This window comes from Vigna unguiculata, chromosome 4, assembly GCF_037176805.1.
Source record: "Vigna unguiculata cultivar grain cowpea cultivar isolate G323 ecotype 2 chromosome 4, ASM3717680v1, whole genome shotgun sequence".
NCBI lineage: Eukaryota > Viridiplantae > Streptophyta > Magnoliopsida > Fabales > Fabaceae > Vigna > Vigna unguiculata.
In genome coordinates, this window is record NC_140795.1 from 1505919 (window position 1) to 1571721 (window position 65803).

The 65803-nt window shown below is 29.3% G+C and overlaps 7 protein-coding genes across 10 annotated transcripts; 4 read left to right on the forward strand and 3 right to left on the reverse strand.

Moving 5' to 3' along the window:
• Positions 1-1765: 1765 nt before the first annotated feature.
• On the reverse strand, positions 1766-7516 carry LOC114181809 (kinesin-like protein KIN-13B). 2 transcript variants are annotated; one of them, XR_003603929.2, is made up of 13 exons: positions 7135-7516; positions 6928-7032; positions 6286-6474; positions 6060-6161; positions 5271-5348; positions 5098-5179; positions 4374-4533; positions 3996-4298; positions 3564-3782; positions 2993-3485; positions 2848-2913; positions 2363-2774; positions 1766-2067 (listed from the first exon to the last, which is right to left on the reverse strand). XR_003603929.2 is itself a non-coding variant. In XM_028068377.2 (12 exons), the coding sequence occupies exons 1-12, from the start codon at positions 7255-7257 to the stop codon at positions 2598-2600; spliced, it is 2097 nt and encodes a 698-aa protein (XP_027924178.2). In that variant the 5' UTR covers positions 7258-7516; the 3' UTR covers positions 2298-2597. The 2 variants fall into 2 exon arrangements, 1 of the variants encoding a protein (XP_027924178.2); XM_028068377.2 differs by lacking the exon at positions 1766-2067 and having other exon boundaries at positions 2298-2774.
• A 5524-nt stretch (positions 7517-13040) lies between these two features.
• Positions 13041-17985, forward strand: LOC114181933 (uncharacterized). The gene is made up of 6 exons (XM_028068612.2): positions 13041-13283; positions 13404-13536; positions 14610-14713; positions 15455-15599; positions 15691-15831; positions 15996-17985. The coding sequence occupies exons 1-6, from the start codon at positions 13243-13245 to the stop codon at positions 17592-17594; spliced, it is 2163 nt and encodes a 720-aa protein (XP_027924413.2). The 5' UTR covers positions 13041-13242; the 3' UTR covers positions 17595-17985.
• Positions 17986-22353: 4368 nt separating this feature from the next.
• On the forward strand, positions 22354-23458 carry LOC114182000 (uncharacterized). The gene has a single exon (XM_028068736.2). The coding sequence runs from the start codon at positions 22445-22447 to the stop codon at positions 23270-23272; it is 828 nt and encodes a 275-aa protein (XP_027924537.2). The 5' UTR covers positions 22354-22444; the 3' UTR covers positions 23273-23458.
• Positions 23459-25016: 1558 nt separating this feature from the next.
• On the reverse strand, positions 25017-26784 carry LOC114181262 (succinate dehydrogenase assembly factor). Of its 2 annotated transcripts, none has more exons than XM_028067667.2 (2): positions 26682-26784; positions 25017-25623 (listed from the first exon to the last, which is right to left on the reverse strand). In XM_028067667.2, exon 2 carries the CDS (start codon positions 25551-25553, stop codon positions 25218-25220), a length of 336 nt encoding a protein of 111 aa, XP_027923468.1. In that variant the 5' UTR covers positions 25554-25623; positions 26682-26784; the 3' UTR covers positions 25017-25217. The 2 variants fall into 2 exon arrangements, with proteins under 2 accessions (XP_027923468.1, XP_027923469.1); XM_028067668.2 differs by lacking the exon at positions 26682-26784 and adding an exon at positions 25706-26613.
• Positions 26785-30955: 4171 nt separating this feature from the next.
• On the forward strand, positions 30956-31482 carry LOC114181488 (uncharacterized). Its single transcript, XM_028067958.2, has one exon. The coding sequence runs from the start codon at positions 31105-31107 to the stop codon at positions 31354-31356; it is 252 nt and encodes an 83-aa protein (XP_027923759.2). The 5' UTR covers positions 30956-31104; the 3' UTR covers positions 31357-31482.
• A 6114-nt stretch (positions 31483-37596) lies between these two features.
• On the forward strand, positions 37597-41130 carry LOC114182551 (Late embryogenesis abundant (LEA) hydroxyproline-rich glycoprotein family). Its single transcript, XM_028069441.2, has 3 exons — positions 37597-38260; positions 39134-39205; positions 40873-41130. Exons 1-3 carry the CDS (start codon positions 37649-37651, stop codon positions 40924-40926), a joined length of 738 nt encoding a protein of 245 aa, XP_027925242.2. The 5' UTR covers positions 37597-37648; the 3' UTR covers positions 40927-41130.
• Positions 41131-51317: 10187 nt separating this feature from the next.
• LOC114181137 (aldehyde dehydrogenase family 2 member C4-like) lies at positions 51318-54317 on the reverse strand. Of its 2 annotated transcripts, none has more exons than XM_085672220.1 (9): positions 54019-54317; positions 53698-53840; positions 53104-53487; positions 52728-52817; positions 52459-52632; positions 52243-52380; positions 52036-52173; positions 51899-51960; positions 51318-51755 (listed from the first exon to the last, which is right to left on the reverse strand). In XM_085672220.1, the coding sequence occupies exons 1-9, from the start codon at positions 54137-54139 to the stop codon at positions 51482-51484; spliced, it is 1524 nt and encodes a 507-aa protein (XP_085528346.1). In that variant the 5' UTR covers positions 54140-54317; the 3' UTR covers positions 51318-51481. The 2 variants fall into 2 exon arrangements, with proteins under 2 accessions (XP_085528346.1, XP_085528347.1); XM_085672221.1 differs by having other exon boundaries at positions 53943-54119.
• Between the last annotated feature and the right edge of the window lie 11486 nt (positions 54318-65803).

Genomic DNA, 65803 nt, shown 5'->3' on the forward strand with positions numbered 1-65803 from the left:
TTTTTTACGTTGTTAATAATTCTAGTTCTCGTAGTTATTTTACCTAGTTCGATGGGGTTTATAACTAATTAATTAGATACCTATGGTTAGAATGTTTAAGCTGAAATTGACTTCATTCATTTATCATAAAAATAAAAGACGATTTAGTTTGATTTGATGTGATTTTAATTCAGTATACAAATTTTAACTAACATTTTATAATTTATTTTATATAAGATTTTGTTACACGATTGTTATCATGAAATTATTGAATTGTTTTTAATAAAAAACTGTAAAATTGTTAAATGCTGATTTAATTTTTTTCATATTTATAACTTTAGCTTTATTTAATGTTCATAAAACATTTTTTTTATAATTTTAGACTTAGAAACTACCATCTAAATTTACTATTGTACTTTAACAATCAGAAATATATTATTTATATAATATAATCAAATTCAAAAAATGGTTTAAAAGATAATCCACGCATGTTTATTAATTGCTAAACTATGAATATTTCAATACAATAAGTGATTTAGTTTTGTTTGATTAGGCTTTTGACTTTCAATCTGAACTAAATTCATTTGTTTGGAAAAAAATATATCTAGAAAAAAAAATTAGTCACTTTTTTTGTTATTTGTCTATTGGTGGGGTGTTTTGAATACCCTACTTATGGTTATGTTGAGAAACATGTAGTCTTTGCAAAAGAAACATTTAATTATACTGTAACATTGATAACTAATTTCATATTACGTATACAAAATTTATATTTTGGTGAATTTATATAAACCTACATTCAATGAAATGAAATTTGATTGTTATTAAATTTAATATTTTGATAAATTTATATATTATATTAAGAATTCTAACCAAAAGAAACACTATGCTTAGTAAGCCATTTTACTGATATGAAAATTCCGCTGTTCAAGTCTTCGATGTAGAAGAAAATGGCGTTTCATAAAATTGATAAGGATGAAGAAGCAAACACTTTTTGCTTTTCTTTGCGACATTGGCACTGTTTGGAAATTCATTCACCAGAATCTGAAAAAGTTTTCACTTTTGTGGCGAAGCTTGAAAAGCACGGTGGACATTTGGCAATTAGCAAGAGTCCAATACGTTGTAGGGTTTAGAATCAACATGTCATGCCTGTTGTCCACCAAAACTACAGCAAGGTCCTCATCAAGATAAGGGCAGCAGACAAAGATAACATTCTCAATGGGAAAAAATACTAACCACACAACATTCTCTTTATTTTTCAAACACAGTTTTATTGCAGTGAAATTATACGCTGACCATAATAAAATAAAATGTAGGCCTGAATTATTTGACGAGACTATCATAAAACTTTACATATAACTTAGTAAAACATTAAATTTATCAAGGAATATGATACAGTGTTGTTGATAACATAGGGCATGACAGAATAAAATTCGTTGGGCAGAAAATGGAAGAGTCCCTTTGGATCAGTGTGTCTGTTGTATACAACACGTGGCGAAGACTCTCCAATGATGAAAGCTCGACCAGAATTGATATCGCCGCTTAAATGTTTAGGTATAATGATAGTATCAAAGAATGACACATCACCAAGCTTTAGGTGCAACAGACGAAAACATGTTGGACATGGACAGTGAGAATCCCTATTGGGCTATGGACCTATGGTGATAAAATGCATGAATTATTTTGGCACATTGACATGTCAAACCACCTGTGTCTACGTTGTGATTTGAAAGACAGGTACGAAAATGGTGATCAAGAGGGGGACAAGTGTGGGATCGACAATGAGGAATTCAATTGGAACTTTGCAACTTACGTATGAAATTATCAGTTACAAGGGGTACCAAACTAATTGATTTATCTGCGTGTGCTTGGAAATATTTTAAAAAGAAAGCAACAAAGAAACAACCCACAGATTATGACTAGAGGGGATTTTGTACTGCTGATAATAATTCAAATAAGAATGAATTTCTGACAAGCACACCTTGACATCTACTGAAGCCAAAGGAAACAACGATCAAGGCATTTCACCGGGATTGCAGTGACTCTTCATTCTTTATCCTTTACTCATTAACCCGAATCACTCCACAGCACCTGCCCAAGTTTCACATCATCGTGAATGAGAAAAAAAAAGGTACTATCTGAACCAAAAATATAGGACAAGACACGACCAACATGCCACAATCGAAGCAAGGAAGTGGTATGAGCGTGTGTATACATACATATATATATATATATATATATATATATATATATATATATATATATATATATATATATATATATATATATTATGTATATGTATGTATATGTATATATGAAGGTTTTCACAAGCAATCCCCAACAGGGTAGTTTGACTTTACATTGTAAAAATAGAATGTGGACATACATTTCTATGTGTGTACATAGTTCAGGTCACAACAGTGACCCGTCAAAACAAGTAAGTGTAGAACAAAGACGGGTTTGATTCCTATTTCGGCACCCCAAAATCCACAATAATCTTGTCAACATCAACACTCTAACAAATGAGAAACAAACCACGCCAATGAAATCATAGAAGCGAAATCTAAGAGCACGAAGAATTCTTCATCCACGACACACCAATCATTTCCACAGTGGCACCATCAATTACTAGAAGATACGAAAACATTATACTCGTTTAAACGTCTCTGAAACTGAGCCAACTGTGTCTGCAATTGAAAGATTCCTGTAGCCTTTTGTGATAAAAGGGTATTCAATCTGGAAATATAATCATCCAATTGATTTCCTGGTTGGTCCGCTTCAGCAAGTAAATTCATCTCCTGCATAAATTCACAAATATTACAAAAATAACCAAGTTCAGCATATCATTAAAGATGTGAGATTTGTACAAACCTCTCTAACAATGTCTATGGTTTCCTCCACCTGTCTACGATGAGCTGTTACTAGATCTTCCTCTTCCTATTTACCAAACAAGATAGGTACCATTCAGTACTTTAATGGTCTAAAACAAGTTAGCCAGGGTGGCGAAAGAATATACCTTCAGGAGGGCATTTAAATTATCATCCGGATCAGAATGATTAGTCTGAAAATGTGATGCATCAACATTAACACGAGATTCTATCTTCTTCTTCTCCTCAAAACCTGATAAGTGGTTGTTATCCACCCTCTTAATCGTTTTTCTTGTTCTGTCTTGTTCATATATGGGTCCTATGTAATCATATTCATTTGCGGTTCTGTCATTTTGACTACCTCTTGGACCGTTTGGTGGATCAGAATACACAGATGGCGCCAAATTTCCCCCCATTCTACCACTTGGGACACGGTCCACATTATTTGGAGGAGAGGGTTCTCTTTCTGGATGTTTGGGCCAACCAAATCGATTCCTGTCACTGGAAACATGCGTTATTTCATCCTCCAAGGTATCATCGTGAGCTAAAATTGAAGACCCAGGCAACACAGTGGACTCTCTCAAGTTTGAGGAAGAAAGAGGATCCCTTCTAGAGTTGTTCCCTTTTGACAGGCTCTTCACTCTAAAATGTAATTGCCAATTAGAATATTTAATAATATCAGATCAATCATTCTCTATGAGAAAATTTTAAACTACATACCTGTCAGCATATCTTAACGTGTTAAGAGTATGCTCGCACGAACCTGAGCTAGGTGAAATGCATGATATCATTACAGTGCGCGAATTACCAACAAAAGAATCTCGCAGAACTTCCGTCAATTTACTTCCTCTGAAAGGGATATGCCCTTGGTCATTGTCCAAAGCTCTAATGCATTCCTTCAGAGCAAGTAAGCTTTTATTTATTTCTGCCCCTTCAATCCTGGAATAAAAGATAAAAAATAGAAAAACTAGTTAGTTAAACCAAATAGATAATCTGACGTAATTGCTTCTGGACATAGACACATTAACTGTTGTTTGGTAAGTCTTCTAGTCACTTAAATGAAGTACCAGCATTCAGCTAACAAAATATGATTTTTTTTTCTACCAGCATTCAGCTAACAAACTATGATTGAAGATAAAAAATAAATCCCACCTAGTCTGCTTGTCATTATCTGTAGTATCTGCACCTCGTTCACTTCCAGCCAGATCTATAAAAGAAAGTTTGCCCACAAGTCGAGCAGGCTTTGATTCAGTCCCGTCAACTGATCTCTTAATGCAAAGCTGAAGTATAGCATGTGATCTAGAGGATTCCTCATTTGCTCCAGTTGTGCCAGTACTTCTTGAGGCATTTCCTTTCTCAATAAATTCGTTGATTGTCTCTACTTTAGATACTCTATATTCTTGCAAGCCAACAATGCAAACCTGTTGTTTCCCATCCTCCCTCATGAAAAGTTTTCTGCAAAATCATAAGCTAATCAAGCAAATAACCCCAAATTAGATATTTATTCCACTTCACATGATGATGACTTACTTTCGATCATTGAGGAGATCAAAAAGTTTTCCCCCATATATTTCGAAGAAACTAACAAACAATTGGAAACCTTGATTCCAGTAGGTGTTGTGCATTAATCTTAAAATATCTTGTGAAGCTTTGAGAGGCAAAGGTTGCATAGTATATGTCTTCCCACTGCCTATATAATAAAGTAATTTCATATCAGCTAAAATGTTCAGGTATAGGAGAAAATCAAGACAAATGAAAGGCTTGCGTTTACCAAACTGCTTTATGCATAATCTGATAAGCTAAACTTATTCATAATATATAGCAGAACACCAACACCTATTCAAATTCATCTCCAGAAACAAGAGATCCGGAGCATATTCTAGTTCAACAAAGATATGGGCAGCAGTTAAGAAAAAATTAAGGATATAGGTGGGGTACAACTAAGAAATAGGTATATGGAGTTTATAGAATTCAGAAACAACATACCTATGAATATTGAATACAAAATAAAAAATGTGGTTTGTAACATCGTCGAGATAATATTACGCTATTCAACTCAGATTTGTTTAATTCATATCACATACAAGTGAAGTATCCAAGATTTACTACTGAAGGAAGTGCATCCCTTCCCTAAAAATACTGAATAGTAACTGTTCAGTTAAATTTAAAAATGTAGAGAGGTCTCCATAATTTTATAATTAGATTGTTAGTGCACAATGACACATTCCTCTATTAGAAATAAACAAAACCTTACCAGTTTGACCATATGCAAAGCAAGTTGCTTTTGTTCGTTGGAAAATGAGCGGAACAATTGGCTCCACAGTCTCGGCATATACCTATAGCAAAAGAAAACAGTAAAGAATATAGTGAAACCATTGAATAATCAGTCAACATGGTCACAAGAGTCACAACAAGTCAAATACTCACTTCATCATTTGAAACATCTTCGTTCAGCACAGCATCAAAGACAAATTCATGTTTCTCAACATATTCTGTTAAGTCCACCTACAGAAACAGGTGAAGTGGAGACACAGAAAAAGGCACAATACCCAAACATCCAAGTTAATTATGAGTGAGTATTTCGATTGAAAATTGTAATATATATCAATCTATCAACACCAATTACAAAATTATTGATCTGAGTAATTGTCTTTTTGACAGTAATTGTAAGGTCCAATGCTATTTGAATTGTTTAGACACATACCATAATTTTTGAAATTATTGATATTGAAATTTAAAGCATTGATGTGAAAGGTTGTCCCATCTACGTCAATCTAATTTTATTTTTTAACACATTTTTCCCATAACTCTACTTTGGATTTGGATGCAACAAAAAAATGAGCAAAATATTCATAACAATTTGGCAGGATCGTTGGCAATATATTTTGAAGAAGTTTGTACTTATCAAATTCTATTAGGCATGCCTAACATTGAAATGCAATTTATGTTCTAAAAAGTCTTCAATAGAATGTAAAATGAATGAGGCATTACACATTTAGAATTTTGATGTCGAAGTATCAGACATAAAAGCATCAGAGTACTATATCACGATGTTCAGTAGTTTGGTTGACTCCTGAATTGCTTGTGAAAAGTACTTTCTATGTAATATATCGCATGCCAACTGCTGCAAAGGCAGCGCAGAGTTCTTTGTATTGAACTTGATAATATGTTTCAGAACAGATTCAATCTAGAGTTTACAACATGAAATATGACAACCTTGAGTTTTCTTTCATGCACTGTGAGAAAATTTGAATCTATAGAAATAATGTCTTCCTCCCTCTTTGCTATTTCCTTCTTATTAAGGGGTCTCTTCCGGACCTGCAACAGACCTCGGCACTTTCAGCCAAAATGCAATTGTTGAATGAACTAAAACCCTTAACTCATCGACAAGAGAAAAAGGTCATATTCAGCACTAAACGGAAACACGGGGCGAGAAGCATACCGCTACTTTAATCTTGGCAACATTGTTTGCTCTTTCTTTTTCTGTTGGGACACTTTTCAGGAAATTGTTCTCAGGCAATCCCCGAGACCTCTGTCCATGTTTGTTACCAGGGAGGATTGACTCATAGTCATCAAAACTCTGTCCCCGAACAGTGTGATTAGTCAAGTATTCATTGTGATCACCATACGTCTATTAAGAATAAAATAAATTTCCAGTCACTTGCATGTTCACACAAGTCGTGATGCAAAATGAAATAATTAAGCAACAAATAAACACTGACATCATGATGTTCGCTCAAGCACCTCAGCTCATTTCAAACCGAATGAAGCTAAAACATATTAGCCTTTCTACTTAGTCTTCACAACTTTTCAGCTAAGAAGTCTATTTGATTACAAGCTTGTTTGGAATAACTCATCGATAGAGACTTTTAAAAGAGAGAAAAAAAAAAGATTCGTCTTATGCACAAGTTAGTTTTTTATAAAAGGACCTATACCATAAAACTTCTACATGTTAGCTTGTGTAAGAGCTCATTTTAGCTTTATTTTCCTCTAGAAATACTTGTGAGAAGTTTCTCAAAACATAAATATACCTATAAGCTCTTTCAGCACACGAAATAAGCCAATCAAAACACAAACACTAAACCTCAGGTAAAAGCTCGGTATCTAAGGAATGCAGATCAAGCAAGCCACTGCTCAAAACACGATCATCGTCAATTTTCCTCAAGCTCGAAGATCGAGTCCCGAACTCCTGCACAAAACGATTTGTTCCGAACACACACCGAGGAATTAGCTCTGGCAGCAATTAATTTTCTTAAAAGGAATCATATGATCGAGAAACAGAAAACCTCACCTGCGCGAAAGTCGAAGACTGTAACCAGTTTCTGTGAGCGTCGAGGATGAAGTTGTCGGAGCTCTGACGGTGGTGGTGCGCGGCGGAATTGGATCGCGGCATCGCTCTCCCAATCACACTCATTCACTCTAAACTTCGCAATCGATATCTCGCTCTAGCACGAGTATGCACACACAAGAAATAGAACCAGAGACTCGTTAATCTATAAACGAAGATAAACGAGTTCAACGCTTGATACCATTGCTCTCTCTTTCTTTTCCCTTTGGAAACAATTATCGGGAAACAAACAGTACTGAGAGGAGAGAAAGTGAAAGGAGAGTTTGAAACTTCGAAAGGAGAAGCGCTCTTTCTGTGTAGTGAAACAGAGTTGAAGCGCGTGTCATCACCCCGCAACAGTAAGAGGAGGAGGAGCGCGTGCGAGGGTCCAATTAATGTTTCCGAAAAAAAGAAGTGTACCAGTGTTCCGCGGTTTTGCAATTCCTGGTTAGCCCCACCTGAAATTTTGAATATCTGGCCACGCGCTTTAGGAGGGCGATTTGGACACGCGCGAGTGTGAATACTGAAGCGGTCAAAGTCAGAGAGGTGGCATAGAGCGTGGAGTTAATTGGCTTCACGTTGTCGAGACTATGGCCCCACTGTTTGTGTACAGCTACCTCATAATATCCTTGCGGGTTGCACCTCCAGATCTTTGTCCTTTACCTCGTAATTTTTTAGCTATTTTCTTTCTGAATTTAATTTTTTAATTTTGTAATCTACAAGTTAAAAATGTTTTAAGATTATATAATCTGAGAATTATTATTTTTTAATTAATAAAATTAAATTATACAATTTGAAAGTTAAAAAATATTTCTAAGCTATGTAATTCAAAATGTCAAATAATTTTTTAATGGTACAATTTAAAGTAGATTTTGTCTTCTTAATTGAATAATCTGAAAAATATTTATTTTTTAGGGAAAAATAACTATTAAATTGTGTAATATATAAATTATTTTCGACTTTTAAATTCTACATTCTAAAAACTTTTGAATTGTTAGATTGTATTATTAAAAAAGAGTAAAATGAAAAAAAAACTATAGAGGTGAAAGAAAAAAAAGTTAGTGAACAGGAAGAAGAGTGTGTCTACCTGCACCTTTTTTTTCTCCCTGCAACCCATAAAAGTGATATTGTCCAAATTATCCCTCAAAAATTATAATAAAAACCTTCATACTTTTTTATTTTTTAATATTTTTTGGATTCGATGTTTCTAAATATATTTTCAAATCCATAAATACTTTTTGAATATAAAAAAAAAAAACGAAATGGATGTTCTGGTATTTTAAAAATTATGGCGGTGCATGAAGAAAAAAGGAGAAGAGGAAGTATTAGGGGTCACTTTACTATTAACTCCCGTTATTGGTATTTTGCTAATTGGACATGTGCGAATACATTTGGGTCCAACTCTCTGCCCAATAAAGGTTAAGGAGCTTTTTCTTGCTTCACCCCCTAATTTCTGGGAGCACTCCTATAAATTTTAAATGACCATTTGTAAAAGTGACTTCAAAATTATATTTTAGAAAATTTTCCAAACAAAGGTTTCTTTAATTTCTATAATATGATTCCCATAACGAAATCTCTAAAATAAGATTTTTGGAATGAAACTCTGAAATGCACGTTATACATTCTGAGAAACAAGTTTTTTTATAACAGAATTTCCAAAACAATTTTTTCATAAGTTATATATATTTTGTGAAATTATTTGTTTACAATAAATTTGTTAGAACACATAAAATTCGCTTCAAAAAACAACTTTCAAGAATATTTTTTTTGCAAAGTATTCTCTCTTGTTTTTTTTTTCTTTGTAATGGTTTTTCCTTTGTATAGTGAAAGTGGTGTGGTACAGTGAAAAAATTATATTTTAATCTTTTTTGTAACATTATGGGAATGCAATTAGAAATAGAGTGCACCAAGAAAAATCCAAGTTAAAGTTGCACCTGTTTTATTCGAGAAAGAGTACTCCAAAATGTAAATGATACCTATATATTACTTTTTGTTCTCATTTTCGCTTTTTAGTAAAAAAATGACAAATTTTAATTATTAAACAAGAAAAAAGTACAAATAATGTCTTTTGAATTTTAATTCCAGATTTGCATTCCAATACAGGAGTTCAATTACCTGCTACAAAAATAATAACTTTTTTTTATTTTAAGAAAATAAATTGTATAGTTTTAATATATATATATATATATATATATATATATATTATTTTATTGCGTAGCAATTAAAAACATTTATCAACTTATTATATTTTAATAGTATTGGTTACGCTATAAAATTTTTACGTTGATCAAATTGCAGAACCTGGTTGAGGGAATGTTTTCTGAATGGATATGCATCGTTAAAAGTCTAAACTAAGTCTAAGTTTTATATTAAAACTAATAAAATAAAATATTATCTAAAATTAAAAATTCATAAATTAATATTTAGATTGAGAGTAATATTAATGCTTTATGTTGTTAGATTCAGGTTTTATTAATGTTGTATCTCCTAGTACCTAATATTCACTTCATTAAAGTCATTTTCTAATTCACATATTGATTTATTATAAGTAGTAAATATTTTTTTTTCAATAAAACACACTTATTAATGGTGGTTTTTTTATTAGAAATAGATCTCTATATTTTGTAGTCTACTTTATTTTAATGAAAAAAGTTTTGTTAACTTAGATTAGTTTAACAATATTTGCGGTGTTAGGAAATTTTCAGCGTTGATAAATTACCAAATGTTCATTTTCATGCCATTACATATCTTGTGTTATATTCTTGCTTTTAAATGTATATTACTTTATGAACTCTTTCCTTTAATTTGTTTATCTTAACTTAATAATTTGTGTCTCTGCTTCTGGCGACTTGGGAGTTTAATTGTTGTAATTTGTTGCTTCATATATAAATTTTAACGTGCCAACAAGGTGAATTGGAGTTTGTGATTTATTTACAAAAGATTGTTATTTTCGATTATTTATATTTTTCACATGAAACATGTATAAAGTTTTTAAATACGCTTAAGTTGCATTGTTACATTATAAATTTCGTGTTAATTAGAGATAAAATTAATTCATAATATATAAGTTAGTGTAAATTTCATTTTATAACAACAGTAACGAAACCAAAACCCTAAATCACCGAATATAATTATAAATTTTTGAGTTACAATCCAACAACATTTAAAAAAATAAATAAATAAAGAATAAGGAGGGACAAAATAGAAAAGGAAACAAATATATGAGATCGAGGAGACAAAATATTTTTTTTTAATAATAATTTTAACAAAACAAATGGTGGGCTTATCCACCTTCAGGTCGCTGCCTTATGAGTTGATTACGTAAGATTGAGGTAGAAAATGAATTTCTTAACATGCTATTAGAGTTGTAAGATAAAACATTTCTTAATGAAATTTGTTGTTTATTGAAATATTGTTTTGTCCGCTATCGAACCATCTATCGATATCATTACAAGAAAACTTTAAATAACAATCAATTTTGGAGACAAACAAATATTTGATCATTATAGTAATTAATTTAGATAAATTATAAATTAAAAATTATTAATCACTAAAAAAATCATTATTTTATTTTGTAAATTAAAAATTATTGGTCTTTAAAATTGCTTGTTATTTAATATTTTTTTTGCAATGTACCTACATATAATATAATATAATATAATCTACATATAATATAATATAATTAATATATATATATATATAGAGTAAGAAAAGTGAATTAGGAGATTTACATTAACTAAAAATAAAATTAATTTATAATATATAAATAGATACGAATTTTATCTTATAAACAAATTTTATAAAATTTAACTATATTTAAAGTTCAAGTTATGCATTAAATAAAAAGTATATTTTTTCTTTTTTAAGTTATGAAAGAAACAATGACATCGGTGCATTCTATTAATATTTGGATGGTAATATAGTATAGATGGCTTGTTCAAATATTACAAAATTTTATGAAACTGAGTTAATGATAAATATATTATGTATTAAATATATTTTATGAAAGAAATAGTAACATTGGTCCATTCTATTAACATTTGAATGGTAATGCATTGCATGTGGCCTCTTCTGTTCAGATGTTTACTTTTTAATTTATTTATTTTTTACCTTTACCACCACCACTCCCTGCTTTTTTTTTTTTTTTTTAAATCACTTATTAGTGTATCTTACTTTCTGAAGTTGATCGCATGTGGCCCACGTACAAGTTCAACTAAACTGAAAAAGAAACAAATAAATCCACACATCGGTTAATTAAAAATGGATAAAACAATTTTATTTTTTAAAGTTCAAAGAGAAGTTTATAACTTCTTTATTTCTGTGTACAGTGGTTGAAAATATTTTATTACAGTTTGGAAATGAGAGGTGTATACTACACAACTTTTATAAAGTATGATTTCAGTGAATTATGTGATTCTTTTGCTAGTTATTGCTAAAAAATTATTTATTTAATTCCTTTTGTTCATTTTTCTATTATTAATTCATCTTATTCATATATTTAGTAACTTATGTGTACTACGGTAATTAAATAACCTTTACAGGGATTTTTATTTAAATGATTATTATTTACTATTGAATAGCTAATAAAGAAATGAATACTTGATTTAAATGCTTATTAAAAGATACTTATCTATTATTGAATACTTGTTATCTCTTGGGATTTTTCTATTATTTTTTGTGTCTTGTTAATTTACTCAAGAAGTTATTATTTTCTTAATTAAACATGAATGCTTATTTGCAAAACGAATTAAAAAACATTAGTAGGTTAATTAATGAATCAATTGAACTTACCCAATTTATAATTCACAAGTATAATAGAATAAAACTCAGTTGATTTCTTTAAGACCACGTCCTTGTACAATACATCTTTTGATGTTAAAACCGTCAACGTTATAACGGTGGTTAGAACCTACCACATCCACTTAAACACTGAATGAACCTCTATTGCGTTTGGTCCAACCGAATAAGAAACCCCGTTTTTAGCCGTTAATGCGATCCAGCTCAGCGTAAAGATTCTCACATTCACATCACTTTACATCCTCTCCGTTCGTCACGTTTCAACACTCACAAGTCAACAAATCAACGGTCAACATCATTATCACGCTTCACCATTTTTTTTGTTATCCGCTGTGGCAACTTTAACATCATCCGTTTACACAAGAGTTTGATGGGAAATCATTGTTATCATGACCTTTAAAATAGCTAATAAATTTATTTATAATATATTATTATATGCAAGTTTTTTTCCTTTTCACGTTTTCTCCTATGGTTGGAGACTAATAATTCCAAACAATTTCCTAATAAAGGTGTACAAAATGTACGAATTAATTAGAAACAAATATTTTTATTAAAACAATGGATTGAAGTTTGGTAATTAATTAGCAAAAAAGTTGGCTAAAAAGCAATTAATTAACTTTCTGAAAAAATACTTCCCGCTGATCGATTTTTTTCATCCGAAGAAAATATTTTTATATCAATTTTTTTCTTCAAATAAAAACACAAATTCTCCTCCAAAAACAAATAAATTGTTAAATAAAGTTTATTTACAGCGTTATTAACCAAAAAATAAGAATTTTTTAAAAAAATTATCAGTTCTTTTATAATTGATGTAACATCAAGAAAATCACAAATAAATATCAATGAATCAAAAAATAATTTAACATTACTTGTAAAATATTTTTATTAAAAATATCGTGAAAAAAATACAAAAAAATGCTGCAACAATTATAAAAAATATATAAGAATCTCTCCATCTCGTGAATTTTCTTAATTAGTAAAAAAATATTGGGACATCAATAAAAAGAGTGAGTTTTTAATGTTTGTTAAAAACTAATACCAAAAGTAAAGGTCATTATCGTACTTAACAAGCCTTAAAATTCGCCTTTTTGTCCATCTTCTCTTGCACTTTTTCTTCTTCCTTCCCACTTCTTCAACCTCTTTCAACTACAGCTCTGTGCTATTGCTCTCCGGCGGCGAAAACGCGAACGCGGTTTCGTCAGTGCCGAATCTCGCATTCCGAGTTACGGAGTTGAATCGCTCGTTGAGTCCAGTCACCGAGTCCGATCTTTAAGCATGTTGGACGGCCTGCTCGGTCGAGGATTCTCCCCGAAATGGTTCGACGCTGCGATTTTCTCTCTCTACTTACTTGTTGTTAGTTATTAACTGATTCGGCTTGAGAATGTGTTTGTGATACTCGTGTTTTTGTTTCGTGTTGTTTTATTCGTTTGGTTCAGCAAATCCTTGATCAAATTGACGAAGAATCGGATCGATGTGATAAGGCGGAAGAGGAAGGCGACGGAGAAGTTTCTGACGAAGGACATCGCTGATCTGCTGGCGAATGGTTTGGATGTCAATGCTTATGGAAGGGTAATTACTTTTTTTATTTGGTTCGTTGCATCGTAACACTGGAATCGATATATCACTCACTGTACTGTTGCTGAATCTCTGTGTCTAAACGGATTGCGGATTCTATGAACAGTATAAAAGGTTAGGGGTGGATCCAGAAAACAAATAGCAAAATTAAAAGAATAAAATCATTTAACACATACTAGCATATTACAGTTAAATTACATGGAATATATGTATTTGTTTATGTAGAGAAATATCACCACTGTCAAATATTTGAGTTTTAATCCATCACTATTTAAGAAGCTTTATTTTGTTTTATTGGAATTACTACAAAATTAGGAATCAATTGTACGATCAATTACTAATTTAATGTGTGATAAATTCAAATTTATGATTGTAGAAAGTTTTTGTATCAACAATGGGATAATGATTGACTAAATTTAGCAAATATTATTTGGTAGGAAAATAATACAAATGATAAAAATACAAGGTACATGATATGCAGATAGCCGCGAGATATATGGAGAAAAATGGTGTATTGAGATAATTAGATAAACTTAAGCAATAATATTTGGGAGGTAAATAAAAATGATAAAAATTATAAGATACATGATATGCTGAAAGCCTCGTTATATATTGAGATAATTAGATAAATGCTTAATCTCAATAATGAAGAATGAAGAATCAAATATAATATATAGGACTTGATAATTAAGTTAGTATTAGTGTATAAAAAAGTTATATACAGACTTCTGAAAAGAAGTTTGTACTTGGAAGGGGGAGGGGAGTTGTTGGAATCTAACCTCCTAAAGTGCTTAGTGGGTTCTGATAATCTTTTGGCAGCACATTGAGACATTGTTAAAATATAACTTGATTGAGATGACTTACGATAACTGTTTTTCAACTGTGTGCTTATTTTTTTATATTTTTAAAGAATGCGAATGATGAAATCCTATCTACTATCTTCTTATTGTTTAATTTAAAGGGATTTCAGGATTTTTAAATGTTTTGCATGTACTCCATGATTATTGTCATTGCAACATAATAATTTTTTTTTTATGTTTTATCCTACTTGTGGGGTGTTTATACAGGCTGAAGGACTCTTTGTTGAGTTGACTTTATCCTCTTGTTATGATTTTGTTGAACAATCTTGTGAATTTGTGTTGAAGCATCTCTCAGTGCTGCAAAAAGTGAGGTATGGATCTATTCTAATGACTTATGTGTTAGATATTGATGTGACTTTTTTTTCCATTTGAACCATGCGAGTAGGTCACAAAGACAACATGCTAGGCTTGATGTGTCTGTTATATTGATTTCTATTTGATGATTATTTGAAAGAAATAATAAGTCAAGACCATGTATTTCTTAAATTGTGATCTTTACCTTATTTTCTCAATGTGATCCCATGAGAATTGAGTGTCTAACAACATTTTCTTTTTTTAGTTTGATGTCCCGTGGTTTCTCATTCAATGTCACTATTTATTACTCCCAGAAAACATTAAAATAAATCTTAGGATCATTTCAACGTGTTTGATGATACAGAAGATTTCTTACAAAATAAGTGTTTTCCTTTTTTGTTCACTTCACTCTACAAATAACCTTTTTATGGATCATATACTTAAAATTTCAACACTAAAGGTTATGTGATTAAATTTAGGTATTTAAGCTTAGTATATAATATCCAGTAGATGTGGCCAAGAAATATTCATTTCAGGGGTAACACAAATTTTATTTTAGGTTATTGGCCAAAATATATTTTCTCTGTAATCTTTTAATAAAAGTGTGGGAATGCTAGGAATTTTATTCTCAAATGGTTTCTATTCCTGTTGTTAAACTTTTTTTTTTTTACATTGTTATGCTTGTTTGGACACCTGTAGTGTCTAAATATTCTTATGTTCATGCAACCATTTCATACATTTCCTAATGTCTTTTGCAGTGGATGCCCGGAGGAGCTCAGGGAGGCCATATCATCTCTGATGTTTGCTGCAGCAAGATTTTCTGATCTACCAGAGTTACGGGAACTTAGACAAATATTTCAGGATAGATATGAAAGTTCCTTAGAATGTTACGTCAATCAAGAGGTCGCTGCTCTTCACACTTTTTTTGTTTCTTGAGAATGTTACATATTTATGACTTACTCTTGAACTGATGCATTAAATTGCCAATTATCAGTTTGCTACAAATTTGAATTTGAAGTCTGCTACGTTGGAGAAGAAGGTTCAATTGATGCAGGATATTGCTTCAGAGTTCTCAATAAAATGGGATTCCAAAGCTTTTGAACAGAGGATGTCAAAGTCCTCTGTTTCTGTACAGGTGCTGTCCTCATCCATTGTTCTCAAATGGATTGATTTTGCCATTGTCTTGTAAAATTACTTTCCACCACGTATTTATTTTTCCAGTTGGAAGTCATTTTGAGAATATGTGAAATTTTATTGTAGTTACGTTCCACTAATTTATTTATATATGTGCTAATGCAGGACCACAGTAAATTTAAGTCTAGCCACAGCATACCGTTACAAAGTAACGATGCTACCCTGAAAGGAGTCAAGTTTGAAAGAAGTCATGACCATCCTCATGACAGGCACAAATTTCAGAATGGAAAGGAAGCTCTCTCAAAAGGAGATGAAGAATATATTCGTTCTAAATCCAAACTCCCGAATTCTGAAAATGGATTCAAGCCACTAAGCAGTTATGATGAAGTCAATTTGAAAAGGGATAGCCATGGCCATCCATTACCTGGAAGAGAAGAGCTTACTTCTAAGACGAGTGATAGAGGAGGGTATTGGAAGGAGGGTAGTATGCCAAAACCAATTGGAGGTTCTTCCAAGGATACAAAAGAGAAACAAATTGAAGGTGGTTCCAATCTGCATGATAGTTGGGGGAATGCCAGGCAAGTAAAAGAAAGGCAGGACACTACCACTGCTAGGAAATCTCCTGCTCGTGCACGATTTATTTCAAAGAATGGTGGCATACTTGATGTTGATAACTCGGACAGAAAATGTCAAAAGGATGAAACTCCTCAGGTAAAGCCCCCCTCAAATAACGCCATCCCACCTGCTTATACAAGAGAGGAACAATTTGAAGGTGGTTCCAATCAGCATGGTTGGGGGAGTGCTAGACGTGTAAAAGAAAACCAGGACACTGTCACTGCTAGGAAATCTCCTGGTCATGCAGGATCTCGTTCCAAGAACAATACAAATGAGCCATTTGCTGTTAATGATGGTGGCCTACCTGTTGTTGATAACTCCGAGAGAAAAGCTCAAAAAGATGAAACTCCTAGGGTAAAGCCCTTTGCCATCCCACCTCCATATGTAAAACCTAATTCAAAACTGAAGAACCGAACGCATGGAACCAATTCAGTTCCTTCTAATATTGGCAATGATGGCGTTACTGCTTACCCTTTGGTACATGAAAAGCTTGATGCTGCTCCTACAATGCACAGGATCCAATCAGGCTTGGATGATTCTGAACGGGATTTGCAGGCCATTAGACATGCTGCAAGACCGAGTAAACAGGGTCATGAAAATGAACGCCTTGTTCAGGAAGATGTTACAGAAGCCGTTGTTCTAAAACAAAAATCTTCGAGACGGAGGCACTCAAAATCAAGATCGTCCATTTACGATGATGCCAGTAGTGAAGACGCTGAGGTTGTGAGAAAACATAGGAGCAGGAGAAGAGATGAACAAAAACGTGGCCTGCAAATTCTGTTTGATGATGAGCGGCATAAAAATGATGAAGAGGAAAGGATAATAGATAGATTACTGATTCATTACAGCAAAAAGCCATCCATCAATGTGCCTGAAAAAGCTAGAAGAAAGTCTCGAAGTCGCCATGCTCATCAAATAGATAAGGATGGAACCAAGGATGGACCTGATGAGACACCAGAGATGGTTACTCGTGCACCAAGATCAGTTTCACTTCCCCGTGATCAAACAGAAGCTGTAGAAGTTAAAAAGGTATTTGCTCGTGCAGCTTCGTTTCAGCCTGAGAGATCGAACGAAGCTCGCCATGTACATCCCAACTTACCTGACTGTGATGATTTAGCTGCTAGGATTGCAGCCTTGAGAGGAACATAATCATGATGAATAAGTACTCGCCTACCATGATTGCAGTGATTATGAACATCGTGCATCAATCTCACGTACCATCGGTAATGTTGAAGACTGCACCTACTGTGGTGTTTTGATTTTCAAGTGTTGACTGCGCCAGAGCCATATTATTTTCTGTGTTGCTGATCAGCCATGGTCGTTCCTTTGTTGCTGACAATTTCTGGGTTGTCAAAATTTTTTCTGATGATAGTTATGCACAAAGTTCGTTCGACTTTGTTAACTTATTATGATTGTAAAAGTGTTTGTATCAGAAGGAAATGGTATTCTTATTTTCCTGAGTGGAGTAAAAGTTGAGATGTATGGTTGTGTCAAAGTTTCGCCCCTCATAATATATATTTTCTCTTGTTGAAATAAATCATTTACTTATGCGGGTCCCTTTAATTAAATTCAAAATTATCTATCCACTTCTATTCATTATTTGATTAATATTTGATTAAATCGTTTTTTTTTTATCAAACAGGAAATCACCATAATTTCGTTCTTTAATGTTTTATATTTACAATTTCTTGAAAATTAAATATTAGAATCTTACAATCTCTTTCACAGTTTTTATAACACAATTTTTATTTATCCATTTTTCTATATTTCAAAAATACTATTACACAATGCATACAATATTCATTTAGTTAATTTAATCAAAATTATTTCATTTATTTGTCACGTTGAAATATTAACTAATTATATTTGTTAAGGTTTTACATTCCCATAATATATTATTTATTTCTAAAAATCACCTTCATGTTATAATTTTAAATTAAAAAATATCTACATAGTTACTTCTAAATATCTTGAATTTTTTGAAAAAAAAAACTTCAAATTTTTACTCCTTAGCTTAATTAATTTTCAAAATTATTATTTTTAAATTATTTCTAAATTAATTTTTCTTACTAAATTAACTTTTATAAATTTCTATTACTTACCTTTTTTTATTCTAGAATAGTTTTGACTAAATATAATTACAGTTCTCAGATTTATTTTCAAAAAAATGAATATTTATACACTTTCATTAAACAAATTCTCAAATTAATTATTTTCAAACCATTAATATTTTATTTAAAATAAAAAAGACAGAAATGTAAAACCTAGTTTTGAACTTGTTTTTCTAAAAACCAAATTTTAACTGATTTTCTGGCTACCTACACCAAGTCTAAGGTTACAATTGGAATATTTGATCGGAAAAAGAAAAAGGAAACATTATTATCTGTTTAAATATGTAACCTTGTACTATTTGGGGGGAAACGGGAAAAACTTCCAGCAAAATTGTTTTATTAATCTGGATTACAAAAGTTCCACACCTCCACATACACCATACATAATAGGCTTTCACATCATGCACTCCCACAACTTCTTCACGCACCCCCACATGTTTTTGAAAATGATCATTTTACCCTCTGTAAAAGTGACTTTTGGATTACATATTTCAAAAGCTTCCCAAAATAAGCTTTTCGAAATGTATATAATACCTTACGAAATAAGTTTTTCAAAAAACACTTTTACATGTGTTCCAGATTGAACTTTCTGGAACACAAAATAAAAACTTTTCAGAACTAGTTTTTCTCTGTATTTTTTCTCTTCATCTTCCTATGCAGAGTTCTTCCTCCTCCTCTGCAAAACTGCGATGATGACCGTAAGTGACGGTGGTGGTGCGGTGTAATGCAATGATGATTTGTGAGTTCCGGTTCATCACGGATTCAGGTCGGATTGGGTTGAAATATTTTTACAAATTTTAATACGGGTTGATTTTTGACTCGGTTCATCTAGAATCCAACTCACCAACCCGCAGATAAAAGGGTCACACAAGTATTTTTATTTTTTTTATTAAATTGGGCTTTACATTTGAATCATGTTAAGTTGTTTTTTTATCTAACACAAATATTTTGTACTTTTTTATTATTTTAGTTTGTATTTGGATTGTATTAAAATTTATTTAGATTTTAATTAGAATTACAATTTAGTTTTAACCGAAAACAAATAAAAAATTATATTTTTTTAATTAAATGAACCTGTGAGTCAATCTGTTTAACCCGCCAACCTGTGATTAGGGATGGCAACGGGGCGGGGCGGGTACGGGTATCATGATCCCATCCCCATCCCCATAATAAAAATTCATCCCCATCCTCATCCCAAACCCAACGGGTATATAACTTTTGACCCATCCCCATCCCCACCGGGTAACGGGTATTTTCTTATACCCATACCCATACCCATTTTTTTATTGTTCCATATATCAATTAAATATTTTTTATAAAAAAAATTTAAAAATCACACCAACGGAATCATGATACTATCAAAATATTCAATATTAAAATAACATACTCTTTTTGATTTTCATGATGTCAAATATTAAGAAAAATATTATAATAGTATAAATCTCAAATTAAAGTATCAAATAACAACTAAATAAAATTCAAATAATTATATAAAAGCTAAAAAATTACACATTACTAAAATTTTATAATAACCAAAATATTTATTAATTTTACAAATGATCAGTGGTTTCATTTGCATTCGATCCACCTACACATAGAAAAAAAATGAAAAATTAGATATGATATAATAATTGAAATTGAAAATTTTAATTACTAGAATATAATGTACCTTCTTCATCAGATTTTTTCACTCATGAAAACATCTTTTCCTTTTAATTTTTTAACACCTACAAACACCAAATGTAGAATATTAGATGAGAATTCACAAAAAATACTAACAAAAAATATTAATAAATTTGAGTAACTTACCTAGATGGTTTGAGTTCCATATCCAACTTCTTGTACACATCAAAGCCTCTATAGTAATATGATGAAGTCGACTACGGTGAGAAGTTAATATCTGACCACCAGTACTAAAAGCAGATTCAGAAGCTACAGTTGTTATTGGAATAACTAAAACATCCCTTGCAATTGCTTGAAGGGTTGGAAACTTTAACCCATTTGTTTTCCACCATGATAGGATATCAAATTCTTGTGTAACCGGCAAATTATCTTCTTCCAAGTAATAATCCAACTCTGTTTTCATAACTGTAGTTCTAGATTTTTTCTTTTTTGCCATAAACTCTAAAAATTCATTCGCATCATTATCAACATCCTTTCCCAACTCCAATGATGTAGCTCTATAAGAAGAAGTTTCATTCTTTTTTGATTGATATTCCAAAACCAAATCATAGCACATTTGACGAATCCTACTAAGTTTCAGATCAAAATCATTACCATACAATTTATAAAAATAATATTCTAACATGTCCATCTTGTACCTTGGATCTAAAACTGAAGCAATTGCCAATATGTTATATAACAAAAAACAAAGAGAATGAGAAATATGTTATATATATATATATATATATATATATATATATATATATATATATATATATATATATATATATATATATTATTATATTATTATATTATATTATATTATATATTATATTACTATGTATATATATATTATATGTGTGGATATCTTATGTTTATATATATATATATATATATATATATATAATTATTTATATATATTATATTATATTATATATTATATTATTATTACTATGTATATATATTATATGTGTGGATATCTTATGTTTATATATATATATATATATATATATATATATATATATATATTTATTTTAAGTATATATTATATTATATTATATAATAATATAAATATAATAATATATATTATATTATTATGTATATATATTATATGTATATGCGTAGATATTTTATGCTTATATATATATATATATATATATATATATATATATATATATTTCTTTTAAATTTTTATAAATTTGTAATGTTATAAATTTGTTTATAAAAAATCTCACTAGTTAAATGATTAATTTGTTTTATACGTATATATTATATATATTATATTATATTATTATGTATATATATTATATGTATATTATATTATATTATATTATATTACATGTATATGTGTAAATATATATATATATATATATATATATATATATATATATATAAGTATATTTTATTTATATGTATATATACTATATTATATTATATTATATTTTATGTGTAAATATATTATTTATTTATATATATTTTTTAGATTATTTAATAAATTATAAATAGTTTAGTAATTTAAGCGGGGACGGGTATTTGGGCGGGTATATATATATCCCCATCCCCATCCCCATCCCCAGTTGAAAATTTCGGGTATTACCCATACCCATACCCATACCCAGTCAAAGCGGGGATTCCCCGTCAAAATGGGGACGGGTTCGGGTGATACCCACGGGCACGGGTTTATTTGCCATCTCTACCTGTGATGGATTGGACTGAATTACCTGACATATCTGTAAATATAGTGCTCGAGTCTTTTCCTAGTGTTATAGGGTGCAGATAGTGATTATGGGGTACATGAAGCAATAGCCAACCTCACAACAAAACAGGCCCAGGCCCAGGCCCAGTTGGATGAAAGGATTTCATCTAACTGACCCAATTGAAACTATTCTCAACAATGGATAAATGCGTTTTACGACATTACAATGCAAAATAAGGTAAACATATCCCAACATAAGCTTCCCTAGTTGAAAAGTTGACAGTAACACTACAAAATCAGAATCTGACATTGTCAGAAGTTGTAAATCCAATGTCTGATTACTCACTTCACAAACAAAAACCCTCTCCTCTTCCCAATAACTGTCACCCCTTTCCAAGATTCCATTCACAACCACTCCATTGCACAAAAACCTCTGCTACAAAAGTACCATTTCCCGCCACACAAAAAAAAACACTTTCTCTTCCACTTTTTCCCGCCACATATATCTTCCACAACAACAACAACACAAAATGACACTGCTAAATACAAAACCTTACACCACCAATCTCCACAACAAGATGAAGCCCACATCCAAATTCATCATGGCAGCAACCTTGGTTATGGTGGTTACCCTCGCCATTGTTCTAGGCCTCATTCTTGTTCTTCTTGCTGAACTCTACTGTTCCCTCTTACTCCACCGCCGCCACCTCAGAAAAAAAACCACCATCCCCATCTCCGCCGCTCCGGCCGCCACAACAATATCAAAGCCTCCACCTTTACTCACACCACATTCTCCTCCTTCTCCTCCTCCTCCTCCTCCACCATCCTTCACCACCGTTTACTCACAAGGGGTTCTCCAAGCCCCAAGAAGCTTCCTTTTCCCATGCAAAGATGAACCAAACCCAACCCCACGTGGCATTGGCCTTGTTTCTGTTTCGTCATCATCTCCATTGGCATCATTCTTGGCAAGAGCTCCTCCACCACCTCAGTCTCTTCAACCTTGTGGCGGTGGAATGGAGCACCTCGTGTACATTTCAAACCCCATTTACGAGAACGAGTCAGAGGTCAAAGCAAGTAGAGTGAACACCCCGTTTGAGACACCGAACACTTCACCCTCTCGTGGCTCTTCTGGGGAAGATCATGATGATGATGATGATCGTAATGGTGGTGCTGATTGTTCTCATTCACCACCTTCACTTACACCTCCTCTCACCCCTATGAAGAAACTCCCTGCAGAAGGCTCTTCTGTTTCTCTCAGAGATGCTACCTCCTTGGGTACTTCAGGTAGTGACACTCAAAGCATCAATGGCCCTTCTTCTTCTTCCTCGGATACCCCTTCTACTTCTCCTTCCTGGTGATCGATTATCATGTGCTCACAGAACTCGATTGTGTATCACTTAGAACTTGATCAAGCTATGGAGTCATTGGGAATCGTGTGAAATCTTTTTTCTAGAATCATATGTCTGTTGATTGGATTAGTTTTCGCATGATACTGTTACGAAAACATAAAGACATGTAATGAAAAATTTTGTGTTCTCTTGTCTTCTTTGTGTGTTCTGTTATATGTAGCAGGGCTGTAAATAACAGAGTGCTGCCATGCATTTCACTTATCCATAATTTTCTTTACATTTTTTTTTTCTGAACCTACTTTTTTCTCTCCTTTTAGATACAGAGAGCAAAAATTTTGGATTGATACCATATAAAATGATATAATGATATACATTAAAATATAAGAAAATATAATTAAATTATTAATATATTGAATTATCGTGGATGTAGTTCTGTAAAGACACGAAGATCCTGAAGCTCCATTAACATATATCATGTAGCAGTGATTAAAATTAGCTATACGGTTACTTATCTGATTAATTGTAAAAGTATTGATTGGTTAATTAGGATGTTTAATATAAATATAATGTTTACAAGTCGTTATTTTTTTCCATGCTTAGTGTATGCATTTACTTTATTTTCTTTTGCTTGGTTTTATGGAAAGGTGTTGCTGTTCCTGGTAACAGGTTCTTGATTTTCCCATTTTATTTACTCGTGATTTTGGGATTGCGAGATTGTGCACGTGAATTTTGGAGGAGAAATTACATTAAAAAGAATGTGCATTTAAGTTTTTTGGGGCCTGGTCCATCGAGCTACGATTCCAATTTAGGGTTCATTGGAGACCAAAAACAAACGAATAACGACATTGCAAATGTAACCGAAGTCTTTTCTTATTCGCAATTCCATCTTCCAAGAGTAGTTTCTTTCTGGTTTAATTTTAAATACGTCACACTATTTCACATTATTTTAAATTTTTGTTCCTTTTGTATGATATTTAGTTTTTGTAGCATTTTATCTGTATTTTACTTTTACAGCTTCAAAAATAATATAATTATAATTAATTGATTTTTATTCTTGAAAATCAAACTTTTATTACATATGATCCAGTTTTAAATTTAATGTGTTCAATGAATTTTTTGTACAAAAGCTAAATTCCTGACTCTTGTTAATATTTGTGCATCATGTTCTACAAAAACACGATATTCTGTTATTTCTTTGCTCAAATGGTTTACCAGTTTTGTATTATGTGTAGATAGAAAAAAAAAAACATTTATTTTCTAATAAGGTAAGAGGAGTAATGTAATGAAAATATATATATATATATATATATATATATATATATACATAAAAACGTTACAAGAAAGATGTTTTTTTAGTAAACTCATATACTGATACAAACTAACTTCCAATTAACATTAACTGATCCAAAGCTACTCTTCAACATTCCTTTATTAAACTCTCTTGTAACACAATTCATCTCAAACAATAAGGGGAAAAAAAACTAAAACACCATCGTGTATGAATAAAGCTACAAGCTTTAAAGTTTTAATTTGCAAGTTTTCAGAAATCCTCTTCCCCTTTCCTAAGTTTGTTTCCCACAGTTCTGAGTACCCAATAAAAGAATGCTAAAACCATCACAAATCATCAATCCATTGTTGAGAATTATGTCAGCAACAAGTAAATTATTCCAATGCACACAATTATAACGGCATGAGAGTAATAAATCAAAAGTCAACACAATTACATAATCATCACTGGTCATAAAATCAGAACTCAAAATAAAAAAATCACATAATATTAATGAAATTAAATTATCTGCATGTTAGGATGATTTGCGCTTATAAGAGTTGGATGCGCCTCAGTGAAAGCTACCATGTCTTTCCTTCAATGTGACATGATTCTAGTTTGAGGCGGGTGTGCATAAAGTGATCCAGGCTCAACCTATTATTTAAGATATACAAGCAAAGTAAAAACTTAAAAATCAGAGCAGCGACCATTGCGTTCCCAATCACCATACCTAGTAGGCTCAGGCCCTTTGGGTCCACCGATCTCACCAGTTTCTTCGTTAATACTGTCATCATCTTCGTTATCTTCTTCCTGCTCATGGCTTTGTCTGATCTCCTCATGGACTGATTCTTGAGGTGATTGTGCTTGTTTCTTGACAGGGTTTTCCTGTTGCAGCTGAGTTGAAGATGTGCAGAGGAGCCGTGTTACTGAGTTGGAAACTATGCCAGTCAGCTGCTCGGATCTGGTGTGGTGAAGAGTAGTGTTGGCTATTCTGGTCAGTGAGCGAGGGAAATAGTTGGCCATTGTTGCTTGATAATGATGTTAGGCAGATGATAAGAGATAAGAAACTTGTACCAGAAGGAAAAGAAAAACCCTGAAAATACAGCAAACAGGAATAATTAATGTGAGTGCGACACAGAATTACAATACTTAAATTGTGGCAGATTATTCCACACCTGACATAAGGAACGAATCTTATCTCGTTATTCATAAAATTTCAGCACAGTTTATATCCAAAATAAAGTATTGCCCCATGAGACAGGTATTTAACATCACAGGCAACCAACCATAATCCTTCCACTGTTGGATAAACCTAGCTTTTTCTTGCAATCTGAAACCATCACTGCGGGTGGGAGAGTTGTGGATTTGAACATTCGGTAGGAATATTAATATTTAAAAGTAATAACAACATATTCATTTACTATTTGCACATATCAATAGAAGGTGCAAATTCAAACAGCATTTTTGAGTGCCAAACACCTTTTATACAGACACATCAAAGACCATTGTGTTGTTAATCATATTTCTTGGATTTCATGGGTCAACGGGGTAACACAAATCAACAAAGTTCCCAGACACCTATTCATGGAGATCTGCAATGTTCATTCTCATGAATTTCAAGAACAGAATGTCATAGTTAAACACTTTGCCTCTTAAACATTCTCTTCACTTACGCATGGCCTGCTTTATTATTAAGGAGCATATATAGGAACCTCTCAAACACTTTCCACACATATGGGAGCATGTTTTCCAGATTCCTTTCTTTCCCCTGCACTAGACCAAAACCCTAGCCCACCCCAAAGGTATGCCACCTAAATAAAAAATTCCAAATCAATCTTCCAACACATCCAACATTCCCATGGCATCCACGGAAGTGAAAAATAGGGTCTACAGTACTCATACAGTATTCAACAAGCCACAGTAGTAATATATATAACCCAATCCAACCATCTTCCCTCATTGCAGCATTTTCACAAGCACCTTACGGGAAGAAAAATCATATAAAGTTGCAATTGAGAAATATTCACACACATATACATACACGATCATACTATTCTGCTGGATTTTAAATTTTAATTATAATTTTGATAAGAAAAAAAAGTAGCTCGGAATTGAAATTATAAGAAAAAATAGTTGAGAGGATTATATTACCTGAAATTGTTTGAACCTCACCGTTGCGGTGCGTTTCGCTTATGAATGAATAAAAAGGAAATATATAGAATTAAGGCGTGGCACCAATTTGCTGTCAAGTAAACAAAGGGGACACGTTTTCTCTATTCATTATACGTTTTCTTGAAGAAGAGATGGGCCGGATCATTGGCTCATTACTATCTGCACCTCTTTTAATTATTTTTGCAACCCCATCTTAATCTTTGCACTCCTTCTGATTATTTGTTTATTAATTTGATGTAAAATAAACAAATTAAATTGAAAAAAAATACAGTTAAATATATTTTTGGTTCTCAGTGAATTTTGGAATTAGTTCTTCTTCGAAATTTTATATCAATTTAGTCCTTCATTTTTTAAAAATGTATGGATTTAGTCCTTCTTATCAAATGTTGTTAAATTCATCTGACATTTTAAACGTATATTATGATAATATTTAAGTTAACATTAAAAAGAAAATGTGTCAAACGGTGTAAACAATTTAAATGATATCATGAAATGCGCTTGAAACGTCAGATAAACTTAATAAAATTTGATTAAGAGAACTAAATTCACGTATTTTTAAAAATAAAAGACTGAATTAGTCAAAATTTTTAAAAAGAAACTAATTATAAATTTCACAAACTTAAAGAACCAAAAACATATTTAACCTAAAAAGTAATTATATCTCATTTCAAATTAACCAATTTGGTAACAATCTAAAGGGTTAAGTTCCGGTAAATTTGAAATCAATAATTATATGAGACAACAAGTTTGGCTTATGGTTCGCATCATTATGAGAGCCATGTGATCATTGCATCCTATTAATCAACGCCACATAGAAAACCAGCATCAAAATAACAAAAGAAAAAGCAAGGACAGTAACATGGCAAATTAAGAATAAAATTTTAATTTTTCATTATAGAAACTGAAAATATAAATCGATTTGATATCTTAAAAGCCTATAAGTTTAAGTATGTTTAGAATGGAGGAAATAGCATCTTAAGTACGTAAATTAAAAAATTAAAGATCAAGTTTTTTTATAAATATATAAAACGTAGTTAGATTATTATAGTAGAGTGGTGGAGATTGTTGAGTCTCGAAAAAACATAGATTAAGACTACGTGAATACTTAAAAAAGACTTTATTACGTTATGTAAAAATTATAAGGTTTAATAGTGTTTTTAGTTTGTATATTTATATTAATAATTTGCAGTTTTTGTTATTTATTTTTTACTCAATCTATTTTAATATTTTAAAAAAATTATTCTGTTTTTATGTGTTGAATGAATACTAATATTATTTATCTCATTTTATACTTAGAAATGAACGATAAATACGTAAAAGAGTGATAATTATACGAACATATGTTAGTTTTTCATTATCTAAATAAAGTTAAGGATGATTTAAAACAATAAATCATGTTGATTTTTTTTAAATATAGGAATAAAAATAGTATTAAGTCAAAATATAATAAAATGGATTACACGTGCTCTCTGTCATGACGATGAAAAATGTAGATGTTAATTTAATAAATTTAAGTTTTCACATTAAGCTAATAAGGTCGGATATCTGTAAAAAAATAACACTTAAAATTATTGTCTTAAAATTTTAGGATGAAAATGATTTTAATATTTTGTGAGTTTAAATTAGATCCAATTATTATTAAATATCTTACAAGGTTAGAAAAAAAAAATTACAATACTTAATTAGTGATTTGGATGTACGCTAAAAACCTCTAGAAGGATTACAATATGACCTAAAACTAAATTTAGAAATTTAAATGAAAAAAAAAAAAAAACAAAACTAACACTATAAGCTTCAAGTATTATTACATACTTCATTTTCTTTTCATCTTCCGACTAACAAACACACATATATACACAAGTTTTTTTTTTCCTCTATTGTGTCTTCATTATTTTAACGTTTTAAAATATATTAAAAACATATTTAAAATATCAATATAATGTATTTTTAATATTCAATATAGGACAACATCCAAAAAATCAATAAAAAATCTAGACTCAACTAATGAAATATAATTTGGAAGACAAAAGTGCTCTAACAAGTGTCCACAATAAAATCTCTATCAATTTATGAGCTTACCTTTCATGAGAACAATTATTGGCTGAAATTATTCCATAGGACCAATAATATATATCTTTTGTATTATTGATTAACCAAACCACTTTGTCAACTTCCCGTGCCTTCTACATTCAACACACTGGATGTTGAATACAATAAGATCTGGAAAAATTCTATTTTTAAGTTGGAAATTACATTGGTGATGTCTCTTATCTATAGATCATTCTTGATATTGGAGTTCGTTTTGGTGATCAAATTAAATACATGATAAATTTTAAATGTGATAATTCTTTATGTTAAAAGTATTTTTTAATCAAATTTTAGATAACTGTGTCTCGTTGTTATGATAAGAAAAGATAATATAAGAAGGTTATTGTCAAGGTAATCTTAGTTGTAAATGTTTTCGCTAAAAGAAAGTATACCTATCTATTAAAAAAAATACATTAATTTTGTTTTAAATTTTTTCCTAAGAAATATTTAGAGATTTTGTTATTAAAAATAATTTGCAGGGAATTGTTATAATTTTTTAAAAATATTTTGTATAAAACAATTTTCACGTAAAATTTATAGAAAATACTTACAAATTTTATAATTTTGTAAAAAATAATTATCTATCAAAGAATTACTTACCAAATAAATCTTTTGAAAAAAAAATGACAACAAAAATTCTTTTATTGTATTTTTACTAACAAATTTGCAAAAAAAAAAATTCATTGAGATATGAAAAATTGTAGTAGTGAAAGATTCATTCTTAAAAAAGAGATCGATGAGAATCTAAATTTAAATTTAAGGTAAAGACAAAAAAATTAAGTATCTCATAAATTGAAGAGATTGATAAAAATCTAAATTTAAATTTAAATCATACATTAAATAAATATCAAAAAATTAAATATCTCATGAAAAATACGATCTACAAATTTATTATGTTAAGAATTTGAATTAAAAATGATATTAATCTCATATATAAATTAAATATTCACCAAATAAATTTTCATAAGATACGCGTGAAACCTGTATAAATATTTCCTGAAAAAAATTAAAATAGAGCCTAAATGTAAAGATAAATTATGTAATGACAACAATTTATACTTAAGAACATGTGAGAGAAAAAAATAGTTCATATGCTAATATTGTGTACTTTGTGTGCACAAATGATTTACCTATTACTATAGTCTATTTTCGTTTGTCTCAGCACAAAAGTGCCACGTGTGCAACCTGCCATATGAAAGCACGAACTTCCCACGTGCCCATCCTCCTTCTCTCTCATCCATTCCCATGTTCCCTCCATTTTATTCCTTATGGTGGAATTGGGTCCCCAACACAATAATTATTACTTTATCCCTCAATTAATCATTTATTTTTTATTTTTTGGTTTATAAATCCGTAAATCAATTTAATATAAAAAAAACTATTAATGTATACCGTAATCAATTTTAAATTACACGAAAAGTTCAGAAAGTCGATCTATTATATATTATTTTCTGTCAATATCCTCAAAGTGAGATCAAACATCAACTAGCTCGAATCATGGAAATATATTCAAAGGAGATAAGGTTTTGGTTAAGAGATAAACATTTAAATAATAAATAAAAAATAAAAAATGAATATTCTTCACACAAAAATTCTAATACATAGAGTAGAACTTACACATACAACATCTCATTAATAAATAATTTTTTTATACACGAATATTGTAATAATTCATAGAATTCACATTGCCGTATATTTCGTATGGATTAGATTAGGATTCATTCTTCTCTTTAACGTTCCTTGACGTTTTGTCCCCTTACAAATAAATATTTTGGTTGTAAGAAAACCCTCTAATTTAAAAAATGAAAAAAACGTTTCCATTTACTAATTGTTGACTAACTGAAATTTAAAGTAAAAGCTGGATAATCAGAAATAATGTTTATTTTGGTCGTAAAAAACTCTTTAAAATTTAAATAAATTAATTTAAAAAATAGGAAAAAGTTTCTATTTACTAACTGAAATTTAAAGTAAAAAATGAATAATCATGTTATAAATTATAAAGTTTAAATGTAAGATTAAAAATTAATAAAATTAGTCAATACGAGAGTTCAACAAATTAGAAATAACGTTTATTTCTCTCTCTCTTTTTTTTCGTCATTAACCTTAGGATTCCTTGTTATTTTAATTTTTCTCTTATCTATAAAGATGGATAGATCTTATAGATATGCAAAACCATCATCATCATCACCATTATTGTAAGTATATAAAAAGGGTCTATCTTTGCCTTGGTGTGTTTTTATTGTATGCAAAGAAACCCCATTTTCACAACCATCTTGAAGAAGCTCCATCATCACCATCATCATCATCTTCATCCATGGCAACTCAAGGTCAGGGCAACAAGCTCACAGTTTCCACATCGCCGAAGAGTGACAGTGGCAGCGGCGGTTGCGGTGGCGGTGCGGCGGGATCACTGCCGAAGGGACAGTGTTTGTGCTCACCAACGACACACGAAGGGTCATTCCGGTGTCGTTTGCATCGTGGCCCCACAGCATCGCCGACCAATTGGATGAAACGCTCCAAATCCATGCCTGCTAATAAGCATGTGGTTTCTGACTCCACTTGTTGATCATGATCATGTTCAATTGCTCATGATAACACAGATTAAACCTATATATATACATATCGTGAGTTATAATTATGTGTTCATGTGTAACTTTTTCATATCATGATATGAATCCTTCAATTGCTTGCAGCTCTCTCTGTTGATTTCTTCAGTTTTGGCAGTGTTGTTGATTGGTGTGCTTGATTGGAACTTTCTTCTTCCATGCAACCCTTGATTTGTCTATGCTTAACTTAATTAATTGTATAATAATAGATTAATTATTGAGGGTAGATGATTATTTTAATTCATGGGTGGTGGATCATAAATCATGGAGTTGCTACCTCTGAACTCTGGTTTTGTCATAATCATTTTCCAGGTTGTGTTTTTTTAATTAATGGAATTAATACTACCATAATTGATCTCTCTCATCTAATCATAAGTAGATTTTAATTTTCAAGTAACTTTAATTTAGGTTAACTATATATAGGTTTAGATCCTCTACATTGTACTATATCTCTTTGGGTGGGGTGTGATGTTCTTTGTTTCATATTTAGCAAGAGAAAGAAGTGTATGTTTTAGCAGATCATGAGATTCGGCTCATAGAACATGATCACCAAGTTGCAAAATCAGAGGTATGTGTTTTTCGAGTCCGGATTTTCAATTGATTTTTTTGTGTTGTTTGGCTAAACGTTAACAATATGCTGTGTTAATATATTTTAAAACGTTACAATTAATAGCAATCGGTGTATTATGGAAATAAAACAGAGAAACAATATAAAAAAAATCCAACAGAAAATTCAAATCCGTGTTTTCCTGATAAACTTTAGAGACGTGGAATTAAAAAGTTTTTGGTTTTGTATTTTGAATATTTTCTTGCAAATAGATTTTGTGTGATGGAGAAGGAATAGCGTGATTTGTTGAGTTATTGGAGATTTAAATTTAGAAGAAATAGGATGATTGATTTGGTTGGTTGAGCCATTTTGATTAGTGATATGATTTTTCTGGACAAGAAGTAAACGACTTAGATGGGTTTTGAATGGCTTATGATTTTAAGAATTTTGCATATGAAAACATAGAAAATGACGACATTGATGTAGTTGTTGGAGTCAACTAATTGCGAATACCAGAAAAACAACCCCAACCGATGGCTCTTCAATGTGGATAAAGACACTGACATTCCATTCATTTATGAACATTTTTTCTTTGTCCCTTCTTGTTCTGAGAAAATAGGTAAAATTACGTTGGAAGAAACATGTGTAATGATGTTGGATTCTATTTACGAATCAACAACAACACTGGATTATCCTTCTGCGTCACTTTAAGAACCAAACCAGTGAATTGCGGAGGCAGAGGAAATGTAAGTAACAACATCATCAAAATTATGAAATAGAGGTAAAAGTTTATTGATTTCTAAGAAGTAAAGAAATTAAAAAAAGAAGTTATTAACTAGGTTATATTTGGTTAAGAAGTAAAGTGATAGAACTTTATATTAAGAAATAGATTTAATGACATTTTTTTTTTTGTATTTTGTAATGGTTCAATATTCTCTGTAGAGTCTAAGAAAAAATTAATGTGATATTTATTGTTTTAATCAATAGAGAAAAAATTCAATTAGATAAAACATTATAGATTGTGTCTTGTTTCTCTTCACTTCTCAAAACCCTCTTTAAAAAATATATATGGATCCCTTTAAATAAAAAAATAAATGAAGAAAAAAAATATTAAATACAAATTGGTATCTTAAATATAAAATCAAAAATACTATTAAGTCTAAGAAATATATAAAAAAAATTCAAATTTATTATCTGAAATTTTTATTTAGATATACTATTATAATCATTTCACATATAAATTGGTATCTATTATTTCACGGACTTTCTAGAATTTATTAATTTAATTTATAACACAGTAAGTATTTTTATGGGTTAAATATGTTTTTAATCTTTTAATTCTTAATAATTTTTTGAAACTAGTCTATTTTAAAATTTTGGACCAATTTAGTCTTTCATCTTTTGAAATACGTGAATTTAGTTATTTTAATCAAATTTTGATAGGTTTATTTAATGTTTTGTACGCATTTCAAGACTGTATTTGAGTTGTTCGTACCGTTTGACACATTTTTGCTTTAATACTAAGTCAGATATGATTATGAAACGCACTTGAAATGTTAAATAAACATAACAAAATTTGATTAAAATATTAAGTTCACGTATTTTGAAAGATACATGACTAAATTAGTTCAAAATTTTAAAATTAATTAATTCTAAAATTTATTAAAAATTAAGAAACAAAAATATATTTAATATTTAACCTTATTATTCTTTATCCTACAAATTTTCCATCTTGATAGGAATCAAACACAAAATTTAAACAACATAAATATTTCCATGATGTATAAAGTTACATGCCTATGTGTGAATTTTGCACTTCTTGTTGCCATTATTTGCATTTTAATTACCTTTCACTTGAAATTGTACGATAAATTGCTTTAGTGACTACCTATGTATTTGTGCATTTATAATTTTTTTTCTAATTTTCAATAAAAAAAATGAAGTGACCTGAACAAAGTTGAATTGATGTCACTGTCACAAGCCTAGATATTCTAAACCACTTTGATTATTTCAATTGTTTAAGATATTTGGATAGATTACTTCTTAATAAAAATTTTGTCACTGTCATTTACCTAAAAAAATCAGCCATGTCCCCTTAAAAAAAGGGAAAACAGTCACTATCACATGATTAACATCAATTAAGGAACTTGAATTATTGTTTAATGGTCACTAAAACTTATCCACATCAAGTAAACAAAAGGGGTCACAAAGTAAAATGCACAGATAAGGAAATAATTTTATACTTAAAATGTAATTATATTAAATTGAAAACAAATTACACCTTAATAATGTATAAACACTTATAAATTTAACTAAACTGAGCTGTTTTTAATTTTAATACAGCAACATTTAATACTTATATTTTGTAAAGGGAATCATATTTTTAGTTTATGAATTTTTATGCAAAATTAAAATTTATTTTTACCTAAAATTTTAATATATTTTGATTCTCAAATTTTTAAAATAAATAAATAAATTTTTTATTTTAATTTAACTATGTTAAACTTTGTTGATACATCAAATATATTTTGTAATTAATATTAAATTAATAATGTGTGTTAAATAGTATAAACAATTTAAATAATAATATAAAATATATTTAAAAAGTTAAAATGTAATTTAATTAAAATGAATATATCTATTTATTTTTAAAATTTTAAGATAAATAATAAACAAATCCTAATCTTGAATTAAAATTCAAAGAAAAATATATTTTATCCTATTTTTGTAAATAAACATCAAACATTTTATACTACTCCCTTTATTTTATTATCTGTTTTATAATATTATATATATATATATATATATATATATATATATATAATTGATTTCTTTATTGTAATGAAATGTTTTCTAAAATTTTATATTTTATCATTTCTGTTTCTGTATTATGATGTATGCTTAGATTAATTGAATTTATATAAAAAAACAATAATTAGTGAATGAGAAAATAATATTATTTTAAACTTCGGAAATAACGCATAAATAAATAAAAAATTCTAACAATTCAACTAAAAGGAAGAAGCAGTAGTTAATCACACATAAATTTGATTTATATGTTTGGAAGTGAATATTTATTGTTGAGTTAAATAATTTGTTGGTCACTTAGTTTTTTCGTATGTATCATAGAGAAAATATTTCGATATCTTAAAAAAATTGTATCCACTTTTAGACATTATTTTTTATCAATTCGTTATAAAGTAATTTCTCTCTCAATATATTTAATACACAATTTCTCCATTGTTTATTTTGTTTGTTTTCAAATTTTCATTAAGACGACCAACTTTTCTCATCTTCACCTTTTAGACCAATGTCATATAATTATGTTATGTTTTATTTATGTTTTGTATTTATAATACAATTATTTTATTAAAGTTTCTTAATATTTCATAAATTTAAAAGTTAAATATATGATGTGTCCTGAAATTAAATTATAAAGTATTTAATTTAATTTTATACTTTACGAAAGCATATGAAATATAATTTTTAACATGTGACAATGACATATGAATGTTATATTTTAATTCATATGCATTGTTGAAAATAATATTTTACATATACTTTCGTTAAATATAAAAATTAAATACTTTATAATTTAATTTAAAAATAAAATACATATTTTTATAATAATTTAGAGATAAATAATACATTTAATCTTTAATTTTAATATCAATTATTCTATATAGATTTTATCGATTTATTCATTATTAATAATCTCAAGTTATTTATTTTCTTCAACTTGAATATCGCTAGGTTCCTTATTATTACGGAAATTTGGTATATAGTTTGGTTTGAGGTTAAGTAAAAGTGATGGTAAAACTTGCTTATCCCTCATTAGAATAAAGTGATGGTCATTATTGTGTTTATTTTATTGAAATAGCTATTTTTATAATGATACTTTTGATGTATTTAAGGACTTTATCAAATTATAAATCAAGCTATTAGTTACAACAAAGTTAATTCTTAAATTTGTTGAATTTTAACAAATAAATTTATAGATGCGTTATGTGTTGATATAGTAACATATGAGTTAATTTTATGATTATTTTTAATCAATTTATACAATATTCTATAAAAAAACACATGTAAAAAAACATTCCTTATAAAAATAAATAAAAATAATTTTTATAACTTTATTAAAAATAATTTTATTTATTTTATAGATAGTTTTATAATTAAAATGATCAATTTAAAAAAATCCATCAAATTAAATATATATATTAAAATAAAATATTTTTTAATTTAAATTTAAAAGATAAATTTAAAGTTTATTTTCACTCGAGAAAACATAAATAGAATTTATCTTACATCAGGAAGTGTAATAAAATTGAAGTTAAAAAGGATCCGAAATCATAATTCTACATTTCTTCTACTTAAACTAATTCATTTTTTAATTGGAGTTTGTAAAACAATTCAAAATACATTTATAAAATTCTGCAAACTGTACCATATGCATAGGAAAATATAATATCCATAAATTTTATAATTTAAAAAATAATAACTAAAATTCATGTAAATTTTATAAATAAATTCATGAAATCATAATTAAAATATATTCTAATTTGATGAAAACTTAATTTAAAAAAAATTGTAATAAAATAATCGTAAATTTAATCTACATAAATTATAATAGAATATTAATTTTGATTCATAAAATATATTTTAATAATGCATTTTCAATTTTGATGTTCTCCGATCTCAAATTATCTCTTTATATTTTTTTCTTATTCTCGTACTTTCTTAATTAATTACTATAAAAGAATTATGGTTAGAAAAAGAATCTTAATCCATTTTATTAATCAATATCTAACGAGTTGTGTTTTATTTTATATTTTAAACAATAAATATAAATAAATAAAATGATGGGAGAATGATTTTTTATACAAACTTAATATAAATAGTATAATAATATTTAAATTTAATTTAAAAATATATAAATATATATAAAAAAAAATTAAAAAACATTGGGGAGCCTTGGCTCCTGTGTCCCAACGATGGTCTGTGTCTGATTTGTCCGGTGAAATTAGAGATTACTATAGAAACAAAACACTTAAAAATGAAAAAGAAAATAATATATATATATATATATATATATATATTATATATATATATATATATTACTTTAGTTAAAATGGTTTAAAATGTCAAATATGATAATTTTACATAAATACTTAAGACAAAAAAAATCTGTTATCCTATTTTATCTAATAAGTTACTTTGTACGATTAATCATTAAACTATAAGTTTAGTCTACAATAAATTCAAATTAGTTGAGAATTAACAAACTCCTAAAAGTACATTAGGATTTAGCTAAATTTAATATTATGCATAATACTTTCTCATAAATTTACACATAACCCCCTCTTCATAAACTAAGGTTAAGCAATCATAGGAGTTTAATTGAATTAACGGATTAAAGTGTGAAAATAACTCTGTGATCTATAACATATAACTTTTGGATCGTATAACTGTGAAAATTTTTGAAAAAAAAAAAACAAAATTATAATATTTGTGGTTCTCATCTAATGTACGAATCACCAATTAGAAAGTGCCAACACATAATCATATAAAATAAGTCTGTCTTAATTCATGTGTTTAAAGTTAAGCAAAGATTATAATTTTGATAATGGTGTTTATATCGTATAATTTGTTTTATATGTTTATCTCCAAAAACCACCATTGGATATTATCGCTGAATTTGAAAGATGACGGGGAAGGACGAGTTCGTCTCTTACTCGCCCCTTCCTTCAAACCCTAACCCTAATCCTTACGCTTATCATTACCCTAATCCTAGTTCTTACCCCCAAAACGTTGTCATTCTCCTCCCCACCTACCGCCCTCGTTTGCAACGCCGTCGCCGCCGCTGTATTCTCTACTCCTCCGCACTCTTCTTCTTCCTTCTGGTCGCCGGCGCAGCCTTCCTCCTCTTCCCCTCCGACCCGGAGGTCCGTCTCGTGCGGATCGGGCTCAACCGCATTGGGATCCGAACCAACCCGAAGCCCATTCTCGACCTCTCCTTCTCCCTCACGGTCAAAGTTCGCAATCGAGACTTCTTCTCCTTATCCTACGACACCCTCGTCGTTTCCGTTGGCTACCGTGGCCGCCCAATAGGCTTGGTCTCCGTCCCCGGAGACGGTGTACGCATCAGAGCGCGCGCCTCCTCCTACGTCGACGCCACGCTCACCGTGGACGGGTTTGAGGTTCTCTACGATGCGTTCTACCTTCTCGAAGATATCGCTAAGGGTGTAATTCCGTTTGACACTGAGTCGCGAGTTGAAGGGAAGTTGGGCCTTTTCTTCTTCACTGTTCCTTTGAAGGTAATTCCAGTAATCTTTTAATTCAATTTCGGTTTTGTTTTTTTACTCGAAAACTGATTCACACTTTATCGGCTCCTCAAAGACTCTTTGATTTAGGTTAATCGTAAATAAAGTAGACAGAGACATGCATTTTTTTACAGTATTATAAGCTTGTATGTTAAATAAGTTAAAAGTGATATTATTAATGATTATTTATGAATGGTTTGTAATGTATAAATTGAACTACAGTATTGGTCCAGAAATTAAACATGGTTTTATATTATAGGTTGAATAGTAATTTAGAAACAAGTTGGACAATACATGGTATGTGTAATATTTTATTCCCCTATAAAATCTTGGGAGTTCTATAAAGAAAGCATTCAATGAAACATTACACGTGTCTGTGTCTAATGAGTTGGAATCATTAAGAACATTTAAAACATTCTTCGTCTAGCAGGAGTATTTTGTAGGAGGATTTTACATTTTTTTGAGATAGACCTGATTAGTTACTTGGCAATTTTTTTTTTTTCATACTAATTAGAATTTCCAATGACTCAATGAGTGGATTACTTAGCTTTTGCATTTAATTTACTTGAAAGATGCTTCAGGGGATGAAGGTGAACATTTTTTCTCCGAATGTAATTCAATCGTAGCCTCGTGTAATTTGTTTGTGGGTAGCATTGTCTATTTACTTTAGCATTGGGTACGAGACAATTGGTGGTAAAATTCTGTTAATACCACTATTGTTTTTCTGTAACTGTAAAGCTTAAAATCTTGTATTTGTTTGGTTGATCTTGCTATCTGGGTGTTGTATTTACTGGAAATTGACACGAGTATTGTCCATGCTTTGCCTATTTGATTCCATTATATCTAAATACTGTATGCTTAATCTAGGCGACGGTGTCATGCGAAGTTTATGTGAATATAAACCAGCAGAGAATTGTACGTCAAGACTGCTATCCTAAGGTGAGGATTTTCATTTCTCATATCAGTCTACCATTTACAATTTTGCATATTCATAGCCCAGGAATGATCCTTTTCATCTATAGATAGAAATTGTTCCGTTGATCCTGTCCATATTTTACTGAATTGAATGCGTATTCCGATTTATAAACCAGCAAGTAATTTTTAGGTTCAAATGCAATGCACTTGTCTCTTTAATACCTTGTGCAACTCTTAGCAAGTATTAAAGTTCTGTTTGGCTTACTATCAAACGCTTTGTCTGCTCTTACTACCCTAGAGGGATGGGGTTACACTAGGCACCTTTATTTGTCAAGAGAGTTAAAACCCAACTCAAAGTCAGTGTGGAGAAAGAGAGGCAATATTCGACAGTCCCTCTTCTGTATTTTATTAGAAGCTGCATAAACTTGGTAGGCACTTTTTATGTATTTGAAATTTGAACCAGCCACAGGCTCTAGCTCGTTTACTTGAACACAACTTAGAAAAGGGTGGACACTTGGAGTCGTGTGTGTAATTTTTCTTTGAATTGTTGCCTGCCTTTCTCCTGTAAGTTTCTGAAAATTCAAACAAGCGAAAGGTATCAAATAAATGTGTTCACTTCATATATGTGCATAGCAGCTATATATTAACTTAAGACTTGAGAGCACGTCTCTTACACTCTTGCCATAGAGATCTTCTGTAGCTTAGCTGTTGTGCTTTAACTATTTTCTAATGCCCAGCAAAGAAAAAGAAAGTTTGAGAAACTGCTCAGATTAAACTTAAATTATCATGTTTTTTTTTTCCATAGAAGGCTGCTTCAATTATATATGCAGTGTTTTTGAAAGAGAAGTTCAAACCACCAAACAAAGGACGTAGAGATTACAGTGTTCTCCTATATGCAAAACTGTGATCATTGATCGCCTCGCCTCATTTTCACTTAAGGATTCTCATTTTTTTTTTTATAAATTGCTTGGGTTGCAGTATAGGGCCCTTTTTTTTATAAATTGCTTATGTTACAATATTTCTGCCTTTGTTTAGTTAGTCTTATTTCACTGGTTAAATCTATTGGTTTTCTAGCTGCATGCTTTTGCTAGTGAAACATTATCATAAAACTATTCTTTTCCTGTGGCTCTATGCAATCCTCCGTAATATAATACTGGAAACTTCAAAGGATATCCGTTTTCTGCCTTTTAGACTGAAATTGGTATTTTTCATTTTTAGATAGAGTGAGTCAATATCTGTCAGCCTAGGAGCGGTTTGCTGTAAAAATTATCCATGTTTCTTAAATCCTGGAGTACTCTACTGGGGTATTGAGTTTCTAATAGAATTTACCCTCGGTAGGTAGAGTTTGAGACAATATCTGTCAGCCTAAGAGCGGTTTGCTGTTAAAATTATCCATGTTTCATAAATCCTGGAGTACTCTACTGGGGTATTGAGTTTTTAATAGAATTTACCCTCGGTACCATACCAATCATCTTTATTTACTGTTACTGTTGCTTTTACACAGTTTCAAAAGTTTAAGGTTGAACTAAATTATAGTATGAGCTTCTCGTTTGGTACTTTCAATTTTTCAAGGTTTAGTTATGCAGGCCTTCTGGCTCATTAGGTCTTGTTTCATATTTCTCAAATCTTGTAATTAAGCATATCTTAATTTAATATATAGAACTTACTAATGCGTTATTCATTTGCTTCAGTCATTGGGTGATCCGCTGGATCAGAGCGCAGATATTGAAGCTGGTGATATATGATGCGGTATTAATCTTTAGCATGCTTTATCTATACTCTGGTGGTGGTTGTCGTCGTATTCGTTACATTGCTGTTAGCGTGCTGTATAATCTGTATATGGTTCCACACCCTTGTAAATAACGATTAACTAGAGACAACTTGTATTTTGTATTTAACCCATCTATGAGTTAATAATTTAATGAAAATGCTATCTGGGAGTTTGTCAATCTAGTAGTTCAGAAATAAAAATATATCTTCCCTCATAATGTTATTTTTCTTCTCCTTTTAAATGCGGCGCTAACATATTTCTGCAGTGCACATGGACGATTTTATTTAGTTATGGCAATTTTTACTGTGAGACAAGAGTTTATTGATAAGGCTCGGTTGATGCTGTTGAAATTCCTGGACATTTGTGTTCTTTTCTGATTTTACTGTCAAATGTGGGCAAAGAGGCCCCTCTTCGATCGTAGGCACGGGGTCCTACCACGGTATCGTATTAAAGTAGCCATATTGGTTTTCAACTTCAATTTCTTGGTGGAATGTCGTCATCAGAGGTTAGTGGGTAGCATCAAATTTCTGGTAGCGGTCTCTGTTCTAACAAATATTCTGTTCTCAACGGGTTCTTCTAGTAGATTTATAGGACACATGCCTAGTTTTAGAGGTAACCTAGACCAAGGATATAATCCTTGCTTTCTTCCATCGTAGTTCAAAGATTGGGTGCTTTTGATCTCTCTTTTATTCTCACCCACGATGAAAGCCTTCATGATATTATATTATATTCACAATCAAAAAGATGAAATTCTTCTGCAATTCCTTCTGCGATCTTGCTCCTAAATAATGCATAATCTGTAAACGCATTACACATTGTGACCAGTAGATTGAGTCAATCAAAGATATATCTGTGTATTTGAAATGGATATAGTGTCAATTCCCTTAATCAAGACCTAATGGATGAACCTATAACTATACCTTCGTCAATTTTGAATTTGGTCTCTATTCTGATATTTATCCAATGATAATAATCCCTCAGTACAAGATGATACAGTATGATTCATAGATTATGAATATAACATGGAGGGATAGAGTAGACTTAGAGTCACCTTCAAAATTCAGAGTTAATGCAACATTTTTTTTTAATCCAAAGCTGTAGTTATATGAGGAATAAAACTTGCATTAATTGGCACAGAAGAAGCAAAGAAAGTCACAAATTTTTCATTATCATTCACCACAAATGCAAGCAGCTCCAACGTTGATCTCAAATTCTTTCATCATTCATCACGAAAGAAGAAAGATGGATTATTTATTTACATGCATGCATATAAACTCTTAATATTAACTACATCCAACTACTTAATAGCTCTACCACGCCATACATACTCGCCGTGATGCAATCGGCACCGGAATGACCCCGGATGCTGCGACGGCGAGCACGCGCATCGCTTCGCAGAACCACCACCCTCTCCGGAGCTGCCACCACCATCATGAGCCTGCCTTGCCACCGCTGACAAAACCCATCTTCTGTGCAGCATGAAGCCTTCTCTGTTGAGAAAAGGAACTCCAGGGTGACACATTGATTCTTCTCTGTGCCTTCAAACTTTTTCTCAGTAGTGGCTACGACACATTATATATATTATGTGGCTCACTTTTGAAGTTTAGGGTTGAAAAAGAAAAGAATCTGAGGGGGAATATGGCATTGTGGAAGAAGAAAAGAAAGGGAAAGTAAAGGGTTGGGTGTTTGGCATCGTAAGAAGCACTCACAGGTTTTGTTTTGAGGATGTTTTTGTGTAACCATGTTGTCTCTTTTGGCATCTGTCTTTGCTGCTTCCACGTGGCTCTATTCAGTGCCTCTGCTTCTTCTGTGATATCAATGAAGTTGCCTCATTCAATCCACTTTCAAAATATTGATTTCAAATAAACTATATGGTTTATGTCACATCCCTTATACTCGATTAACACGATGCATTTTTTCTTTTCCTTTTATCGCAAAATATGCTAGTTTCACTCATAACTTTATTCAAAGAGTCACATGAATTTATATGCATTATAAAAGAAGGTCGATTAGATATTACATTACTTGAGCATTTTCATACTTCCTTACTTATTTTAAAAGATATCTTTATTTTATTTTTTTACTGATTTAAGCGTCAAAAAATTTATTGTAAGTGGATTATATTCTGGAATGCTTATGAAAATAGGGAATATTCCTTTTCTTGTCGAATTCTTAGCCTGATTGATTTATTGTATGTTGTTTATAATATAGAGACTTGTGACATTGACGTACGTGTCAAAACCCAAAATCATGAACGAAGCTTCCCATTCCCATACCATGCAAATCTCATCTTAGTCATTTTTAACACAAACGTAAAATTTTATTGTCATTGTCAAAAGGGTCGTATTTTGCCTAAAATAAATTATTATACAAATGATTCATTTGATAATGATGCTATTCCTGATCAAGATATGATACAATTTACAATATTTCATCCACTTTTGAATTCAATAGTTGTTCATCAATGGAAAAGGAATATATTTGTTCATTGCTAGAATGTTATGTTACCATTAATGTAAAAGAAAATGCCACATTATACCAAAATGATTTTGGCAAAGTTTGATGTGTTATTCTCTCCCTTTCAAAGTTTACATTTTTTTTCTCCTTTCATCATAATTGGTAATGGCTCATAAAATGGTTAAATCAATGTTTGATCATTTTCTTCTCATTAGTACTAGTTTAAATGAATTAGTTTTAAAAATTATTAAGAAGTCAATTAAATTTATTTCATTTTCATCACAATGTAAAAAATTGACATCTCCCACATATATTTTAAATTAATTTCTATCTCTCTAAGATTTTCAACACACCTTCGAAAAATGAATAACTCTAATATAAAATTAGATATTTGTAGTTAATCCGATAACAATTTTATAGTGAATGATATGATAAATATTAGAATAAATTTTGATATATCATATTAGAGAATGAATTGAAATTTAACTCTTTTTTACCAATCTAACTTATATGGTTGTCTCACTTATATATTATAAATTAATTTAAGAAATGTGAAATTTATAAAAAAAGATATTATAATTAAATTAAAATATTTCTTAAAAATGTATTTTCTGACCAAAACTACCATAAAGGACACATTAAAATTCTTGAAGAACTATTTGATAATTTGAAGGAAAAACCCAGAATTTAAATTTTAGAGATTACAGTGAAAGCATTAGGGACGAATTTGAGTTGAAATTTGAAATTAAAGTTGGGATAGACTAAAATAACCCTAAGTTATTAAAATAAATCTGATTAGATGTGTATTAATTTTGTTAATAATTGAAAAATAATATCTAAAAGTAATATTTCTTTTCTACTTCAATAAACTTCTGACGTAGACGACTAGAAATTAAATATATTCATATGTGCCAATTCAGCTAAATTCTTTTTTCTTTCTTTCTAGAAAACAATTTTGTAAACTTCTAAAGTAAATTTGTATATACATTTATTGTGTATTTGGAAATTCCTTAGAAAATTTGTGAAGTTTTACTCATTTAAATGAATATGGAAAAATAATGGAGGGGGTTGGATTGAGTTGAATGTAGTTGTTAGTAATTGTAATTCAAACACATCCACAACGATCACATTTATACTATAAAAATTCTAGTCATCTATAAATAGTTTAAAGAGTTTTATAACTTTTTCTTCATAAGAAAAAAAAAACAAAGATAAGACGATAAAATATACTTTTATTATTTTATTGTCTAAGTGTAACATTTTTATAATGTTTTTAAAATCTCGTTACAGTAAGAAAAAAAAAATTGACAATAAATCTTATGTGCTAACCATGTTTGAGAAACAATAAACTTGAATCATATATTCAAATATTCATCTATTTCGCTTTTTAAATAAATATAAGTTTTGTCAATAAATTTTCAATGGTCCTTTAAGTATTACTCTCTTTTTAAAATAGTTTTCAAAATAATATAATTATATAAATAGTCATCAAAGTTTTTAAAAATTATTAATTTAATCTCAATAACCATATAATTCTGAATATTTCACAAACTACTTATATTTAATTTACAGACTATATTTAAAAAGAGAATAATACTTTTACAAACTAAATTGACTTTTTTTTCCAAAATATCTCGTAGTCAAAGTTCAACGGTTCTTTGACTTTTCTAAGTTTTAGTTTGACATGCCTCTCTCAGCACATCACCTTTGACTATCGCAATTTCATATTGTATTTTCAAAACAAGTGAAAAGGTAATTATTTAGTTTGTCAATATTTTAAAGAAATAGTTATTTCCTTAAAAATAAAAAAAACGTATTAATTCTTATAATAAAGATGCTTGTCAAATGACCAAACACGTAATTTTAATATCATTTAATTAGTTTTCAAATTGCATCTTATTAATCAAAATAGTTCTTGATGACTTAGATATTTTTTTAGTATCACGCTATTATATTTAAGCACTATTAAATATGTACACTAATAATTAATACAATTAATATTTTCCTTTAATTATTATTACTATTTTAAAAAAAAATCATAAATGCAATTAATAAACATATAGTAAATGACACAATTAAAACTTAACATGCTTGCAATAACTAAATTCACAAATAAACACGTATATTTAAATACTTGTTAAAGACTATTGAAACTCAATAATTCTCCTTACAAAAATAATAAGTTTTCCTTTAGAAGTAAAATCGTTTTATATTAAATGTCCCGTTAATTAATAAGATTTGTTGAATGAAAATAAAATAAAATACTAAAATCTGTCTAAAATTATTTTGTTTGAACCGAGAAAAACGTGTTAATATATTTTTTTTCTTACTTCAATACATGAAAATATCAAGGTTTAATTTTCATTCACGGTTGATTCAACTTATGCTACCATCTAATTAAAATCTGTTTTAAATATAAGCATTATAAAATAAATGAAATTATAAAGTATAATATATATATATATATATAAATAAATAAATGTTTTTTTCTAATTAAATCACTAAAAAAGTATACATTTTCCTTTTTCTATTTTTCTTTTTAAAAAATGTTTATAAATTTTGTTAAATCAAAATGAAACAAACTTTCAAATCACTTAAACTACAATTAATAAAGTAATTTGCACGGAGTTAGTGTGATAACTACTATTCAAAGGTTGAATATTTTTTCTTCACGTTAACACATTGAAGATATAATAGAAAAAGAATAAGTGAAACATATTCTAGAACACTTTGGTTTCTGTTTTTGGTGGTTGTTTATGAAATTCAAACTCTTAAAACAAAAAAAAGTTACACACCAATGTAAGACTATCAGATAATAACTATTGATTTCATATTAGGTATAATACCGTCACATTTTTCATAAATTAAAAACATCTTTATTTGTTAAGATTTGTAATACAAATATTTTAGAATAAGTAGTAGATTGAGTTAAATAAATATTGATATATTATTATTTATAATATAATAAAAAATACCATATTAATATGAAATCGTTAATTTTATTTAATTTTTATTAATAAATAAAATAATTTAATATTGATAATTTTTACAATTACTATATTTTTTTATTAAATAAAAAATTTAATATTATTATGTAATTAATTTTAAAGAAATATATTATACTTTATATAAATTTAAAATTTTAATTTTTCTTAAATATTTGTTAGATTTTAATGTTAATTTCATTTTAATAAATAACATTACAATTATTAAAAAACACATATTTAATAATTTTGTCAATAAAAAAAATTACACAAAATTAACAACATTAATTCTTTATACTAAGTTAAATATGTTTTTATAAATTTTTCGAAGCAAAATTACAACTTATTTATTTTTTAAATTTTCATATATTTTACTCACAAATTTAAATAAATATAGTATTTTTAATCACGTAAATTTTATTAAAACTTTTTTAATTATTAATAACATCTTAAACTAATATTTAAGTTAAACAACTCAAATATTTTAAGTTCTTAAATATGTTTGATATATTAAAAATTTAGCGAAATTAAATTAAAAATATCATATTATTTATTTTATAAATTTAATAATTAAAATATATCAAAGTTTACTATAAGAATAAATTAAAATTTTGTATCAAGTTTAAAAAAAAAACATATTTAATTTTTTATTATATTAAAAATAAAATATATTAATATTTTTATTATACCGACTATTTAACCACATCTTAATAATAAACCGAGTCGAAACAAGCTGCCACGTTTTGAAACTCACTCTGTATTCCTTTCGTTGAAGTTTCTGGTAGACGCCACGCATGAACACAATCCTCGTTTCTTCGTTTCTTCTTTCTTCTCTTCTTTCACTCTTATAAATACCACACACCATTCTCTTCCTCCAAAACACATTTTCTCAGATACCCTTTTATTTTCTCAACTTTTCCACAGTTTTCTCGCTTCATTTTCCCGGAAAAAAAAAAGAATGAAAACTCTGAACTTTGTCGCCTTCCCACTTCTCACTTTGTTGTTCATCGCAATCTCTCATTTGGGTCACGCCCAGGATTTGCCTTCTCCAGCACCTTCTCCTACCAGTGATGGTAAGTTCATAACTTTACCTTCTTCTTCTTCTTCTTTCACCTTTTTTCTCTTTCAGTTTTCCTCGATTTACATAAAGTTCTAAAATTTCTCCTTTTTATGTTCTCTTTTTGCAATTTGTTAATCTGGGTTTGTTTTTGATTGTCACAGGCACCACAATTGATCAAGGAATTGCTTACATTCTTATGCTGGTGGCTCTGGGCATCACATACATGATTCATTGATTTTTATTTGTTTTTTTTTTTTCTCTTACTGTTATGGTGGCCATATCAGAGAAAAATTCAGAATTTTTGTGCTGTAATTATTACCATTATTGATGAAATTCAATATTATTCCTTCTATTACATTCTCTTCATTCTTCCTTTTTTGGTCAATTTTCCCCCTTTGTTGTTGCATGTAACTATGTGCTGGGAATTCTCGTTTCTTTATTCAAAAGCTTCCATTTTTTTAACAACGCGTTTAGAAAAAATGGACCCATGATAGAGATTTTGGATTGATTCTACTATTATGCGTAATAAAAAAGACAACTTGTTCTAAGACTTTTAAAAAATATATTAAATAATGCATTCCCAGTTCATACAGCGTACAAATTGGTCAAGCCGTGTAAATTTGAATGTTACCAACTAAAGGAATTTCAACCATTATTTAATGGCACTAATACGACAATAAATACATTTTTTTTTGTCTATTTTTTCTTCCAAACGTGGTTTGTTACTTCTAGAAACAGATGCAGTTCTTCTTTCATTACACATTTTAAAAAATGATAGCTTCCAAAGTTTTTAAGAAAATTAGGCAATGAAATAGAAGGATATATTTTCGATGGTTTTCGATAAAAGGTAAATTAGTTTTTAGAAGATAGGGACATTTTTAAAGTGTGTAACCAATAGATGAAACAAAAATGAGTAGATGATGTTTAAAGTGTAAGGTGGATTATGGGGAAAAGATATAATTTTGTAGAGAACATTTTATATGTGATAAGAATGATGAAGTTTCGTTATTTATTTATTTTTTTTTTTATGAAAGGTAGAAGAGTTTTTACAAGATAGGAACTTTGTTCAAAGTGTTCACTGAATAAATAGCTGAAAAAAAAATCTTTAGTTTCTAAATTTGATTATGGAAAAAATATATAGCTTTGTCTTACGAAAAATTATTTTGTGTGCGATAAGAAGGATGAGATTTTAGAAAAAAATGGTTGGCATAGATGAAGAAATCTATAAATTCTTATTCTATATCAATTCAATTCTGGTGAATGAAAATCTAATTAGCAAATTCTTTAGTTTCTAAATTGGATTTTATGGAAAAAATTATGAATTTGTCTTTCGAGAATTTATTTTGTATGCGATAAGAATGAATGATGAGATTTAAAAATTGGCATGGTAAAGAAATCTATAAATTCTTATTCTGTATTAATTCAATTCTGGTGAATAAAAATCTAATCAATAAATTCAAAAGGAAAAAAGTAAAAAAAATATAGAAACAGTGAGATTAATTGACACGTTTCCAATTTATTTTCTATTTATGATAGCGAGAGAATGATTAAGTTAAAGAGGGGAATATTTTCAAAGAAGATATAGAATTTTTCATGATGAATAGAAAAGTAATAAACTTATTATGAGTGATTCTATAATTATTGGAAAAACATCTTTCAATAATGTGTTGGTTATTAAGAGTATCATGATGATGAGATTAGAATTTATTCGAGTTTTACGTAAATTTTTCTAAGAGAAGGTGCATGAGAATTGGGTGGACAACAAATGGCTTTATAAAAATATATTAAATCATAAGAAAAGAAGGGAAGTTGAATTGTGTGTCCAAACTTTTTGAAGTTCTTTTGCAAATTTTGAACAAATTAATTGTACACTTGATGTCAAATAATTTTCCTAAGATCTTGCATGACATTTGTTTATATTGATAGAAATTAAGTTCTTTTTTTTTTATTTACCTAATCTACCTCATCATTCACTAAGTTTTATAAATAAATTTTCTCTTTGTTTCGTTTCTTTTCAAACACATATAAATGAATTTATTTATTTATTTAATTTTAGTTAATATGAACTTATATATTATTACATTTGATAAAATTAAGAATTTATAAAATTACTATTAAGAATAATTTAAATGATAAAAAATAGAATGATTTCTTGAGGACATACTTTTAATTTGACCATCCCAACTTAAGTATTCTATCTCCACCCAGTTTTCCAACAATATAGAAATTTTCTACAATGTTTGTTGACTAATAGTATTATTATAAAAGATAATTTGGATAGTAAAACACGCAACTTCATTTAACATTGAGATGTTTATTTGCCCAAAATGCCTAAAACACTAAAAATTCATACATGGCTTACTTATATTTTCTCTGCTCATTAATTTGAGCACCGTTTTATTTTCAACAAACTTATCAATTCTCGTGACAATGCTACCGCTAATTATGCGAACGAAAATGCTTCATTTTCTCTTAGAACTCACTATTATAAATATGCCTCACATAGTCACAAACATTGAAATTTTAGTTTCAATAGAAAATACTAATAACCCACACGTTCAAATGGAATTTGGATTCTTTGTTAATTTTTTTGTGTTATTTCTCTACTATTTTTATAATACACTGATTATCACTAATTTTAACGTTTTAAAATATATTAAAAAAGTATTTAAAATACTAACACGGTTTATTTTTAATGTTCAATAGACGATAGTATCAAAAAATCTAGTAAAAAATCTGGACTCGCCCAAATACAAGTTAAATTTTAGGTAGGAAATTTTCAATTTATCAAAGAATTGAGAGTTTCTGTGAATTTCTCTGCATAAGAATACTTCTCCAAGAAAAAGCATCATGAAACAAGACACTATAAGCACCCTAACCATGATGCTCCAAAAGAAGAAAATCAGTTCACATGGCAAGTTGCTCCATAAACAGCTCCACAAGGCAATAAAATGCAGTGTGTCATGTGCATCATGTGCCTAAGTTACACATCACAAAATATGATATCATATTGTGATCCACATAACCTAGGCAGAAACATTTGGTGGCGAAGGTTTTGGGGTAGGGTGATTTTGATTACAGATATTATATTTTTTGTTCACTTGAGGTTCCGCGAGTAGTTTTTAATACTTGGTCGGTGAACAACAACATTCTGGGAAACTCAAAAAGCAAAAATGCAGTGTCCTAGGTAGTGGCCAATTCCCTTGTTTCTTCAAAAACCACGTGCTTCTAACTGAACTTATCTGCATAAATTGTTGAGAACACTTGAACTATCAATTCTAGTAAAGCCATGGATGAGAGAAATTGTTGTGATTCATGCAAGAGAAACATCATCCACTCAGGAAGATGTTATTGCAATGATGAGATTGAGCATGCAAATTGTATATCAAGTAAAATGAGGTGGAAAGTGTTGTGGATGAAGCTCAAGAAAGAGAAGAAGAAGTTGTTTGAGTCTGCATCATCATCACCCCTTCAACTCCCTTATGATCCATACACTTACTCTCTCAATTTTGACAGAGGCACTGCAAAGGATGAACCAGATAACCTCTCTAGATCATTTTCTGCTAAATTTGCTGATCCCTCTAGTTCTAAACTTCTTGTGAAGAAAGAGGTAGTTTAAGGCAAAACTTTGGAAACTTGTGATTCTATCTGTAATTGAAATGTTAAGTTCTACATTTTTGTGTCTCTAACTCTGTGACATGTAACTCATTGTCTTAAGATTTTAGATCAGATCAGAAGAAGTGTTCTGGTCTCTTATAGAAACTTGTTCATGACTCATTAGTACAGAATATTCTGGTGTTTCTCCTCAGAAAATCCATTGTCAACTTAGTTTTCTTATATTTTATAGTAATTTATGAGAAAGTATTCAAACCACTGTCTTGATTTAACAAACATTTTGCATTTCCACGGTTGTTCTTCAAAGTGGAGGATCACACAAGCTTTGAAGGTTGTAATAATATCACTAAGATAATGCCTAAAACTTGCGTTGCTTTGCGTTTCTAGAGTTTACAAACACAGAGATGGAAGTTTCAAAGCCATGCAGAATTGTAAATAGGAGTTGCAACAGATTTAACTTGAAGATACTTATGAAGTGCTTCCAAGCCATAATCTCTTCCAAATCCACTCATCTTATACCCTCCAAAAGGGCAATCAATATCAAATGCAAAGAAGCAGTTGATCCAAATTATTCCTGCACGGATTGACCTTGACACAGTGTTTGCAATGTCCAAGTTCTTGGTCACAATCCCTGCTGCTAAGCCATATTTGGAGCTGTTGGCTTTCTTAATTGCATCATCAATGGTCCTGTTGCATGCATACCACACTTGATTTAACATTCAGTTGCACATTAACAAGCTCTTTTTCTTGTCATTTTAAGTGAAAAGTGTCAACACCCAATTTCATACAATTTCGGTTGCGACAAAAAGGAATATAATTAAGATGCTTACTTGAACTTAGAAAGTGTCATCACAGGTCCAAATATTTCCTCTTGTTCGATCAGCATCTCCTTCTAAAGAAGAAGAAAAGATGAGGTTAGTTGTTCAATTATGGCATAGATAACTTATTTCATGCTCTTTGTATACACCTTAACATTGGTGAAAATGGTTGGCTCAATGTAGTATCCCTTGTTCCCCACTGGCTTACCCCCAGTCAAAAGTGTGGCTCCTTCACTCTTTCCATGATCAATATAGGAAAGAATTTTATCAAATTGTGCCTTACTAGTCTGCAATACAAGATCATGTCAGAGGAGAATTACATTATCAAATTGTGCCAATTTGAAGTAATCTCTTACTTGGGGTCCCTGTTGAACTTTTGGATCAAAAGGGTCTCCTACTACCCAGGTTTTAGCCTTCTCCACAACCCTTTTCTCAAATTCATCATATATCCCTTCCTGGACAAAAACTCTGGAGAATGCAACACAGATTTCTCCCTGAGAAGTACACAGTTTGAAACAGAATAAGTCCATATGTCTTTTCTATGGTGCAAAGTTTCCAGCAAAAAAATTTACCTTGTTGTGGAGGATGCCAAAGAGAGCAAGATCAACGGCTTTGTCTATATCAGCATCATCAAAAATCAACACTGGTGACTTTCCTCCTAGTTCAAGAGAAACAGGTTTCAAATTGCTCAAGGCTGCAGCCTGCATTATTTTACGACCTGTTTCTGTTGAACCTGTAAAACTAACCTGTGATGTGTAACAATCACAACACACCTTATAGTTGGTGGATAATGAAATACCCTTCAACTTAATCAATGATATAAACTTAACACTCAAATTACCGCATCAATGTCCATGTGTGAGCTTATTGCAGCCCCTGCAGTTGAGCCAAATCCAGGTACTACATTCAGCACTCCATCTGGGATACCACCCTTCATGAAAAGGGAAGAAAATATGTATTCATGGAATTCTATCAAAACAAAGCAAAATCACTTTATTTCTAGTCGATATGTCATCTCCAACATTATTAGACAAAAATATCAAACATGTTATGTCTTTCAAGAGAGGATCACCAGGAAGATACAACACCAATGAAATATGAGTCTAACACACATATAAAAGATTGACACCACTCTCAACTTTATAATTTTTACTCAATGTGGTACTTAAACTCATACTTGAACTCCCAACACAACTAAACCAGAGTGTTAGTCATACCAACTTAGCAAGATGAGCATAGAAGAGTGCTGAGAGAGGTGTTTGTTCAGCAGGCTTGATGACCATGGTGCAACCAGCAGCCAAGGCCGGGGCGACCTTGGCGAAGAACATGACCGTAGGGAAATTCCAAGGGATGATGTGACCAACAACACCGACAGGTTCCATAAGAGAATACAAGTGGAGGTCACGAGATGTTTTGAACACATTTCCATGAATTTTATCAGCAGCGCCAGCATAGTAACGCAGGATGTTGCAGGCTTCAGGAACATCCACAGCTTTACACCAACTGAATAACTTTCCTCCATCAATGGTGTCCAATGCTGCTATTTCTTCCACGTTCTGTTCAATTAGTTGTGCCCATTTCAGCATAATCTTTGCTCTTTCCTGTCCAACATAACAATGCTATGTTCAGCACGTGTAAAATTTGTAGACTTCACATTTTCATTGTTATTACTCAGAGGTTTTGGTCAGATAATATTAGGTTTACAGCCCATACGACACCAATAAAACCTGAGCTCAATTACGTAAGAAATTGACACTATTCACGACCTAAAACCTTAATTTTTAAAAAAATAGGTGATGATATGAACTTACAGCACCGGGCATGCGTGGCCATGGACCACAATCAAAAGCTTCACGTGCAGCCTTCACTGCAATATCAACATCTTCTTTGGTAGCTTCTGCTATTTCAGCAATCACTTCCTCTGTTCTTGGATCAACAGTCTCAAACGTTTTCCCTTTTGTTTTTCCAAACAAATACAAATGCATCAAAGTTCACACATACCCAATAAATATACAATATAATCAACTAATAAGAAAACATTGTTAATAGTTCTTACAAAAGTCACATGAGTGGTAGTAGTATATGGAATATTTACTCCCTAATAACACAATGAAACATCTAATAATTGGAACCTGAAACAGAATCTACAAATTCTCCATTGATGAAAAGCTTGGTAAACTTTACTGTGGGAGTAGCCATGTTTGTCCACTTGAAGTTGTAAGCAAGTTTTGTTGGGTATGTAGCAGAAGACATGCATTTGAATGAAAGTTATTGGTGGTTTATATGATGATGGTGTTGGTGGGTAGCTGAAACAGTTGGAGAGATATCATTCTCACAAGTGTTTACTTTGCTAGCAATAGAACTCTCCTAATGCATGCATTTCAACTCCCTTTTTTTCCTTTTGCATTTTCCACATTCAATGCCAAAGGACAGTCACCATTTGTGGGAATACAAATCATGTACAACCGGATAAACTGCACTTTCAATTCATCACCCATTTTTTTTTTTCTTTACTATAAGATTTTGTACGTAATATTTTAAAATTTAATATATATATATATATATATATATATATATATATATATATATATGAGATTAAACATGACATGTTTAACTATTTGATTTAAATTTCAGTTTCATAACTTTACTAGCTATCATATTTGTTTAATTAACCAAATTGAGTTACTATCACCTTATAAATACTTTGTTTTCTTTCAATCTTACATTATTAGTCTTAATAAAATAAAATATGCATATTATTTATCTTCATATATTATTACAAAGGTAACGATATTTTGACTACTAAATTTTGACAATTTTCTCTTAGAATATGATGTGTCATCTTCTAAACGATTTTTGAATATTGAGAATGAAAAAATAAATAAAAAAACCACTTAGAAAATAACACCTAAAATTGTAAGAGAAATTTGTCAAAATTTAATAATAAAAAAACATTTTCCTATTACAAATATCATTTATACCTAGTTTTCAACTCGTGATGTCAGTTATATCTTGTTTTCCTTTCCTAGAATCAAATAATTTAGAAAACTCAAACAAAGTGATTATGACTCTGAAGTTGCTTTTTTTGTACACAATTGACGTGTAAAATAAACCACTAATCAAGTGCTCTTTCTTACAAGTTAAAACAAATTATCGAACTTGCTTTTTTAAACAAATAGCTTGAAGCTAAATTAATAAACTTTTGAGATTTTGGATTTTGAACCACACATCATAACCTTGATTAGGAGAGTAATCAACTCTATTTATGTTAGTTATTTTGTATTATTTATTTATTAAGTCCCTGTGTTTTGGAGTTGACGTGATTTAATAGATTGGACAATAATTAAATTAATGTCCCTTCAAGTTGCAAACAAATTTTACTCATAAAATTAAGATTTAAATTTCATAATTATTAAGATTGTTAGATGCATAATTATATTAAGAATATATATATATATAATTCACTCAAATGCTTATATTAATAAAATTGTTTGTATATTTTTGTAATAAAATATAGATAGATGATGAGATGTCCTTTTTAGCCATTTAAAAAATATATAGAGTTTCTTTCATGGGTCTAATAATTATACCAACTATTCTTCCGGTGTTATGGTTAATATGTCATCATGTGTACCAAACCAAATTATTTATTATTTTAAAATTAAAAGGTTAATTAATAAAAACTGGCAACAACCATGGTCTTTTACTCTATCTTTCATATTTATTTTAATTTGTTTAACGTAGAATAAATCGTGTAAGTAATTAAAGATTCTATAATTTCAAGTTTGACTTTTGAAAACTCAGTCCTTCTAAGCTTTATGATTCACCTAAGAGTTTTGACCATTAATTTCGAAGTCAATGCTTTGTTCAGTCTCACGTGTTTTGGACTAATATTCGTCACATGCTATGAAGACCGTTAGGTCTGATATAACGAAAGCCCTTCCACCTTTTGCTTAAATATGTTTTTGGTCTCTTAAGTTTGAGTAAAATTTGGGTTTAATCTCTCATCAAAACTTTTGACCAATTTAGTCCTTCATCTTCTAAAATGCGTGAATTTAGTTCTTTTAACCAAATTTTGTTAAGTTTATCTGATATTTTAAGCGCATTTCATGATAGTATTTAAATTATTTATACTATTTAACACATTTTTGCTTCAATGTTAACTTAAATACTATCATGAAATGCGCTTGAAACGTGAGATAAACTTAACAAAATTTGGTTAAAAGGACTAAATTTACGCATTTTGAAAGATGAAGGACTAAATTGGTCAAAAGTTTTGATGAGGGACTAATTCCAAATTTTGCTGAAACTTGAGGGACCAAAAACATATTTAACCCTTCCACCTTTTAACTTATAACCTAACTTTAAGTTCATTCATTTTCTGTAATTGTCAAATTTTGCTTTTAAGTTAAATATGTTTTTAGTTCCTGAAGTTTTAGTAAAATTTAGAATTAGTTTCTTTTCAAAAATTTTGACAAATTTAGTTCCTCATCTTTAAAAATGCGTGAATTTAGTCATTTTAACCAAATTTTGTTAGGTTTATTTGACATTCCAATCGCATTTCATGGTAGTATTTGAATTATCTACACTGTTTGACACATTTTCACTTTAATATTAACTCAAATATTATCATAAAATGCATTTAAAATGTCAAATAAACTTAACAAAATTTGGTAAAAAGGATTAAATTCAGTATTTCTAAAGATGAAAAACTAAATTGGTATAAAATTTTGAAGAGGGACAAAAACATATTTAACTCTTTATATAATAATAATAATAATAATAATAACAATAATAATAATAATAATTCTGAACACATCATGGTGTGTGTGATCGCAATGAGACCTGTGACTTTATCATATGAAAATTGAAATGAAGAAATTCGTATTTTTTTTTTTACTTGTTTATCTTATTAAAATGTGAAAGTCTCATGAACGGGCCGCTTTTTAATTTGGGCCAAGAAAATTAGACAGTCGCAATCCAATATACGGGTTGGGCAGTTTCTTCTTGTACCTCTGTAACCTTTTTCCTGCACTTTCATAATTTTTTTTTTCATTTTGTTCTTTTTAGATTGTACAATCAAGAAGACATTTCTTTACTTCTAAAAAAAAATATTTTTGAATTACGTAATTTGGAAATCATTTGGCTTCTAGATTTTACAATTCAAAAATTATTTTGTACTCCCACTTAAAAGTCTTTTTTCAAGGGAAAAAAATAGTTTTCAGATTACATAATCTAGAAATTGTTTTTTTTTTCTTTCAAATTACACAATCTGAAAGTAATTATATTTATTATAGAGAATAATAATGAGATAAAATAAGAATATTCTCCAGAATATTTATTATATTTATGTTCCGTACGGGAGGTACATTTATCAATCAATAAAAATAAAGAGTACATTTCAGAATTATTTCATTATTAATGAGTTACATTTCTCTTGTTTATTCAGAAAAACAAACTCTTGAAATTTCAGAAGTTTTAAGATGTTTGGTTCATTTTTGGTTTGGACACAGATGTTTGTCTAAAGTGCACAAAGATCAGTTTCTAAGACCATTTCAAACACTGATATCTGATTTTCTTTTTTCTTTTTTTAAGAAAAAGAAAAAAGAAATGGAAGCAATAATATAGGGTCAGCAACTGTTTTACTCTGTCAACTGATTCAGTAGCCGTGTCTGCAACCAAACACGCATGGTGTGCCCCTAAATTCAGTATATTTCCCTATGTGCATGTGATTCAATTCCAGATACCTTGGCTATCAAAAGGACAATCATTTTTTTTTTTCTTGCTCCAAGGTGTCTAATTAAAAATTAAAGAAATCAATATATGTCATCAATTAAATATTACAATGTTTAAAGAGTTAATTATATTTTAAGTATTTGATAAATTTAAAAAATTTAACGCCGATAAATATACGTGCTTTATTCAATATTTAATAAATTTAATTTTTTTAATCGAGGTTTACTCTTAAATCCTTTTATTAGTTGTATTCATCAGGTGTGATTATTTAGTGATTGATGTGGTTATTATATTATCCTTACATATATTTTATTTTAATATTTTAAATTTTATAAATTTATAATTGTATATTAAATACTTTTATAATTTAATTAACAATTACATAATTATAAAATTATGATTTTAATTAAAAATATATCTTAATTTTACATTTCATCCTAAAAAAATAACATCATAAAGCTCAATACTAATTACAAATTATTAAAATCCAAGAACTATATAATGATATTTTTGTGATTCTAAATTTCCGAATCTCATTATCAAATGTTTTTCCCAACCTTCACACACAACTCTAATTACACCTTTACACCTATGTTTCATAATGTCATATATGTAAGGACAACAAACATCATTTTATGGATTTTGTTTTTAATTTTGCATCAATATTTTCTTTCATCGAACCCATAAAAAATCAATATACAATTCAAAAATTCACCATAAAAATTTTAAGGATTTGCGATTACTATGAGTATCTGAAATAAAATTATATAACAAAATACATTAGAATTTAAAACTAATTTGAAATTATAATCATTTGAAATTTTCCGACCACAATATTTACAATCATGAATTTATGACCAACATCTTAAACTTAAACACTCAACATTTGAATACAAAAAAAAAAAAAAATCAAAACACAAAAACTAAAAAAATGTAATCTTTTAGGGCACACGTGGATGAAAAACTAACATTAATATTCGAAATGTAATAGGAGAGTATGAAAGCTTGAGTCCAAATGAACACCACAACAAGAAGATGAAGTGAAATATGTTGAAAAACTTCCTCTTACAAGTTTGTCACTATCGTTTCACTAGGAGGTTTCTCGTAGACGAGAAAGAAAAAAGTGAGGATATTATTGTTGTTTCTAAAATTTTAAAATATAAATTAACATCAAAACTTCTTAGAATAGACATTTAAAAACGTCAGCCTTAAAACTAACAAATAGTAAAAGATGTTGGACCTAAAACCAACATAAGAGTGTCTCACGTTAATTTTAATAAAATATTTATAAAAGTGTCACTACGTCGTTTTTTTAAGGCTTAAATACATTTTTGGTCCTCATTTTCGTAGTGTTTGTTGCAGATAGTCCTCATTTTGATAGAATGTTTAAAATGGTCATCATTTCTATCGAATGTTTAAAATGGTCATCATTTTCGCAATTCGTGTTTTATACTGTAACTCCGTTTAAATCATTAACGGAGCATTGTACATATGGCACGATTTGTATTAGGGTGTGTTACGTGTACTGTACATATGACTAATTAACGTTAATTTTTCAATTTAGGGGAAATTTTGCAATTAGGGAAATTTCTTCATCTTCGTCTTTCTTGAGCTCGGATTTGCAGAGAAAACAATTAATATTTGTCATTTCATCATTGGATTGCAGTAGCAGCTTAGGATGAAATTACAGATTAGGATGAAATTGCAGAGGAACCATCTCAGCAGTTTAGGATGAAATTACAGATTAGGAGGAGGCCATGATAGCAGCTACAAACATCTTAGTTGGAATTTCTGATGTAGAATTCATTATTGATGTATTGCATCTTGACTTTCCTTAAACTTCGTTCAATTTCACTTTTGCCAAACATTGATGTAGTGCATTTTGATGAGGATGAATTAATGTTATGAATTTAACTTCTTCCAGACTTAGATCAATTTAATTTTTCCCAAGCTTAGATCAATATCACTTACTTCAATGCTCAGATTAAGATGTCATTTTGAACATGTTGGGACTAATATCAACATAATCAAACTAATTCATTTCTTCATTCAACAATAGTACAAAACATATTGGACTTTAAAAGATTACACACAATATCAGTACGAATAACACAATAACAACACAAGTGAACCCTATTACTAATTGCAGTCTCTTCTCAGCAACCTTCAATGACTTCTCCAAATCATTCATCTGCCTCATTTGTGTCATGATGATGACATCCTTTTCCTCAACACCACCATTTGAAAAGGTTGCAGCCCACATTATTGGAACCACCACTCTGTAAATCAATAAACCAAAAATTAAAACCAATTTATTATTAACACAAAAATAAAAAACAAATTGTACTCAAAATTTTCTACCAATATTCTTTGGAGTTCTTGTCATCCTTAAAGTTGTCATCTCTCCGCAGATACAAATCGGGGTTAATTCATTTCTCGTTGAACGACCAACAGTACACAAAATGATACAACACAGTTGCCTCCAACGATTACAACCAGAGGTAAAGGAAGAAGATTGGGACCGTAACATACCTATATAATGGGATTGCAGGAAGAAGAAGATTACAACAACACCAATTGGAAATGGAGAAATAAGATTGCCAAAACTCACCAATTGCCCAAACATTCCTTACCAAAACCCTAGCTCACTTATTTATCCCCAAATATCTAATTATCACACATGTACATTACACGTAACACACCTTAATACAAACCGTACCACCTATACAATGTTCCGTTAATAATTTAAATGGCGTTATAGAAAAGGATCAAATAAAACACGAATTGCGAAAATGAGGATCATTTTAAACATTCGGTAAAAATGATGACCATTTTAAACATTCTGGTCAAAATGAGGACCATCTGCAACAAACACTACGAAAATGAGACCAAAAAGGTATTTAAGCCTTTTTTTTTGTTAAATATGTTTTTGTTCCCTTAACTTTCAGTAAATATTGGAATTAGTCCATTTTGAAACTTTTGACCAATTTAGTCCTTCATCTTCCGGAATACGTGGATTTAATCCTTTTAATCAAATTTTGTTAGGTTTATTTGATGTTTCGTACGCATTTTAGGATTGTATTTGAGTTGTTTATACTGTTTGACACATTTTTGCTTTAATGTTAAGTCAAATACTATTGTGAAATGCACTTGAATGTCAAATAAACTTAACAAATTTTGATTAAAATGACTAAATCTACGTATTTCAAAAGATGGAAGACTAAATTGGTTCAAAATTTTAAAATAGACTAATTCTAAAATTCACTGAAAGTTAAGGGACAAAAACATATTTAACCCTTTTTTTTTAAGTCAAAATTTGCTAAATGCAACGTAAAAACGTAAAATTGACAACGTTATAATTTTTTGCCATCAAAATATATAATTTGTATTTAATATTATGCACCGTCTGTAACATGGAATTTTTAAATCCTATCAATAACTTTTCTTTTTCTTCAAAATTCTTTGAAGGGTACGGCTATGAGGAAGACGTTGAAGGAAATTGACAAATCCAAATAGAAACAAAAGAAATGCCAAATCATGTTTTGTTCCAGTGCTACTTATTATATTTGGAACAAACACAAATCTTCATCAAACACTACCTTACGTCTCTGACTTTTTCTTTATTAAAAATGGAAAACTTTATGGGACTTTGAATTAAGTAAAGAAGAAAAAAAAACTTTCTTAACATCCAATTTTCAATAAATATACTAAAATGATTGGAATGCACATGTAGAAGGAGAGGAACTTCTCTCTCTACAAGTAACAAATAAAAAAAAATGATAAAAAGAAGAAAGAGAAGAATTAGTGGGTCAACTCAATCCTGAATGGAATCAAAATTTATATTATTAATTTTGAAGGGATAAAAAGAATAATTTTATAATAACTGAAGTCAAGATTTACTTATCTAAAAGCAATTAGGTAAGTTAGAAAAATAAAGAAAGAATTGTACCGAACTAAAATAAAAACCTCTCATTATTTCTTATAGATTAAAATATTTTTAATTATAAATTATAACCACTAATTCTGCGAATTTAATCGTGCCAGGTAATACAAAGTATATAAACTTAGCTAACTTACAAGAATCAAGAAACTTTTTTTTTTTTTAAATTGAAATATTAGTCCGTTCATTTCATAATCTACTACTTATATTTTACTTTAATAACTAATTACCATAAAAATGTTGCCACTTTTTTTCAATTATTCATATTGTGATTTAGCATATAATATAATATGAGACCATAAAATATTAAAAATAACACAATTATTAGACAGATTAGTATTTAGGTTATAGACATCTCTACACGAGACAAAATTCAGAAATAACAATCTTAAACAACACAAAATGATAAAACCTTGTGTGTAACATGTAGAAAAGCTTAAATACTTTTTATTTTCATAATCTCTTTCCAACTCTATGTTTTTTAAAGGAAAATTTTGTCCTTTCTAATTGTTTCCAGCTACTGCTGTTTTTTTTTTTTGTTTATTGCTTTTGAGATAATCCATTTTCATTAACATGTATCAGAGTTAAATAACGTCAATCTTAGTATAAAATAGAATGAAAAAAAAATGGATATTAGAATAATAAGGATGAATAACACATCACACGAAGTATAGCTAACCAACATCTGAGAAATATTAAATAATGTTTTGAAAATTTTATCTATTAAAATTCAAGATATGTTGCATTGGGATCATGATAAGAATAATAATAGCATTTTAAAGTATTTCTTTTAATTCCTTAGTTAGTATCATTATCTTTTAAAATATATGGATAAGTTTGGCATGAATAAGACAATATTTATATTTTAAGTTGTATTATTGCTTTGAACAATTATAAAAATTTGAAATGAATAATATTAGAAATTTGATATTTCCTATAATGAAACCATGATTGGTGAGTTGGAGTTTCATTGTCCTTTCGTGTCGGCAAAAAATTGAAATACAATAATTTTTGAATTTGAATACTATCAGTGACTACCAGTAAATAAAATCATGAAGTTGTAAAATTTCAGAAGTTGACTTTTAGATTTTTTAAGAAAAATTGTGTGTATTTTCGCTATTTACAACAATTCAATTTGAGTTTTGGTTAATAACTTCTTCAAACTTCCTTTAAATGAGGGTTGTTCTGCCTTATAACGGAATGTTTATGTAAGTATAAATATGGTAAAAAAAATTGAAGTTACATAATATTGGTAATAGTTAGAAATAGTGAAAGTTTCACCGTAAAATAATAAAAAAAAATTAATCATCATATAAAATATAAAGATAAAAATTTATAAATTCATTGTTTTAAAGGGTTAAAATCTGAAATGAGATACATCTGTTATTAGTGTTTTATATTTTAAAAATAATCCATTATTGAAAGATACATAAATATATTAGAATCGAAAGTTAGTGATGGTGATTGTTTTAGACGAATCTCTAAGTTTTTTCAATGAGAAGTCAATAAGGATAATATTTAAAAGAAATTGGTAAAAATGGATAGAAAAATACCATAAAAATCATAAAAAATTAATATAAAATATCAAAAAACTAGTATTTGAATAAAAGTAAAAAAATTAAATTAAATTAAATTCTAAGTTTTAAATAATTGATATTTTTAATTAAGTTTCCATTAAAAAAATGGTTAAATATGTTTTTGATCCCTCAAATTTAAGTGAATTTTAGAATTAGTCTCCCTTCGAAACTTTATACCAATTTAGTCATTAATCTTTAGAAATATGTGAATTTAGTATTTTTTTATAAAATTTTGTTAAGTTTATTTGACATTTTAAACGCATTTTATGATAATATTTGAATTAACATTGAAACTAAAATGTGTTAAATGGTGTAAACAATTCAAATACTATAATGAAATGCGCTTGAAACGTCAGATAAACTTAACAAAATTTGGTTTAAATAACTAAATTTACGCATTTTTAAAGATGAATGACTAAATTGGTCAAAAATTTTAAAGATTGACTGGTTCCAAATTTCACTGTAACTTGAGGGACCAAAAACATATTTAACCTTTACAAAATTATTAAGGATCGACAATTTTAATTTTTTTCAATTAATGCGTTTTCCGTAAAAATATGCAAGTAACGATAATGTAAATAACAATCATGTTAGTTCACTTTGTGGTAAAATCAAATAACAAAATCTCAATTAAAAATACAAAAAAGGTTTAAATTCTCTATAAAATGAACCATTTAATAGAAAGTCAATTAAAGATATACAAATATAAATCTTAATTAAATCAAAGATTAATTAAAAAATAAATCAAAACAAACGTGATTGGTAAAATAAATAGAAAAGAATAATATATATACAAAAGTTTAGTCAAAAAGAGAAGGTTGTGATAAACAATGTTTTAGTACGTGTCTCTAAGGGTAAAAGTTGGAAACGGAATTAACAAAGGAAGTACAAAACGTTTACCAATTCTTTGTATTTCACATTCAAATACTTACAATTTAGATGTAAAGAGAAACATTTTTTCTTGATACATTAATGTTGATGTTAGGTATGAGAATTTTTAAGAGAACTTTGATTTTGTTTCTTCTTTTCATCTCTCTTAAAAAGTAACTTGAGAAGAACGACACTCAAAGGCTATGTTTTTTTTTTTCTTCAAAGGTTATGTTATTTTATTTTTTTGGTTCAATCGATTGAACTTTTTATGTGAAACTCGTATTAAACAATTCATTCTAAAAAATTCTATCAAACTGAAAAAAAAAATGTGTATTTTTTTTTCAAGTCATATAAACTAAAACAACATATAAAATCAAAATTCAAACATTCCCGATCAAAAATTAATGTCTTTTAAGCTTAGAATTTTCATCAACCAAACTCAATTTTTCTGATAATTATAAACACTTGATAAAAGCAAATTCCTAGAAACATATTCAAAAATATTTGTAACCAACCCTAGTCTTGCATTTATTGTGAAGTACTTGAAAGAAAATGTCAGCGAATGGAAACATGCATATACCTAAAAATGGGGTTTGTGAATTGTTTTGTTTGTATATATTTGTTAAAACATTGTAGTTTATTTATTTTTATTTTTAAAAAACAATGAGTTACAAGAGCAAAGTTGAAAGATGAAAAAGACTACGTCTTAATTTAAAAATATTCATTGAACTTTATTTTCTTTCCACCTTCTTACGACAATAAAAATGATAATAGTTTTTTCAAATGTGTATAACAATTTTCTATTTTTTTTAGTCAATCGTAATATTAGATTGTTGGATATAGACTTTGTTGTAATGTTATATATTTGTTAAAACATTGTAGTTTATTTATTTTTATTTTTAAAAAACAATGAGTTACAAGAGCAAAGTTGAAAGATGAAAAAGACTACGTCTTAATTTAAAAATATTCATTGAACTTTATTTTCTTTCCACCTTCTTACGACAATAAAAATGATAATAGTTTTTTCAAATGTGTATAACAATTTTCTATTTTTTTTAGTCAATCGTAATATTAGATTGTTGGATATAGACTTTGTTGTAATGTTATATATTTGTTAAAACATTATAGTTTATTTATTTTTATTTTTAAAAAACAATGAGTTACAAGAGCAAAGTTGAAAGATGAAAAAGACTACGTCTTAATTTAAAAATATTCATTGAACTTTATTTTCTTTCCACCTTCTTACGACAATAAAAATGATAATAGTTTTTTCAAATGTGTATAACAATTTTCTATTTTTTTTAGTCAATCGTAATATTAGATTGTTGGATATAGACTTTGTTGTAATGTTATATATTTGTTAAAACATTGTAGTTTATTTATTTTTATTTTTAAAAAACAATGAGTTACAAGAGCAAAGTTGAAAGATGAAAAAGACTACGTCTTAATTTAAAAATATTCATTGAACTTTATTTTCTTTCCACCTTCTTACGACAATAAAAATGATAATAGTTTTTTCAAATGTGTATAACAATTTTCTATTTTTTTTAGTCAATCGTAATATTAGATTGTTGGATATAGACTTTGTTGTAATGTTATATATTTGTTAAAACATTATAGTTTATTTATTTTTATTTTTAAAAAACAATGAGTTACAAGAGCAAAGTTGAAAGATGAAAAAGACTACGTCTTAATTTAAAAATATTCATTGAACTTTATTTTCTTTCCACCTTCTTACGACAATAAAAATGATAATAGTTTTTTCAAATGTGTATAACAATTTTCTATTTTTTT

What these genes read in the sequence shown, in the direction of transcription:
- LOC114181809 (XM_028068377.2), bottom strand. Translation starts at nt 7,257, where the DNA reads ATGAGTGTGATTGGGAGAGCGATGCCGCGATCCAATTCCGCCGCGCAC. An exon ending in ATACCGAGCTTTTACCTGAG is followed by an intron (nt 6,475 to 6,927) that starts GTTTAGTGTTTG and finishes TATTCTTAATAG; the next exon opens with ACGTATGGTGATCACAATGA. An exon ending in ACGTTAAGATATGCTGACAG is followed by an intron (nt 3,486 to 3,563) that starts GTATGTAGTTTA and finishes ATTACATTTTAG; the next exon opens with AGTGAAGAGCCTGTCAAAAG.
- LOC114181933 (XM_028068612.2), top strand. Translation starts at nt 13,243, where the DNA reads ATGTTGGACGGCCTGCTCGGTCGAGGATTCTCCCCGAAATG. An exon ending in ATGTCAATGCTTATGGAAGG is followed by an intron (nt 13,537 to 14,609) that starts GTAATTACTTTT and finishes GTGTTTATACAG; the next exon opens with GCTGAAGGACTCTTTGTTGA. An exon ending in AATGTTACGTCAATCAAGAG is followed by an intron (nt 15,600 to 15,690) that starts GTCGCTGCTCTT and finishes GCCAATTATCAG; the next exon opens with TTTGCTACAAATTTGAATTT.
- LOC114182000 (XM_028068736.2), top strand. Translation starts at nt 22,445, where the DNA reads ATGACACTGCTAAATACAAAACCTTACACCACCAATCTCCACAACAAG.
- LOC114181262 (XM_028067667.2), bottom strand. Translation starts at nt 25,553, where the DNA reads ATGGCCAACTATTTCCCTCGCTCACTGACCAGAATAGCCAACACTACT.
- LOC114181488 (XM_028067958.2), top strand. Translation starts at nt 31,105, where the DNA reads ATGGCAACTCAAGGTCAGGGCAACAAGCTCACAGTTTCCACATCGCCG.
- LOC114182551 (XM_028069441.2), top strand. Translation starts at nt 37,649, where the DNA reads ATGACGGGGAAGGACGAGTTCGTCTCTTACTCGCCCCTTCCTTCAAAC. An exon ending in TCTTCACTGTTCCTTTGAAG is followed by an intron (nt 38,261 to 39,133) that starts GTAATTCCAGTA and finishes TGCTTAATCTAG; the next exon opens with GCGACGGTGTCATGCGAAGT. An exon ending in GTCAAGACTGCTATCCTAAG is followed by an intron (nt 39,206 to 40,872) that starts GTGAGGATTTTC and finishes CATTTGCTTCAG; the next exon opens with TCATTGGGTGATCCGCTGGA.
- LOC114181137 (XM_085672220.1), bottom strand. Translation starts at nt 54,139, where the DNA reads ATGTCTTCTGCTACATACCCAACAAAACTTGCTTACAACTTCAAGTGG. An exon ending in ATTTGTAGATTCTGTTTCAG is followed by an intron (nt 53,841 to 54,018) that starts GTTCCAATTATT and finishes GAAAAACAAAAG; the next exon opens with GGAAAACGTTTGAGACTGTT. An exon ending in ATGACACTTTCTAAGTTCAA is followed by an intron (nt 51,756 to 51,898) that starts GTAAGCATCTTA and finishes TGCATGCAACAG; the next exon opens with GACCATTGATGATGCAATTA.